Consider the following 72,089-nt stretch of genomic DNA (forward strand, 5'->3'; position numbering starts at 1 on the left):
AAATGATACTGAATCTCACATACAAAGGTTTTCTTTCTTCTGAGGCCTAAAATAGGCCTAAAACTAAAATAACAGTAGGCTAGACATTTATTTATTTGTTTGTTTATCGTAGGTCAAAATAATAAACAGACATTGACATATATATATATACATAGAGAGAGAGAGAGAGATGTATTATTAATATTATTGATGTTGTTATTTGTTGTTTAACAGAAAATGCTCCGAATGCACTAGTAGCCTAACCTATTTATTTATGTAGGCTATTTATTTATTTATTGCAAAGGAAAAATGGGGGTGAATCTGATATACAAAGGTTTTAAAGGCCTTGAAAATAAGAGTTGGTGGTTATTTATTTGTTTGCTTATAGCAGGTCAATAGAGGATAAATTGATGTAAATCAGCACACACACATATTATATATGTGTGTGTGTGTGTGTGTGTGTGTGTGTGTGTGTGTGTGTGTGTGTGTGTGTGTGTGTGTGTGTGTGTGTGTGTGTGTGTGTGTGTGTGTGTGTGTGTGTGTGTAGCCATTGCATTGTTTTTTGTTAACAGTCAGTTGAAGTGGAATAGTAGATGGTGACCCGCGCGCGCGCACCTGCGCAGCTCCCACGTGGAGCTTGAGTTTATCTTCCAGCGCGCGACACAATCACAACTGTCTGGCAACACAACTACAGTAGCACTTTCTGATGGACAACAATTTTGGGACGAAACGGTCATACTCTTCATGCTTCTAAAATACGTTTGCGCGTAAATCTGAGCACTACAAGCAGACGCGAGAAACTTGTACGTGATTTGTAAGCGCGCAGTGTGTCAGTCTATCCCACAAATCTATAGATCGTTTTAAAATGGTGCCTGCGAGATTATAATTACATTTGCAACCTACAGCCTCCGCCTCTCTCTCATTCACTCACTCACGACTGCACAATAAATGGATCTTTGAGAAGAGAGAGAGGGAGAGAGACGTGTGAGGAAAGAGGGAGGAGGAGAAGATAGAAAGGGCAGAAGGGAGGGGGGTATCGGCGTATGCTTGTATACAACTACCCCCGATTTCCATTTTTTTCCCTAACTCGTAATGTATTTAATTCAAGTGAAACGTAATCATGACGTGTGTTGTCATTAATCTCCTCGCCGCCTCTCCCGTAAGTACATTCAGCCTTACTTTCATCACAATATATCTGATTCATTTCAAATAATTGACCTAATCTGCTCTTTTTGAACGGTTTTACTGATACACATTGGTCGCGGGTATGAATGTGTTTGTTTGTATACAGTTTTAGACGTAGAGAGAGCGAATGTTGTCGCCTTCACAAACAACAAATATCCGACGACGACTTTTTTTGGGGGGCTGATCCGGGTAATGAAAATCCATTGATACGGAATAGTCGTCGCGTTTACATCTCGGGTTTCTTCCACATATACAGCAGCACATAATTGATTGGCGTCTCGTGTGCCTCTGTTAGGACACATGTGTTCTCGCACATACACACTTCCTCACTTTTGTCTCGTGCCGTGTATGTTACCGGTGTGTGTGTGTATGTGAGCGCGCGCGCGCGCGCGTGCGTGTCCTGAAAGAGATGCGAGACCCGGGCATGAAAATACAACTTTCGTTTTAAGGCCCTTGAATATTTTCAAAGCCTTTCTCAAGTGAGGGAAAAGTGCCCTAAACTAAGATGTAGGCTATATGTTTAACTTTTCTCATTGGGAAAAGCAGCTCTCCGCTACTGCAAAATGTAGCAACTCCTTAAGTTTTGTAGGCTACTTTATGAGAAGCTTTAGTTAGTTCCTTCTGCTCCAGTTTCCACGTAAAAAAGTCGCGTAGGATTCATGACTCGATCCATATCGGCCGGACGCTCTGAGGGAGAAACTGTTTTTGTAGCCTACATATAGCAATAGTTAGTGCTTTCTAACTTTGAGACCTTTTACGTGCATGTTAATACAATAACTCGTTGGAGAATTGCACGCTCTGCATGTCCTAACGTTACCTCACAGATGCGCGCTCGTAATCGCTATTTAAACTGTAGCGCAAAACCTGCAGCTGCAGCCAAAGGTGCTAGTTTTACTAACGGCCCTAAAAACGTAAAGTTTCACATGTCCCTCGATCGTGTTTTGTCACGATAGCGGCGAGATTGTCAGCGGATTTCAAGATGAAACCCCATGATGGCACTTTTCAGCTGCACCCTGATCGCTTGTCCTTTCCCCTCCCTTTATCTTTTGTTGAAAGAAAATCAGGAAGAAAATGGAGTGCACAACATCACGTCCTAAAAAGCTACATTTCTGCCTCAGTTTGGGAAAACGATGCTGTTGCTTCTGTAAATCGCGATTTTACGCTCAGGATTAATCATGCGCGAATGTCAGTGTTCGCGAGAGGACGTGTCGTGTGCGCATTTGTTTGTGAGCATTTATTTATTTCATTAATGTGGCTTTTTAATTGAGATGGCCGCGAGAGAGGAGGAAGGCGACTGAAAATGGATGCGCGTTACTGACGCACATCACGCAAGTACATTCCTCTCCACGGACGGGTCATCTGATGTCCTGCAAATACATCCCGCAAAGAAACTTTAAATAGCTTAATGAAAAGATGAACATTTCAAAGGCACCATTCTTTTACATTATTTCATTCTGTCACAGATGTGGGGCACTGGCATAAAGGCTATTAAAATCTCTGCCCCTGTACGTGCTCGCATGAGGGGTGACGGAATGAGACCAGCCCCCCTGAACTGACGTGACAGTTTGACGGATAAGAGGGTAGAGCAGCACTGCAATGTGGCTGAACTGGGGCTGGTGGAAGAGAAGGGCCCTGTAAACAACTTTTACAACCAGATCTGCTCCAGCTCATCTTGATGACCTGCACAAACAGCAGACCTGGACGAGCTGTTGCAGTAACTTTGATAATTGATAATTAATCAACAGATTTTTTGGCTTGGCAAATGGCATCTCAATGCGCAAACTTGATATAATTGGTGATAACATCCATACTTTGAACTTGGAACATGGATTTATGGATTTACTAAAGCTGTCATTTTAAAGAAAAAAAACATCCAGTTCTAAAGAGCTAATATTACCTGATTTGTCCATTTAAAAAGTGCTTTCACTTAACAAAACGTAATTAGGTTGATTTAGTCATATTACAATGTCAGAAAAAAAAAAGCAAAATCGTACCTTTAGAGGTAGACCTACATCAGCTTGTCACGGGGCCAGTAAGGACTACTTAGTACCTTATCAACCGCTAAAAGGTGCATTTTATATATAGTAATATACTACAAATTCAGAAGGGCTCATTCCGTCAAATAGACCAGCGTTGTCTGCCCTATTTGAGTTCCTCTCTGTGCTCAAATGCCTGAAGGTAGACTTTATACCTCAGCACACTGCCTTTTTGCACTTGTTGCACACAGCGGACACCTTACAGCTCATTTCATTGGTGGAGGTAAGAGGTTGGCTGTTCATTCTAAAACAAAAGCAAGCTGTTTACTGATTGAGAATTATTCATTCTTTAGATCACCCAAGGGATGATTACACCTGAATCAAAGCTTATTCTGCTGATGTGTGTACTGACCGATTTGCACCTGTTATTATCATCCGTCTCAGGTGATCCGATAGATTGCCATTGATTACGTGACATCACATATTAATACATCAGGCTCTTATTTATTGTATACAAAATACAATTTTTTAAAAAAGAAGTTGGCACACTGTTTCTCCCAAAAATAGGCTACATTTTAGATGTAATCCAAAAAAAAGAAAAAAAAAAGAATGTGGCAATATATTGTAGATTCATTTAGCAGATGCATTTCTCTAAACTGTGTTCTTGCCTGTGCTGATGGCAGACATGTTCTTGTCATTCTGGGAATCTATTACAAATAGTTTGGGGTTTTCTAATGTTTTAATCACTGCTGTGCAGGTGCATTAGTGTTTACACTTCAAATGTATTGTCGTCACATATATTTTTAACTAGTTCATTAACAACCCAGCAAGCAATAGCCGTCATTTTACTGTCTAGGTTAACTATAGACCCAATGTAGTCCGGCTATGAGTAACCCACTTCTAGCCAAAATAACCTTGAATTTGGTTACATGTCATTTTCGCCAAAATAATTTGCGAGATGTATGATGTGCCATTATGTAAGCAAAGTAAACCGTAATTACAAGGTGTTTGGTTTAATTTCTTCACTCATTTAATTTATTTGTTATCTAATTGATGACTAGTCTATTCTTGGGCTATGGTTTAGACGTCAATTAAATTTTCACTAAACTTGAGCTTGAAATTGAACTTGACCAGATGAACTGTAGAGTTTGGTGTAGCCTTCAGATTTTACAGTAGGGAAGAATTAACTGATGATTTGTTTTCTGAAGCACCTCACTGTAAACTAATTTCAAGGCTGATATCCATGTCTCGTGCTCAGCGAAGGGTATAATGGTCAAAATTGTGATGTTTTTAACTTACTTATCCTCTCTTCAGCATCTTTGAACAGAACCTTCAAGCTCTCTGCAAGGCTTTTAAAGAGAAACAAAATATAATGAAACAAGGAGAACAGGTGAAGGTTGTGGATGACTTAGTGGAATGTTGGAAGTTGAAGGGAAAGAGAATTTTGCATATGCTGAAGTCACTTAAAGAAAATCGCTGTGCGGAGTGGCCGCAGTGAGAGAGATAAAGTTCAGCCCAAGGTTAGAAACAGGAAATTCATTTTGTCTGTAGGGATTTGTTGTATGACTGCAATAACCCAAAACCCTATACACACTGACCTTAGAAATCCCACTCAGAGATACAAGAAAAGTAAAATGCAGTTCATGCCTCAAAGTTTGCACACACACACACACACACACACACACACACACGTTCATCACATACCGAGCAATCAGTTCTCACTCTTAGTCTCTCACAATTTCTCTCTCTCTTTCTCTCTCTCTGGTCACATATCAAATAACAGGCTGCGATAAAGCCATTCATATTATATTTTCAAGGCCACAAGTCTAAAGTCTTTCAGAAGTATGAATGATCTCTTCTTAGCCTTTAGATGCATTACATGGCTACACTGTTGGAGGCCCAGTGTGTCCTCACACCAAAGGCAGGAGACGTTATTCCAGGTGCTCAAGGCTACGGAATACGAACCACAGCGAGACAAATAGGTTTTATCAAAGTGCCTCAAGTGCTTGTTCAGGCATTCTAAAAGGTTTTTCAGAGTGTGTTATGTAAACGTGTTATCATTCTTGGAAATGCGACCATATTGTATTGGTACTTATACATTTGTATTGGTACTTATGTAGCAAACGTTCAGTAAACCAATTAGCGATGCTGGAAGAATCAGTTGACCTCAATCAAATCTTACAGATACATTTTTTTTGAATTTGTTTTTTTGAATTGAATTAGATTGAATTTTTTCGACATCAGTCATTTTTTAACAGAATACATTTGCTACTTCCAGTGCTAACTTTCAACATTTCTAATTAACAAAAGTCTAATAAAAAAACATGCATTAAAACTATTTTAATTGCAGCTACATTACATGCAGTTATTTCACATGACTATGGTCTATTTCTCTTCTAATTTTTGTTTATAAGATATTGATTCCATTACATACAAAGCAAGTAGTTATATAGCCTATATTTAACTACATGTGCCCCAGGAAGGAACAAAATGTGTGTGCATTTGTGTGTGCTTGTATAGGGAGTGTAGCATGTGGCCATTCAGACAAAGGTGTTTAGCATGCATGAATCATCTAGTGACTAGGTGCCATATTGAGTGTGTGTATGTGTGTGTGTGTGTGCATGCATTATTTGCACATGCTGCTTTATCGCTCTCCTGCCTTCTCTCCCCTCCCCCCTCTGTCTAGCACCTTATCACTCTCTCCATCTATCCAAATTTAGAGAAGCTTTATTGGCGTGGCAGGGTTGGTCAGACACGAACGTGTCTGTCAAGGCGGAACAGTGAATTGCCATGACGATATTCATATGATAATAATGCCAGCAGACCAAACAGACCGCAAGATCCTCCATTGCAGAGCAGAACACTCTGTCCCCTTTCTCGGCAGATTTACTCATCAAATATGCTCATTCAGAACGTATTTGTGTTCTTCATTTATGTTTTTTCTTCTCTAACACCCACCCCCCATTCTTCTCTTTCTTTCCTGTCTGTCTCTCTCCTCTCTTTTCTCTTCGCCATGTTGGCAGGCCCCAATCTACCAGCTGATATCAGCATTCCCTGGCACAGCGCCAACTGGCACCGCTGCAGAGAGACAGAGAGACAGAGAGAGAATGAGAGAATGATAGAAAGAAAATCAGTGAAGAATAGAGGGAGGAGGGAATGAGGGTGAAGAGAGAAAAAAAGTGCAAGGGGTGGAATCAAAATCTATGGAAGTGAAAAGATAGAAGAAAGGAAAAAGAAGCACAATAATGGTGAAAGAAAGAAAGAAAGAAAGAAAGAAAGGTTTGATATAGTGTGATATCCTTGTGAGTCACGGCTGAGCTAAAATGTCAACTGGTTCTGTAAGCCGCAGTTTCGTCCAAGTCTTGTGTCACAGATACACACGTTTTCACACTCACACACAGACACACATTAATACACAAACAAACACTTGATTGTGTACATAAATCCAAACTCAGACTGAGACATACAATTCAGTCTGTTCACAGAGGTAAATACTGAAAAAAACACACCCACACGAATGCAAGCATAGTGATACATATCCAGGCATACAGACACCCTCACAGATGTTTAGCAGATTGTCATGCTGTAATCATCAATGAAATTCATTTTCTCTAATTTATGAAAGAAGCAGATGTTTTTTTATTGTGTCTGGGCCTGTCCACTCCAGACTTTTGCAATGTGTGTGTGTGTGTGTGTGTGTGTGTGTGTGTGTGTGTGTGTGTGTGTGTGTGTGTGTGTGTGTGTGTGTGTGTGTGTGTGTGTGTGTGTGTGTGTGTATATGAGTAGCATAGGGACTGTATTTTAAGGTGTGTGTATGTATTTTTTGTTTTGATTTAAGCAGCTACTACAAGTGTATGTGCAGGAAGGGTGTGTGGGGAAGTCCAAACATCTCGCGCCCATCCTGTTTGGGACAGTCCATGTCCCGCTCTGCCCTTAGACCCGTACACAGGAACAAATGTGTATAAACTCATTTTTTATTCTGTGTTGAACTTGACAGGGGACTGTTGGAGGTGGTCAGGCAAATTGCCCCCATCGGAAAACGCCCTCTTTAATTCAAGGAAGTGAAGCATGGCATAGACACATTTACGGTAAGTCATCTATCTATCTATCTACCTGTCTGTCTGTCTGTCTGTCTGTCTATCTGTCTGTCTGTCTCTGTCTGTCTAATCGCTATTGTCCATCCTTTCTCACTCAGAGTATGGATTCCCCACCAGAGTGTATGCTGGCACTTTCCTGTGAGGCCCCACTGTCTCCACCCTCCATGCCATCCCTGGATCACAGTCCCCAATTCCTATCCCAGAGTCCTCTATCTACACCTTCTAGCCCTCAAACTGAACTCTATGTCCCAGTCTCACCCTGTCCCCTTCCTGAAGCCTGCTTCCAAGATGAGGAGGAGGATGAGGAGTTATCAACCCCATCACCCACCCCAGCTGTGGCACTATTTCCTGGTGAATTGGAACTCGACAGTCCCTCATTAGAGAGCAGTCCACCAGCCACACCATTAGCACCTTTCCCTGGTTTTGGAGCTCTGGAGCAGGCAATCTCCTCTGGTCAAAGTACCACCTACAATGATGAGTTGGATCTTCAGCTTTTCAACAATGAGGGCATGGCTGTTCCTGGAGGGACCAGCTCTGGGCCTGGCCTAAGGTTCCCCTGCCATGTGTGTGGAAAGAGGTTCCGCTTCCAGAGTATTTTGTCTCTGCACGCTCGAGCACACAGTTTGGACAGGGAGCGTCGGGCTTCAGCTCCCTACCAAAACACACATGTCAAACTGCTGCAGAATCACGTGAGCGACAGTGCAATCCAGAATTCATTATCTGGGTCATCACAAAAAAGTATGAATGAAGACATGGTTCCAGAGGAACCTCTTCAAACTGCTAACAGCCCTCAGTTCCTTTTTGAAGGAACCACAGCCCTGACTCCACCTTTAACAGAGGAAGCACCCATCTCAACCTCCTTCTCTCCACTTGGCCAGGCCCACTTGGAAGACAATGCCCCCTCCACAGCTGCTCCTGCCTTCCGGTGTCATGCTTGTAAGGGTAAGTTCCGAACAGCTTCAGAGCTGGCACGTCATGTGCGGATCCTCCACAACCCCTACAAATGTACAATGTGTCCCTTCTCAGCCAGCCAGGAGGAAAGACTGGCTGCCCATCTGCAGGAGACCCACCCACCTGAAGATCCTCCCACTGAAATGGTTTTCCCTTCTCACCCTATAACTGCACCAATAGAAACTCCACCCCCACAAATGTCTGTTGTTCCAGCTTTCCGATGTGAGACATGCGGACAGCGTTTTACACAGTCCTGGTTTTTGAAGGGGCACATGCGGAAGCACAAGGACTCATTGGATCATAAGTGCCAGGTCTGCGGCCGTGGCTTCAAGGAACCCTGGTTTCTCAAGAACCATATGAAGGTGCATCTTAACAAGCTAGGCCTCAAGGCTGGATTGAGCAATCTGGGTCCAGCTGGAACTGATCAATCCAAAGGTCCTGCAAGCACACAAGTGCTGGGGGCTCTGTATTCTAACTTGCTCCTTGCTCGAAGTATGGCCAGTGGTGGTGCTTCAGGAAATCGCACAGAGAGGTCAGATGCCAGTGCAGGCTCAAGCAAATCCTCTATATTGGGCTATCTGGGATTACCCAAAGACAACAGCAATGGAAGTTGCATGGAGCGCCTTCAGGCAGTGGCACAGGTTGCAGAAATGGGTAACGGAGGAGGAGGGCGGGGAAGTGAGTCAGCAGACGGAACAGACCAGGCAGCCATGTGGCAGCTGGTTGCTCGCAGTCTGGTGGCAGCACAGCACAACCAACAGCAGCAGAGATCCCATTCACACCATCAGTTTCCTTCCTCACGAGGCACAGTCGCCGGGGAAGCCAAGCAGATGAGGGCCTACCTGGGTGGGTTGGATTCTAGAGAGGAACTGGAGGGATCTAGTTCACCGTGGGAGTGTCCAGATTGCGGCAAGATGTTCAGAAGCCTTCAGCAGGTGGTTGCTCACGCCCGTGTCCATGTCCAGAAACCACAGAAAGGCCAAAGTGCCAGAGGGGGCATGTCCAGGGAAGAGGACATTATAAACAGAGTCAGTGGAGCTCAAGCAACAGGCGGAGTAGAAGGAGGGCAAAGAGCAAGTGACAATGAAGTTAGGCAGGAGAGAAAGCAACTCCCATCAGGAGTCGTGTCAGCTGGGAGCTTCCATTCTGTCATATCACATCTCTCTGGTAAGGATCAGCCAGCATAATCAAAAACAGCTGACTTTATCATGACAATATTTCTTATCGGTTACAATCCTTCATAGGCTATGATTTAACTTTAATTAATAAAAAAATACTTCACTGCTATTAGTTTTTTTTTTATTTCCTGCGTGTGTTTTAGGCAGGATCATTTTCAGAAACAGTTTAGACTCAGATTATATTTCGAAACAGTTTGATTTATTCATTATACATGATCTTATCTCAAGGTCAGAATGGTGTGAGGGGATCTTCCTCTTCCACTTCATCTCCAAGGGAGCGTGTTCGGGGAACAGGGATGAAGGATTGTCCCTACTGTGGTAAAGCCTTCCGGTCTTCCCATCACCTTAAAGTGCACCTTCGTGTACACACAGGTAAGGCCATCATGTTTACTAGATCTGTGACTCCCAGGGGAATACCCCAGGGGGTTACTTAAGCGTGTTCCAGGGGGCTTTGACTTATATTTGGTTAAACCTATAAAACAAAAGTGATGACATAAAATATTAGATTAACTATGAATCTACAGTAATATTATTTATATAGTGATCCATCTATATAACAATGATAATCAAAAGCTACATAATCACAATTAATCTTGGTTTTTAGATTGGTATATTGTAAGGATGACACTTGGAGCTTGTAACACTTGACATTTGTAACTTTCCTGATTTAGTTTGATTGAAACCATTTGCTGTCTATCGGGTTCTTCACAAAATGTAATCTGCCAAAAAAAAAAAAATGAAAGAAAGAAAAAAAGAAATTTTAAAAAGAAGAAAAATGCAGTGTTCACATGGTTGATGAGAGATGAAATGTCCTAATTTAACTAATGCACTGGGGAATTCACCTGATGTTACATATGGTGATAAGCACTGCCATCTATCTGTCACTGTGTGTAACTGAATATAGTTGTTTCACACTGGCAATTTATTACCTAACTGCTATGGCCTCCCTAATCAAGCATTGTTATTCTTATCCAAATTTCTTTTCTTAAAACAACATTTTAGTTTTCAGTCTACTTAACGAGTAATTTACTCCTTGTTTTAGGTGAGAGACCATACAAATGCCCCCATTGTGATTATGCTGGCACCCAGTCTGGCTCTCTCAAATACCACCTTCAACGTCATCATCGTGAGCAAAGGAACGCTATGGCAACCTCCCCAAACTCCCCATCACCTAGCCTTCCCTCTCTGACTGGATCTCCTCGTGAAGGGGCAAAAAAGCGCAGACTCCCCTCCACATCCCAGTCTTCTTTTGGGAGGGAGCCTTCATTAAGGCACAGTCAGTCATGGGGTGAAGGCCCATCAGAGCAGAAGGAGGGCTCTTCTGCATCCATTCATCAAAGAGAGGGAGACCTGGAGAGTCACTATCGCAGTCTGTCAGGGATGATGGGTACACTCTTCCCCGGTGGTCTAGAAACAAATTGGATTGGGGAGGTACCACCTCTGAAAATGCCCAAAGTGTCTCGACGGAAACCCCTTACTACAAGCCGCATGATGTCAATAAATGGATATCAGGGCAGCACAACATCCCAGGAAGGAGGCTTCGAACCACTGGACCTCTCCCGTCGCCCTTTACAAGATGAAGGGGGAGTGAGTAGTGCTGGAGGTGAACCATCAGGTGGCTCTAAAGGAGGGAATGATATCCTTAATCAATGTGTGTTCTGTCCCTTCCGAACCTCTTCTGTTGAGCTGATGGCCATGCACCTTCAGGTTAATCACACCAGCAAGTCTCGTCGCAAGAGAGGCGTCCCTTTTAGTTCCACCAATCATTCTACAAGACTAACTTTGGCCAGGCCAGACCGTGATCCCCTGGCTCTGTGGAAGTTCCTTGGTGTAGAGGATGGAGTAGCATCTCCTGAGGACTGGGTCTCATCCAAGTCAAGAGCTGAGAATGGAGTCAGCCCAGACAACAAGGAAAAAGAGGACAGCTTTGACCTTGCCCCTGGACCTGCGGGAAGATTTGGTGCCACAGAGAAGAAACGTAAAATGAGAGAGGACCTGGATGAGGCAGACGAGGAGGTTGATGAGGAGGAGAATGAGCTGGAAGCAAATGGCAGCTTTGTAAATGTACCCGAGAATCAGAGCAGAAGGGCTCAGTCTGTTTCATCAGACCTCACAGCTGAGTATCTGCCCAAGGAGGAGGAAAGTGTCTTGGGGAAATAACATCTAAAGAGAGCCCTGGAGAAAAGATAGGGGCAGGGGAGAAATATTGGGGAAATAGTTGTCTAGGGTCCCTCGCATCCTTCAAACCAAGGGCAGACCAGTCACTATGCTAACATTCTAGACATTATGTAATCTGTTAACAGATAACCCGCAAAAGTATTTTAATCAAGCATTCCCCTTATTATACCCTCTTAGCCTCCCTTGGTTAGTGATCAATTACCTCTACACACACAAAGACTCTCAATCACACAGAGATATCCAGTATTGTATGCTAGTCTAAGCCTGCCTGACTCGGGGCCTTCTTGAACACTGTTCTCTTGTTCCTGTCTTCTTGTCAGTGAACGCAATTGCCAAGTTGCATTTCATTTACAATTTCCTTGCTCCTGTGAATCTTGCTCTCATCTCAACAAGGACTTGGAATGTCAATCTGTGGAGCTGAAAAAGCAAAAAAAAAAAAAAAGAAACACTTCTTAATCACTCAATATACACAGTATTAATGCTGAGAGAGATGCTAACCGAATACTGAACGGACATGCTACTTCCACATGAACTTAATCTGACAGCATGTCTTCAGTAAACCAAAGGAGTGAGCACACTTCTTACCATGCACCTGCCAGACTCTGAACAGAATGCTGTGATAACTGAATGGTACTTGTGAATCACCTCTAACAGAACAGGACAGAGTAAAGATTATATTACCAGATATTCACACTGCCAGTCTGCTCTGACAGGTCTTCTTCAGATATTATATGAAACAGAGATTCTGCCTCTTCTATATGCTATTTCTCTCAGTGCCTGTTCATGTAAAAGGTTTTTAGCAGATTCAGCAACACAGGAATATAGTTACATTGAATATATACAGTATATATGCGTAGTTGTGCTAGAGCATAGAGTTCTGTGACAATATGGTGGCAGTTTGTGTGACTATGTCTGCTGTGAATGAAACTATGAAAGAACCCAGAGCACCCCATGTGGGAACAGCTGGCCGTTTGACAAGGGCCCTATGGAAGTGTTTACATTACAGATACCACCAGGATTTCTGGGTGAAATCCAGTCCACCGTTACTATGGAAATTTTAAATTTCAGGGTTTGAAATGGAAATCAATCTAGTAAATGGAGACTCAGCAATATATCCTTCATATTCCTGTAATGTCTCTGATTCAAACCATCCAGCAAAGGGTGGAAAGTGGGTCTCTACTAAAACATTCAGTATGCCATTTTTTTTTTTTTTTTTACTGTGAGTAGACTTTTTTTTTTTATTCAAAAATGAAAAGAAAGAGAAAAAAAAAAACACTAACAAATTCAGACATCCCAGTAGAACATATGTAGCTTTTGTAAAGATAAAGAGATCAAAAAGAGGAAAAAAATTATGTTGTTTTCTTTTTAAGAAGTGTTAATGGAAACGGATATGGAGAATAGTAATAAGTATTATAATAATTATGAAAGACTGCTTCAGAATGTCTTTAGAGCACTGTGCAAAGTTTTTTTTCCCCAAACTCGCTTTAGTTTTGCCTTTAAATGCAGATCAAACTTTTGTTCTTTTTTCATAATGCTGCAGATTCAATTCATATTCCCTTAAACAATGCGTTTATATATTCACCAATCAACAAATCAATCATTCGAAAACACAATCATTGTAAAAGCTTGCCTGATGATCTTGAAACTTCAGCAATTGAAAATATATTTATAAGTTGATGGTGAGATAATGTCCAAGACATGTCCCAGTATCAGCATTGTCAGTCTGACTGATCTGCTTGCCAAATTTGATTTAATGTAATTGTGTTGCATTTTTGATGTGGAATTAGCACATCATACAAACGATGCTCTACTTTCCTCATCCAACTCTGTGAAATCAGGTCATCTCTCATTGTTATCATTAGACACTAAGTAGGAGGTACCTTTGTCCAGTGATTGACAGAGGCTGGCCTTAAAACGTCATTATCGTGTCCTTGTTTTGTGTGTAGAGTATCTTATGCGTTCGGTAGCCCCTGATGTGGTTTTCCTTTGAGATAACAGTCAAGCCACTGTGCCTTCTGTCCTGAGCACTTCCTCAAGTATTTTGTAAGCTCACCAAAAGCACTTAGCCCCTACTGTTTCACTTTGTATTCTTTGGTAAACTGTGTTCTGTACTTCTACATATCTGATCCTCTGTTTTGTTGAGATGTCAGATGTGGGGGTCATTTCCATTTCAATGAGTGTCATTCTGTCATTCATGCGTGCTGTTGCATCTCCTGCTTTCCTCCTTTCCCATTAACGTATGCACCACTGAAAGCTTATGTACTATCTAGCTCCGAGGCCTTTCAAGAAGTTACATTTTAGTTTCTATGGTGTTACTTTGATGCCGATGAGAAGAAATCAAGCTCTTCATAATTATTATTATTATCATTGTTCTTTTGTTTTATGGAAGAAAAAACTAAGGAAACAAACAAAAAACATGAACAAAATGTGTCTCTTGAATGTTGTACAGATAAAAATAGAGATGTTGTGTTTCTAACAAGAGATCAAACCGTCAAACCTGCTCTCCATCGCTCCCTACGCAGCCAGCGATGATGTGGCTCTTTTAGGATGGCCTAACTGTGTATAGGGATCAGGGCAATAGTTTTGTTTTGTGTGTTTATGTGTGTGTGACCATGTGCATTAATGTCTTAAAAAATAATATTTTGTGAGATATACTGACACTGTGAAATAAGCATAAAAGTATTCCCAAACAGTGATGTGCTGCTCAAAAATTCACTAAATTCAACATGCACTTTTGTTTGTTGTTCCACCAGAAGTGTGTGAATTCATAAATATCATCCAGTGAAATAGGAGAAGTGGAGAGAAGGTCTGGGTTTGATCCTTTTTTTAGTAGCCGACTGCTGTTGGTGGCAGAGGAAGCTGATCTAACATAGTAGTGACTAATATGAAATTGTGGATTGAGAAAAAAAAAACAGTAGAGAAGAATCAATAAAATACAAAAAAAAAAAAAAAGTTTTCCTTGCCATATTATGTGTTTCCCATTACAATTCCTGCTTTTTTTAATAATTTTGGTGCATTTTAATAAAGCATGTACTTGGGGATAAATGGTCACCACATTGATATAAAAATAAAATTAAACCCTCATACCTTAAAGGGGTGGTTCAGGATTTTCGACATCAGACCTCATTTTCAAGTGAGCCTGGTTGTTATTCATCAGTGGAGACAGTTTTCAAAAAAATTCATCCAGTCCTTACTTTTGGATAGTTCGCCAGTGCTAGGCTAGCGCGAGTCAACGGTGCACGTTAGCCTGCCATTAAAAACAGTTTTACCCACTCCACAGTACACCAAAAGCAAATAAATTATAACGCCAGACTATCGATGTAAATGTCTGTTGAGAGAATAATGTTAGAAATCAAACTACCCTTTCATCACATTGCATTAGTTATAATTTGTTCCCTGTATTTATAAGCAGTCTATAGCAGCGGCAGAGTTATATTTGGTTACCTAGGAAACCGAGAGAGCCGGTCCACATAACAATCACGCAAGTGTATTTACCTGCCGATGATGATGAGACTTTTGCCTGAGATGCAAGAGTACTTTGATTTCTAACATTATTCTCTCAACAGACATTTGCATCGATAGTCTGGCGTTATCATTTATTTGCTTTTGGTGTACTGTGGAGTGGGTAAAACTGTTTTTAATGGCAGGCTAATGGCACCGTTGACTCGCGCTAGCCTAGCACCGGCGAACTATTCAAAAGTAAGGACTGGATGAATTTTTTTGAAAACTGTCTCCACTGATGAATAACAACCAGGCTCACTTGAAAATGAGGTCCGATGTCGAAAATCCTGAACCACCCCTTTAACTTTACATGCAGAGTCACATTAAGGTTGACTTTGTGAGTAGCATTACTTACCGCACAAATTGCACCCTTCACCACTGACTTTGTTTAAAATCATTTAGGTACTTGGGTAGAAATAATACTGTACTGAACAGTGAACTGAATTAAATTCTCATTGACTGTATACATTACCTAAATTAAATCCAAAGTAAGTGGAAGAATGCAATCTGATTTTTTACTTTTTAAGTCCTGTAATGATTGAGAGGACCAAAAAAGGGTGGGGAGAGGGGTGAATCGTCTGGCCAAGGAGGGCACCTCAGCTGATGAGGGCAGTGGCTCTAGGCAGCGGGCCACCCCCTGTACACATCCCTCATCATTGGCATCAGAGCCAGAACAAATACATATTGCTCTTCCAATGTTTTTATCATTAAGATGGCATACGCACAACTGCCAAAGATAGTCACAGTGCTTACCAGTCTGACAAGGTTTTTATGGTTTAACAAGATCTTCTGCATAATTAATTCGCTAACAGAAGTGTTACTCCCATAATGTACTCTACACAAACACAGATTCCATCCTCGCAGCTCGGACTACCTTGGATAAAGTACCTTAAATTATAAAAAAATGTCTCCACTCTCTCCTCTAAGGACCTGCAGAAATGATGGAAATACTGATAGAAATCCTCTTTAGTAAGTTTACCAAACTCTTGAGGTGTATGTCATTCAGAGACTTGTGACTTGACAACAAGTACTAAATGCAGTACTGCTATACAGTACTAGCCGTTCAAGTACAAAATAACCGCTGTTGTCATCTCAAACACATTAATTGTCCAAGAAAATAAAATTACATTGACAATTTTGCATTTGGAACTGTTTCTCTTTTAGGGTCAATCTTTGCCTTCCTTTTTGGCATGGGATCAAGATGTTCTTTCAGGCTATTGTCTACTGTTCTACTGGCTGAAGCAATAGGACAGAATGTATTATCTGCACTGGTCTCTTTTGAGCTGCTACACACAGCAGGTTTTAGTATTAACAGTAGCTGTTGGAATGAAGTTGGAGACTGATTGACTTCCTGGATTTCTGGTAATGATCTTTAACACTGAGACCTGCTCAGCCTCTCACCATTATAGGAGCAGTAAACCTGAGCAAGGAGTTTTTCACTTTACGAGAAAGTGAAAATGAAAGATTGAGTCTAACTTGGTGGGGTTTGGTAATCGCCATCTCATCAGAACTGAAAAAAACAAAACAGTAATGTGTCATGGTTTCACCCAGATGATTATGAAATAGTTCAAACAGGTTCAAATAAAGAAAATATTTATTAATAAAACAAACTCAAGTCATCCACAAGTAGAAAGGCTTCGTAACAGCATGTCACAAACACATTAACAATACCAGACCACAAACTAAATGAAATGAGGGACTTAAATACACAGGGTGAATGAACTCAATGACGAACAGGTGACAACTTATTAATCAAAAACCGTTGTAACGAAGAGCAGGAAACTGGAACAAAGGAAAACAGGAGCTAAACCTTGATGGTATCAAAACAAACTCAGGGTAACAGGGGCACGTTCAAGTTCAAAACGGTTTCCGGGTTGAACGTCATGTTTCCTGTAAACGGCGTGCACCGACCGGTGTGCAACGGGGTTTGAGTTTTCTCTTGTTTGGTGGGTGTGTCAGAACTGCAGTCCAATCAGCAGCAACATGTATATAAAGCACGCGGTATTAAAGTGATCTCGCACAATGGGTTCAAGCCAAGGAAAGTCATTTACAAATGTGTTCGATGCAGCTCGGTACGCAACAACTGAGGATATTAGAAGACATGTTTGTCGTAAGTTTTATTGTAAAAATATAGGATATCAACATAATGATGTAGTTATTTTTAGCTTCATTGCAAGTGTATGACATTTGGTATAGAAATAAACAATGGTAATGAAGTGCTTTTCCTAAAAATGAGAAAGAAAATACAGGGTATTAAAACAGTATGAACAGAACTACAAATAAAGTCAGTATGTGAGGCTAAATAGATGTGTTTTAGTCTGAATTAGGTAAGATGTGTGCTTCCATTTCAGTTTCCACAAATCCCTTCACTCGATGGGGGTTTCTCTTTTGTTCTGGGCGGCAAGTGCAGTAACTGTAACATCGGGCATATTTTGTAGTATTAAACACATACTATTTACCGACTTCATCAAGCTCCGAAAATTCTACACAAAGAACACAAAGAATGGCCTACTCAGCTGCCACAGTTGCAACTCTTGCGTCATCAGAACAGTGTGTTCAACGCATCACCGTTTCTGTTTAAAAAACGTTGTGCAACGTTTTGTCGGGGCTGAACGCAGCCCTGGATTAGTTTCGAGTTGACAAAACCAAACTAATCCAATCAGGCTTTGTTAGTACCATGACACTGATCATCAACTTTCTCTCAGGCTTTGATCCTGAGTTTCGGAGTTTAGGTGTGACATCAGTAGTTAACTGCCAATCATGCTGTGGAATAGTGAAACTTCAATTCACTTCTCGGAAGAGAAGCAGCACGATTCACTTCTCTCTTCTGCAGAATATTACGAGATTGAAAAATATTAAGAATTTAAACAAATTTACACAGCAAGAAGAAAAGATCTGTCTTTGAAAAAGGACAACTAATATAAAAAATCCTGCTACTGTAGACCTTATGTAGCCCCGCCCCTTTTCAGCGCTGCGCTCGTTGTCTTTTGTCTTCCGATCTGTATTTTCACAGTGATATTGCGTATTTATTAATGAACGGTTCGTTTTAAAATCTTCCCGGTCTACTGACATTTGTTAAGACATCTGTTTTAAACATTACAATCCTCATGATAACTTTCGTTAACTTTACATTAAGTAAATCCACTTCAAAAGCTAATTACTCCTGGACAGCAATGCCATAGGAATATACAGAACAACCGCAAAAACGGAAGTTCAAAGACAATATTCTAAAGATGGTTTATATCAGTGCAAGTAAAAGTTAGTTTATATAGTTGATATAGGCATAGAGAGAAATGAACATTTAAGCTCACATGCAGTAATTTTTTTTAGAACTTTATCTATTTATTCTAATGCTTATTTATTTTACCTTTATGTATGAATAGTTATTTAATCTAAGTCGCAGGTGTCAAACTCAGTTCCTGGAGGGCCACAGCCCTACAGAGTTTTGTTCCAACCCTGCTTCAACACACACACACCTGCAGTTTTCAAATAAGCCTGAAGGACTTGATTAGCTGATCAGGTGTGTTTAATTAGGGTTGAAGCTAAACTCTGCAGGGCTGTGGCCCTCCAGGAACTGAGTTTGACACTTAAAGGTATAGCGGAGGATCTTTCCGAATTTTAGAAAAGACCCGCCCTCTCCAATTTTTTTAAAAATGCACATGCGCAACACTCTATCTGCTCCCGAGAGGGAACGCCTATTAAACGTGTGCACGAGAGACATGATATGCAATGGAGAAGTAGCTTGTTGCATTTGTGTAATAAATACTATGGTGAACACATTGGAATTATCAAAAATGAACACACAAGAATTTAGAACATTTCAGCGTGATACCATTTACCATTTGGTCATAAGGCTACTTTAGACAAATTGAGATGTTTACCGTGTCTACGCGGTGCATGACTTGTGCCAGGGCTAGCATCGCTAATCATAGCTTACATTAACTTTTACTAGCAGTGATTTTAAATGGATTTCTCCAAATAGCATGCCAAACTTTACCTGTCTAGTAGAATCTTCGCGACTGCGGCATCAGTGGGAAGCCCAACCTGTGCTTTTAGCTTTTAGCGCACGCCAGCGTGTGAAATATTCACCCAAAATCACTCTGGTCTTGTTTCTATATTCTGCGGCCTTTCTCTTCTTATCATACACTTCGTATAAATTTTTTCTCTTTCGACCCTCAGCCATTTTCAAAGGAATGGCTGAAACCGTAACTCATCACACACAATACACCTGAAAGTGCGCATGCGCAGAAAGCGAAAACTACATAGGGACGAGCACGTACGACGGCCTTAAACATATCACCAGAATGATTGACACTTAGGTGGACCAAAAGTATAGGCTACCCACCCGGAAAAAGAAAATCATCCGCTATACCTTTAATAATAATTGATAAACTAAAATTGTACATGTGTAATGGATTAAGGGTAGGCTATAATAATGAAATAAATAATATCTAAATCATACAAAACTATTGTTATAAATAAGCATTGCTAAAAGCCATACGATTTTGTCTTTAAAAATAATTTGCTATGTTGTGACCTTTAATTTGTAGTAGAAACATGGGGAGGGACTTTATTGCATCAGACATTGTCACTTTGCTCACAGCTGATTGGTCCAATTTCGATTTGCAATCTCATACCTGGAACATAACCTGTCCTGGAGCAGGTTAGCCGTGGAACGTAAGCTATGGCGATTAACAGTCTGCTAAAAGCCAAACCACTTTCGTGGTGGCTAAAACCCAGAGTTGGCCCAAACTAAACTGAAACATACTAGCCACCTAAACGAGCTTCATGGTATAGGCCCCAGAGGGTTGTTCCATAAAACAAGATTAGAATACAAGCCAGGCTTATTTTGGTTAGTCAGACTTATTGTCGGTGGATTCTGTTTCATAAAGCAAACTTAAAATAGTTCAAACTCAGTTACCCTGGCAACTTGTGCTGGGAAACTAACCTGGTCCAGGGCAGGCTAACTGTCAGGCTAAGCCTCAGCTGTTACACAGATCCTCTAACACTGACCAACAGGAACACAATGATATTACCACTGACACTCTCTCATACCATTATTGGACTTTATTAACCACTATTAGTCCAAAAATAAATACACAGTATACAGAAAATCAACTTATATAAGGCTACAATGATAAATTAGACAATATAGACATATATGTGTGTATATATATATATATATATATATATATATATATATATATATATATATATATATATATATATATATATATATATATAGGTTTTCTTTTTTTACTGGCTGAATGTTTTGTGCCCAAGATTTAATTAGATTGTTTTAAAGATTTATGAATACATTTTTCTCTGGTTTTGTTTGGCAGCTGTAGTACATGTTTATGATTATTAGAAGAACATTAGAACACAATAAAAAAAAAAAAAAAAAAATCACGATGCAGAAATTAAAATCACAAAATGAAAAATAAATAATTACAAAAGCACAGTATATAAATTTGAACTGGTAAGATGAATCTGAGCTTAGTAATTGACAGTATATTAGCCTACATTTGATTTACCCCATTACAATAGTCCCTTTACAATTATTGTTATCATAAAAATACACTTGTATGTTTAAATAAGGCACATCTAATGTCCAAATAACAAATATTTTAGCATATATTTATATATTATGTACTTTATGTGTCTTTCAATTCAAACACATTTAACACAATTATACAAATGGACAGTTCCTTTAAAGACATCATATCTTCCCCCAATAAATATTCCTTATTTTTCCTTCTACTTTTTTTCTTTTGTGATAATACCCACCAACACATAGCCTAAAAAACACATAATTAGAACAATAACCAAAAAGGTACATAGTTAGACACTTTTACATATGATTTAAGGGGAAAAAGACAACAACAACAACAACAAAAAAACTATAAAAAAATAGAAATTTTACATTCACATATTTAAATCAAACTCTTATAATGACACATAATTCCTAATAGTTATTCAAGTAATATTATTTAAATATCAAATATTCAATATTAAATAAGTAAATAAATACAATAACAAATAACTAGAATTAAAAGGGAGGGAGGGTTATATAAAAATGTAGTTAATGTAGGCTAATATTCTTTGATTTTAGAGTTGCACATATCTTTTCAAAATGTATACATTTGCTCTTAATTTCATGTTATCCTCTCCATAGTGTACTTTAGAAACTAAATAAAAAAAATAAAAAAATAAAGAAACTAAATCTAACCACTCATTTAAAACTGGGGATTCTTGCTTTCTACAAAAAAAAATTATTGCATTAAAAGCTGTAATTCTCAGCATTCTAAATAAGTATACGTCATCTTTATTAAGTAGCATAGGTCCTATACCCAAAACTATATTTAGTATCTTTATATATTTAGTTTCTTAAAAAAATCTTCCCTGAATTAGGCTACTTCTGTTCAATTTTTTTATTAGAAGTATAAAATATATGAGTGTAATGAGCTAGAAGTTCACTGCAACTTATCCAACATCCTAAAGATAAATTATTATAATTAGAAGATATTTCTGGTGTTATAAAATATCGCATAATAATTTTCCAAGCAAAATGTATATTTTAGTCAGAATTATTGCGCTCCTATGGCGCGCATGCGCGCAGCAGCGCTCGTTCAATATGAAGATTAGCAGCAAAATGGAAACATTTGCACGACTTTCTAACATTTACAGATGGAGAATATAACTGTAAAATGTAAGTTTTGCACTGAGAAAAAAACTAAACAAAACATGTAACAAACGCAAAAAAACAGCACAAAGTATACGCTGTTTGATGGTGGATCGATTTGATCCACGATCGACCTCTAGGGCTGCTTCAGAAACGCGTGCACACGCAATTACTAGATAAACCTGGATCAAATTAGTAAGATTGCGTGAACTTCAATGACCTTTTATGAAACCACTTTAGCCCCAACTTATTTGTTAGGCTCATTCAAGTCGGGTTTTGGAGTTTAATCCAAAAGCGTCTTTTGTGGAACAACCCTCAGGTAACTGAGAGAAACAAACCAAAAGTCCATGAAAACGAAAACAATCCAGGCAGTCTGGTGATGGACTTAGGAAGGATTATAAAAACATATTGATTGTTTTTTTAATTTAGCTTTTTGTTATTATGTATCTTGGGTACATAATTGTACAAAATGTTGTATATCTTAGGTGTGTTTGTGCTATTGCGGCTGTATTAGCACTGATCACTTCTGCCAGATCACAATTCATGTGTTTCTTCTCACACAATAAGTCACAATATATGGCTTGAATGAAAGCTATATTGGAAGCTGTGTCTGTCTTTTGGGGCAATGCTCATATTCAGTAACCTTACTGCATTTGTGGTGATTGCGTGCGCTAGTGATAACGTTTCAATATCTGCTTTAAGGAGATGCTGTAGTTAGCAGCTGCAGTAACAGTAGTTTTCCTGCAGGGGGCAGTTGGACCAATGGCATTTATTTTACCTACTGCCTTAATTTATCATGTGGAATTTGGCAAAACACATTTAAATTTCACTTGTGTCATTACAGTATTTTCTGCTTTTGGGTCTGTGTTTTTATTGCATAATCAAACTTCTGGTCAGTAGAACTGACATTGCAGGCAACTAATGAGATAAATGTACTACTAATTATTGTATTGGAAATGCTATCCTTCACGTAGCAAGCACTCTCACTATCATATTTGGAGAGCTCATATTGGTATAGCAGTTTTATTGAGAGCACAGAACCCAGGGATAGAGGCTAAAGGAGTGCTGATATTTGTACGGATGGTACATGGAAAAACATTAAAAATCACCATGCACCTGTCATGGACTTAATTTTTTTATTATTATTTATTATTTACTTAATTGTATTATTTAACTAACTTATTAACAAAACAATATCAGAGGTTAATGTACTTCAAGTAAATATGTTAGGTCAAAGAGGTTTAGCTGTCAAAAAAGTTGGGAAATCCCTGCTTGTAAATATGAAATGAAAATAATTTTTGATAAGACACATTTCTACAGACATTTTCTCACAACATTAAACACAAAACCAAATCTTCAAACTACATTAACAAAACCACTGAGTCTTCTGGCAAAATCAAACAATCGCTTCAAAACAATTTCATCTGTTCTCAAAATCAAACAAAGCTTTCAGGTCATACACATATCAGTCATCATATAAACACTACAGAGCATTCATTAGACACTAGGCCTACATAAAAAAATAGAGAGACAGCATCCAGAGCATGAGGTTACAGAAGAAAATGTACAGTAAGCTAATTTTGCAGTAACGTAAAAAAGTAGCAATCATAGTAAGGGGCAGTTTATTGTATACTGCATGCACTGCAGGTATAGTATTGTACTGAATATTGTATAGTTTTGAATTTCTGTATTCTGTACTGCAAAAATGCAGTAGTCAAACTGCAACAGCCCAAAAGGTCCAAGAAAACTCTAAAAGAAAAGCACATACACTCAAAAAGAGTAGTGCAACTGCAAAATCAAGGTCAATGAGAGATTTATTCTGCCTCAGTCTTCATGCTGGCTCCGGCCTGAGGATTTCATCCACATCACAAGGAATGATGTCCCCTGCCAAGCAAAGGGAAAAACCCTCTGGTGTGCAGGATCCAGACAACACTCCCCACACCTTGCTCTTTCTTGTCCTCATCCTCTTCCTCCTTGTCCACCACCTCTTACACAGCACTCTGCCTCTCAGATTTTATACTTCCATTGTTCATATCAACATTCAGTGCACTAATGTGAACTGACTCATATTTTGTAAAGTTGGTTTGATCACATCAAGTGTGAACAAAAAATAGTGCAAAACTGTAAAGTGATTGAAAGACAAAAGCCTTCCAAAGTAATACGTCATTAAATGACTCACTGAGTGTTTTCAAATAATAGTTGCATTTGTCAGAAGTTGATTAGACTTGCAGTGTTGCAATGTTGAGAAAACACTTTTTAAAAGCAAAATTATTTTTGTAGATCCAGTAGGGGTGCAACAAAATATCGTGTCACAATCTATCGCAATACAAAAAGGTAACGATATGTTTCGTGAATAGTGACAATATTTATTGTGTATAGTTCACCCAAAACTATAGTTTTAGTGTCAGTACTACATTAAACTACTCTCACTCTCTCACTCTATCTCTCTCTCTCTCTCTCTCTCTCTCTCTCTCTCTCTCTCTCTCGCTCTCACACTCTCACTCTCTCTCTATATAAAATGTTAAATATAATGTATAATAATGAAATGGGGGAATATTTGTGGGTCCTGATAATGGCAAATGTATTATGTTACCAGTAAAAAGTGGCCTACGTTATTTTAAATATATCTAGTGAGTGACAGAGTGCAACCATATTCGTCTAAAATAATTCTATATTTTCAGCTTCAGAATCATGAATAATTTTATTCTGGTGTCACCATTGTCCTGTGCATTTGGTTACCAGCACCAAGTCCAAGCCTATTCTATGGAAGTAAAATAATGTCAAATGTTTTTGAAATAAAAAGCCTGTTGAATTGCACTACTTGAAAAAAATAGGCATTGCATTAACCATGCTTGCATTTTAATGCATTGTATTTTTAGGGCTTGCATTTTTATGGGCTGAAATTCAACATGGTTGAATATTTAAGCTGTGAATATTTCAATCAAAAACATTTCAAACACCTTTTCATTATTAAAAATTCAATAATCCATGTTCACCTTTCATATTTCACTTCCAAAATATTCAAACTGTTTAAAAATACAACCAATAATATTCAACAGGCAATTTTCGGTCCATTTTATTTCGCTTAGCAAATTCGCTTCCACAAATTCAGTGGTTCAAATTCGACAGTAAATTCAACATTGACGTCCAGGAACTGCAGGAAAAGCAGTAGATTGCCGAGCATACTCTCCATCTGCTGTTAGTCGACCTCACCAGCAGGTGGTGCAAAAGCGCCTGTTGTTGATGAAGACATTCATTCATAAAATGAAAATGATTATCTGTGTCAGTATATGCGGAAAAGATGATAAACACACAAAAGCTGTGTTTATGTTTCATTCAATAACTTCATTGTTACTTTCCCTGTAGCCTACATGTCATCAGCTTTCTCTACCATGAACAGGATTATAATCGGTTTCCCTCAATACCTCATACTCAAGGATTCCCCTTCCGTTGGGACAAAACGCTAGCTTAATGGACTAATACAGTGATATGAAAGACCAATCTTGCACCTTATTGGGGAAGTAGGCTGTAGGCTACTATGTAGGCTACAGGCAAGAAGATGGACTCAGAATATGAACTTAACGCGCAAAGTTTCATGCTGAGCGTTTCGTGATATACTGGCATAAAACACTTGATCAATTAATACTAACACTTTCTCTTCTATTCTATTCTATTTTCTCTCTCTCTCTCTCTCTCTCTCTCTCTATATATATATATATATATATATATATATGTGTATAGTATGCCTACGTGTATTGCATTAGCTTAAACTGTCATAGCACTTGCATATTGTTGTCCTATTGTTAGTTTAACTGTATATCGCTTTGGATAAAAGCGTCTGCTAAATGACTAAATGTAAAATTGGCTTGACATTGGACATTCGCACATTTAGGGACCGTCTCTAAAGTTGCATTCAACATTGGCATACGCGTTTCTAACTTCACTAAATATCAAAAATCCAAAGGCTGCGCAGTATGCCTGACACTACATGAACACTTTACAGTTGGTTTTATGACTGTAAGTCGTTCTATTCAAATGCTATCGGAGTTAGAAACATGTATGCCAAAGTCGTATACACTTTAGAGACGGTCCCTAAATGTGGGAATGTCCAACATCAAGCCATCTTTATGCCAGTCTATCACTGGGAAACGCTTTGCGCGTTATTCTGAGTCCTATGCTTGCCTGCGAGTTTGGTCTTTTACATCACTGTAGTCCATTAAGCTACGTTAAGCGTTATATATGTCCAGCAGGGGAATCCTGAAGTATTGAGGGAAACCCTAATAGCCTCCATGCAGCACATCGCCACAATATAAAGTTAAGGCAACTAAACAACCAAGAGAAATAGGCTATATGTCAACCTCAAAAATTTAACATTGGATCTGTACATCCATATCGGGGAATAACATTAATCTCATTCACGGTAGAGTAAGGGTGTACTCACACTAGGCACGGTTGCCATGAACCGGGCCCGAGTACGATTGTCCCCCCTCCCCCCTCCCCCTCTGGCCTGCACTCACATAGGGTTTCAGCATTCGTGCCGGAGCACGCTTACTTCATTATGGTGCGACGGTTTCGGGATAAACAGGAAGAGCGGCGCTCTCACTGAACACAATGGAGTCCAGCACGGTTAGCGCTCACACTGCATGCGAACCGCGCCCGAGTCCAACTAAACCGTGCTCTGGCCCACCTCTTCCAAGCGGGCCAGGGCCGGCTAATCGAGCCGCGCCCGGGCACGGTTCGGAGCACTCACACTAGTCAAACGAACCGCGCTTTGGTGGTCAAACGCACTCGGGCACGGTTCAAACTGGCTAGTGTGAGTACACCCAAAGATGCATGTAGGCTACACAGGAAAAGTAACCGTGAAAGGCACTGAATTTAACATAAAACAGCCGTCATAATAATCACAAATACATTATTGGTTGTATTTTTAAACAGTTTGAATATTTTGGAAGTGAAATATGAAAGGTGAATATGGATTATTACATTTTTAATAATGAAAAGGTGTTTGAAATATTTTTAATTGAAATATTCACAGCTTAAATATTCAACCATGTTGAATTTCAGCCCATAAAAATGCAAGCCCTAAAAATACAATGCATTAAAATGCAAGCATGGTTAATGCAATGCCTATTTTTTTCCAAGTAGTGCAATTCAACAGGCTTTTTATTTCAAAAACATTTGACATTATTTTACTTCCATACTATTCATTTACACCCACAATGTAATAGAAAATTTTGCATTTTAATCAACAGTCAATTTTTTGTTAATCTTTTAGCATATGTCTTGGAGTATCACAATAATATCGTATTGTGAGTTTAGTATTGCGATATGTATCGAATCGTGACATGAGGGTATCGCCTACACCCCTAAAATCCAGTGATCAAATGCTGTGTGGGTCTCCGTTTTCAGTGATAGGCACATGACTAATGGCTGGTCTGTGCAATTCCACAAACCTGGTAGTAGGATTTTTTCTTAGAAAGGAACGTTTTAAAGAAAAAAGAAGTATGCCTAGTTAGGAGAATCAATGATTTATGAATAATTAATCCATAAACCAAGGGTGGCACCACATCTTCAAAAGTGGTGGGGCAAAATTGTATGATTTTGGGATGTATAGAGGGGATTTATATTGTGTGATTCTGTCACGTTAACTAAAGAAAACTAAGGGAGGACTCAAATGCAAAGGAAAAATGATATTTATTACAAAAGAAACACTGAACACAAAACAAAACCCACGAGGGGGAAAACATAACTCAATACAAAACAACAACAACTTCAAAAACGAACATACCAAAAAGGGTCACGGGAGAACAGGAGACGTGTACAAGACAACGATCCGACACAGACTGCAAACACAAAGGAACTTATAAAAGGGACAAATCAGGCAGGTGATGAGGGAACAACAGGTGGGGCAAATGAAACCAATAATGAGATAACAAGGAGGGTAGGGTCAAAACAGAGACAGGAACACAAACACCACATGTGCTACACGAGACAGGACAGGCATGTGACATTACCCCCTCCTTAAGGAGCGGCTACCAGACGCTCCACTAGGGACGGGAGGGACAGACCAGGGAGGGACGGGAGGGACAGACCAGGGAGGGACGGGAGGGACAGACCAGGGAGGGACGGGAGGGACAGACCAGGGAGGGACGGGAGGGACAGACCAGGGAGGGACGGGAGGGACAGACCAGGGAGGGACGGGAGGGACAGACCAGGGAGGGACGGGAGGGACAGACCAGGGAGGGACGGGAGGGACAGACCAGGGTGAAACAGGGGGAACAGGAAGGACAGACCAGGGTGGGGCAGGGAAAATGGACAGTTCGGGAGGCCAGGGCGGACCACAGAGTTCGGGAGGCCAGGACGGAAATGTCAGTCCATCTGGCGGCCAGGGCGGAGACTTTCCCTCGGGCGGCCAGGGCGGAGACTTTCCCTCGGGCGGCCAGGGCACAGGAACAGACACCACCGCCTCAGGTTCAGGAACAGACACAGGCACCGGCTCAGGAACAGACACAGGCACCGGCTCAGGAACAGACACAGGCACCGGCTCAGGAACAGACACAGGCACCGGCTCAGGAACAGACACAGGCACCGGCTCAGGAACAGACACAGGCACCGGCTCAGGAACAGACACAGGCACCGGCTCAGGAACAGACACAGGCACCGGCTCAGGAACAGACACAGGCACCGGCTCAGGAACAGACACAGGCACCGGCTCAGGAACAGACACAGGCACCGGCTCAGGAACAGACACAGGCTCGGCGGCGGCCATCTTGTCCAAAGACACAGGCTCGGCAGACGCGACGTGAACAGTCTCTGTGGCGGCCATCTTGTCCGAAGACACAGGCTCGGCAGACGCGACGTGAACAGGCTCGGCCATCTTATCCAAAGACACAGGCTCGGCAGACGCGACGTGAACAGTCTCTGTGGCGGCCATCTTGTCCGAAGACACAGGCCGGGCAGACGTGACGTGAACAGTCTCTGGCTGGGCAGACATGACGTGAACAGTCTCTTTCTGGGCAGACGTGACGTGAACAGTCTCTGGCTGGGCAGACGTGACGTGAACAGTCTCTGGCTGGGCAGACGTGACGTGAACAGTCTCTGGCTGGGCAGACGTGACGTGAACAGTCTCTGGCTGGGCAGACGTGACGGATCGCTGGGGTGGTGCAGGCCGTGCGAGCAGCTCGGGCGGGGCCAGTAGAGCATGACGCCTGGGCGGCGCGGGCAGAGCAAGACGCCTGGGAGGCGCGGGCAGAGCAAGACGCCTGGGCGGCGCGGGCAGAGCAAGACGCCTGGGCGGCGCGGGCAGAGCAAGACGCCTGGGCGGCGCGGGCAGAGCAAGACGCCTGGGCGGCGCGGGCAGAGCAAGACGCCTGGGCGGCGCGGGCAGAGCAAGACGCCTGGGCGGCGCGTCAGGGACGGTAGTCACCTCCGGAATGGTCTCCGTGTTAGGAGCCACCGGACTCGGGACCACCGGACTCGGGACCACCGGAACTGGGTCCACCGGAACTGGGACCCTCTTCCTGGCCTCTCGCTCCTGCAAGCGAGCGAGACCCTCCACCATTTCCTCAAAGGTACTCCTTTCATACGCCCTCCTGAGTAACCAGTCCATGGGCTCGTCGAGAGCATAAAAGAAAAGGTCCTTAAGAGGCCCTTCATTAAGTAGTAATCCCTCCGCCGCTCTAAGGAATTCGGCCGCGAACTTCCTCAAATCAGTCCCTTGTTGGCGGAGGGAACTTAGTGCCTGAAAACGGATAATACGTTCGTATTGGGGGCACAAAACAGAGGGGGCGGGTGGATGACGTGAAATCCTTTGCGGAGTCCTTGACATGGTTGGATCGTTCTGTCACGTTAACTAAAGAAAACTAAGGGAGGACTCAAATGCAAAGGAAAAATTATATTTATTACAAAAGAAACACTGAACACAAAACAAAACCCACGAGGGGGAAAACATAACTCACAACAACAACAACAACAACAACAACAACAACAACAACAACAACAACAACAACAACAACAACAACTTCAAAAACGAACATACCAAAAAGGGTCACAGGAGAACAGGAGACGTGTACAAGACAACGATCCGGCACAGACTGCAAACACAAAGGAACTTATAAAAGGGACAAATCAGGCAGGTGATGAGGGAACAACAGGTGGGGCAAATGAAACCAATAATGAGATAACAAGGAGGGTGGGGTCAAAACAGAGACAGGAACACAAACACCACATGTGCTACACGAGACAGGACAGGCATGTGACAGATTCCTAACGCTTTACAACAAGGTTGGGCGTGTTACCATTTGCTCATGTAACCCATATTACATTTTAAATTAGGTATCATGAATTAATGATATTTTAAAGCATTAATTGTTGTTTTTTATATTGATATACTATACATCATTAGAAATGTTCATTTTGACCTCTATTTTAACTAGGCATTCACCGATAAGTCTTTTTCCAGAAGTAGGCCAATACTGCTACTTTTAAATTTTTGGTATAATTGCGTGTGTAGAAGTGTACACGCCGATCTACTGCGAATGTGGAACTGTACACGCCGATCTACTGCGCATGCGTGGAACACGTCCGCTGAGCGGACCCCAGCATACACTTTCAGTAGTATAAATACAAGTAGTCCGTGTCCGTGCTGTCCACAGCTGTGTACGCCTCTGAACTGGAGTAAATGCTGCGAACTGCCTGGCTGCAAGGGCAACATGCAGGAAGTGTAACATTTTTGTATATTATGCTAAACTGTGTCGATCAGTGCAATTAAATACGTGCGAGGTCCGTGAAATTGAATTACTATACTGTACTAGTTATGGGAAGTTCGTATCATTTTACAGACAGGTCTTTGAATCTCGTGAATCAAAATGAACAAATCTTTTTTCAAGTCATTTTGTTCATTTCAGCAGAATATAATAAAAAAATTTACATGTAGCCAAATTCCCCAACACATCTGCTTACACAACGTTAATCACATTTCGAATAAGAAAACTCTATAATGCAGCCAAGGCAAAATTATGACAAACAGAAATTATTAATATATTGCTTAGCTGGATCTTCAGGCTTACTGTATGCAGTTGGTTTATTCACCTCACCTCCCGATCCGAGTCATTCGTTCTTTTGTCTTCAGCTATGCAGTCTGTACAGGAAACAGAAATGATTAGTTCACCTATCGAGTCTTCAGGTCTGAGTCGTTCGTTCATCCCGTGACAACCCCATTGGCTAAAGAGCAGTCTTTACAGGAAACAGAAATTGTTTGTTCACTTCCCGAGTCTTCGAGTCTAAGTCATCCCAAGTCGTACCGGCTCAGTATCTTACAACAAATACAACATTACTTTATTATTATTGACTGTATGTTGTAATATATTTAGGTATCTTTTCTTTATCAAAGTGATTTTCCCCATCATATGGATAAAGTTCTTCTCTTTATTAAATCTCTTTATTACCACATTCAATGTTATGGAACAATTTGTTTGCAAGGAAGGTTGGGTATTATTGCATCCAATATGGCGTATATCCAATATCACGTAACAAATTAACAAACGACTTAGACCCGAAGACTAGACCCTGAAATATTATAAGGAAACATGGAATTAGTTTCCATTGTTATGCTGATGACACTCAAATATATATTTCATCACGGCCGGATGAAAACGCTAAATTTTCCAAATTGACAGAGTGTGTTAAAGATATAAAAGATTGGATGATGCGTAATTTTCTTTTATTAAAGGGCACCTATTATGCAAAATTCACTTTTACATGGTGTTTGAACATAAATGTGTGTTGGCAGTGTGTGAGCAAAACCACCCTAGAATGATAAAAATCCACCCAGTAGTTTTTTTACTATCTCAATAAATCACAAGCACTGTCTCAGAACGCCCTGTTCTAGATTTCCCTCACTGTGACGTAGAAATGCGCTAAGCCCCACCGACGCGGTTTGATTGACAGTCTGGTTTTGGCATAGACCCCGCCCTCGGTGATCTGCATCCTCCATTGTTTCAACGACAGCCGGTGTGCATGTCTCATAAGAAGTGTAACTTAGGTGTTCTGTTGTGGAATTTAAGAATGGACATAGTAGTCTTCACTGACATCAGAGCCACTGAAAACGCAGCGAATGGATTTTATTTATGAAGAAACGGCGCCACTTAAACTTCCTTCATTTTCTGACTGACTGTTTAGTGAACGAGGGTCAAAGTTAAAGTGTGGATCATTGCCTACAGTTCGCGATTCAACATCACCTCCAGAAGTAAGTGTATTTTATGATTTTTGAGCAAATAGTCATTTCAATCGATGTCAGCCAGTTCAACAACAAATGCGTCTAAAGCTATTTATTGTCGTCGTCATAGATGTCTCAACAAACAACGTCAGACAGTTTTATGTCACGTAGGCTATCATTTTTGCAGCAATTACAAATGTAAATAAATTAAGGTCTGCTCTATCTCTATAGACAGTATATAAACGTCTATCTCCCTCCCCTTAAGAAAAAAAATTATAAATCGTTTGTACAACGTTATCACAGTATTTGTGTGTGTGTGTGTGTGTGTGTGTGTGTGTGTGTGTGTGTGTGTGTGTGTGTGTGTGTGTGTGTAGTTTCAAAAAATTGCGCGAACGTTATCACAGTTCGTGTGTGTGTGTGTGTGTGTGTTGCACATCCATAATTGCAAAGGGGACGCGATTAAAACTTTGTAAGTACATAAATGTATCAAATAACCATTCCGAGACGTTTAGTCCATTCTCATTCGTGTCTCTTCATCATCTGGGTCCAGCAGCAGGGCGGGGATATGCAGCTCATTAACATTTAAGGTGGTACACTCCAAAACAGCTCTTTTTAAAACAGGCCCCAAAAATGACATTTTCAAATGGTTATAATAAATTAACTGTGGGGTATTTTGTGCTGAAACTTCACAAATGCATTCTGGGGACACCCAAGACCAATATTACATCTTGTAAAAAGGGGCATAATAGGTGCCCTTTAAATCCAGACAAGACAGAGGTAATACTTATCGGTGCAAAAAAACGCCCACAAAACCTTGCACAATACAACTTTAACATCATAGGATGTCCTGTTACTTTATCCTCTACAGTAAAAGACCTGGGTGTTATACTCGATTGCAACCTGTCTTTTGAAAATCATATTTCATATGTTACAAAAACAGCCTTTTTCCACCTTAGAAACATTGCTAAGCTACGTAATATGCTATCAGTTTCTGATGCAGAAAAGTTAGTTCATGCATTCATGACCTCGAGACTAGATTACAGTAATGCTTTATTAGCTGGTTGTCCTGCATCCTCAATAAACAAGCTACAGTTAAGGCCAATTTATACTTCTGCGTGTAGAAGGTACGGCGTAGCATACGCATTGACGTGTACCATACGTCGTACCCTTCGCCGTACCCTGACGCGCACCTCCTCAAAAATGTAACTACGCGTCGCGGCGACGCGGACCGCAAGATCTGTGATTGGTCGGCTGGATAGCATCGCGTTTCCACCTACGCATTTCCGGAATGATCTTCTGCACTCTGCACCGCCCGCCCGCCATTTTTAAATTCCGAAGATCAGTGAAGAGCCATGGAAATAGACCAAGTGACCGAGAGATTGCTTGAAGAAGTGCGGAAATACAGCCATCTGTATGACTCCTTCAGTCGCCATTGCTCGTAGAAACCTAAACTCAAAACAGCCGCGAGGAATGTAAACACAGTGGTACATTAAAACCCACCCGCGCCAACTAGCGTTTCGGGCGGTGTAACTGCAGAGCAACACAGACATTCGCAGAAGTATAAATGCTCACGACGGCGTCGCCTACGTGCGTAGCCTACGACGTACACTACGGCGTACACTCGACGCAGAAGTATAAATTGGCCTTTAGTCCAAAATGCCGCCGCTAGAGTTCTTACTAGATCGAGAAAATATGATCATATAACACAGATTTTATCATCACTGCATTGGTTACCTATAAAGTTCCGTATTAACTACAAGGTATTGCTACTGACTGGGGATATTTTGGGGATATTCAATTTAATTTTATCAATCAATAAATTCCTCTTGAAACAAACTTTGTTGTATTATTTAAATTTAATACTGTGAAGCTGCTTTGATACAATCTGTATTGTGAAAAGCGCTATACAAATAAACTTGACTTGACTTGACTTGACTTATAAAGCCCTAAACGGCTTAGCTCCAGTCTATTTAACGGATCTTCTATCGCCCTATAATCCATCGCGCTCTTTAAGATCACTAAATTCAAGGCTTTTGGTCATACCTAGGATATCCAGAACCACCAAAGGAAGGAGAGCATTTTCACATTTGGCTCCAAAACTCTGGAATAGTCTTCCTGATACTGTTCGTTGCTCAGACTCGCTCTCCCAGTTTAAAACTAGATTAAAGTCACATCTCTTCAGCCAGGCATTCATTTAATATTTTTAATCTTACAGTTCAAACTACAATCCGGCCTCTAGCTCATAAATGCCAGAGGAGAACTGGCCCCCGACTGAGCCTGGGTTCTCCCAAGGTTTTTTTTCTCCATTAGGCCACCTGATGGAGTTTTAGGACACCATTAGGTCACTTGATGGAGTTTTTCGGTTCCTTGCCACTGTTGCCTTTGGCTTGCTCAGTTGGGGATATTTTGGGGATATTTAATTTGATTTTATCAATCAATAAATTCCACTAGAAACAAACCTTGTTGTATTATTTTAATTTAATACTGTGAAGCTGCTTTGATACAATCTGTATTGTGAAAAGCGCTATACAAATATACTTGACTTGACTTGAACCAATAATTTCTGTTTCCGGTACCGACTGCATAGCTTTAGCGTATGGGGCTGACACGGAATTAACGGACGACTCGGACCCGAAGAGTTGGGAGGTGAACTAATCATTTTTGACTCGGTACCAACTGCATAGCCTTAGCGTATGGGGCTGTCACGGGATGAATGAACAACCCGGACCCAAAGACTCGGGAGGTGAACTAATCATTTCTGTTTCCTGTCAACACAAAATAAACAAATCACTCTCTGAGACAACTTGTTGTTCTCAGGTCATATTAAAGATTCTTTCAAAATAAACGATCTATCCATCATTACACTGTTAATGGAATATTCAGCTGTACTCCCATCACACTTACAAGCACAGTGACTGTATCTACTTCTGACTCACAGGCTTGTGTGGTGTATTTGGTGGTTGACACTGAGTCGTCCATATAATCCTGCCCTACAGCACTTATGCATGCCATTTCAATAATGTTATGCTGTCGCAACACACAGCCAGGAAGGTGTCCTATTCAAAAGCCTTAATTCTGTTGGTTGGGTGTTTATCAACAAACATTTCCCTATATTACCATTCTGCTGTGTTCTTCATCGTGGACAAAGGGACACCACCACCCATGAGGAGGGACCTAATGTCTGCAGTGCATGTGAGGATTGAAAACAATCAAGTCCTGCCTCCTAATGCCCTTCCTGTGCCTGCTTCTCCTGTGCCAGTCTTTCAGTGCACTGTTGCTGAGTCAACTGAGCTTGGATGTGCTAAAAACTTTATACATTGCATAAAGCTGGATTGAAAGGGCACGCCTGTGAGCCAAAAACTTTGCCGTCTGCCACTCTCTGTTCGTAGTGCTGTGTTAGAGGAATTAAATCGCTTGCAAGCAGATGGGGTGATCAAACACATTGATGCCTCTGCATGGGTTTCACCATTTGTTGTTACGCAGGACAAGTAAGGTAATATTAGGATGTGGGTTGACCTCAGAAAGCCAATTAAAGCAGTGATCGTGAACATCTGATGGATCTACTTTGCGCTCCTTACTTGGAGTTATGTCGTGGTACAATACGTTTATTCCTGGTTTTGCCACTGTTGTAGCTCCAGTGTGTGAATGCCTACAAGATCCAAATGGATTCAGCTGGTTAAAAGAGGCTGAACAAAGTTTGACCGAAGTTAAACGACTGCTAGTAAACAACCCTGCTTTGGCATTATTTGACCCCACACTACACACGATTGTCTCCACAGATGCTTTTGACTATGGTCTGGGAGCCATACTTTCTCAGGTCTGCCTGGATGGCACTCTACATACAGATTATCAGACACTGAGAACCCTGCTTACCACTAATGGCGCTTTTCCACTGCATGGTATGGTACGGCTCGGTTCGGTTCAGCTCACTTTGTGGCGCTTTTCCACTGCATGGTACGGCTCGCTTTAAATGGTACCACCTCTGTTGAGGTTCCAAGCATAACTTACCGATACTAAAATGTGACATGAAAACACTACGGATCACTGATTGGTCAGAGAGAATCGTCAGCGTCATTGGATTTGCAACACGAGACACCAAACCTGCTAGATTTAAATAGTCAGCAACAGCCACTGCAGTATTATTTGTTCACACAATTTTTATTAAACGACTTGCTTGAATTTTTTTTTTTTTTTTTGAAAAAATACATTTTGGTCTGAAGACTGGCCAACTCCTAATAAAGACTGGTCAGTAGATGAGGTACAGACGTTCCTCTCGTTGGTAGCCGAGGAGCGGATCCAGCGAGAGCTGGATATTGCGACCAGGAATGAAAAAGTTTTTCAGCAACTTTAACGATCAGTCTATAATCCCACCCACTTTGAACGGGTAACTAAACTGCAGTGGAAAAGCAAACTGAGCCGAGCCGCACAGAGCCGAGCCGCTCCGTACCATGCAGTGGAAAAGCGCCATAAGGGTGTCGGCCGTGCTGGACTTCATGTAGCAAGGTGGTCTACAAGGTGGTCTACAACCAGACACAGGAAAAGTTTCTTTCCCCAGGCCATCTACCTCATGAACACTTAAATGTTCCCCTACTGTGGAACAAACATGTGCAATACTTCCCTCAGACATTTAATTATAGCACCTTATAACTTTATATATATTTATAATTTATAATCTTTTATTTTTATTTTATTTTTATTTTTTCTATTTTTTTATTTATACCTATGTTACTTGTCACTTGTCTTGTCACTTTATATTGTATGTGTACTGGAAGCTACTGTCACCAAGACAAATTCCTCGTATGCGCAAGCATACTTGGCAATAAAGCTCTTTCTGATTCTGATTCTGATTCTGATACATGTCTCATGTCATTCAATTATGATGTGATATACCACCCAGGTTCTCAAAATGCCCCTGCTGATTATCATTATTATTGATAATGCTGTTGATCCAGTTCCTGTTGACGATGTTGATGAGGAGTTTGTTGCTTTTCTATCTGCTGCCTGTAATTCTCTGCCTGCTGCTGATGTTGCATGTGCTTCTTGCCCTGCACTAACCGAACTTATACACCGATTTCTAAAGGTTGACCTCTTTCACCCAAGGGACTGTAATTTGAGTTGTTGCCGTATACTGCGAAAGGAAATGTCTGTTAAGGACAACTTCGTCTTCCGGGGCTCACGGCTGATCTTCAGTATGTGCTGGTCTCCATAGCACACAAAGGACATCAAGTTGAGGTGAGAACCAAATAATGTCTTCGTGATCTCTGTTGGTTGCCAGGGATGGATGCTCAGGTTCATGATGCTGTCTGTTCCTGCCACGTGTGTCAGTTCAATGACAAAACTGTCAAATCACATCCTGCTTTTCTTCAGCCGGTGCCGCTGCCGGATGGACCATGGCAGAAAGTGGCTGTGGATATTGTCGGGCCATTTGACACTGCTGCATCCGACTGCTGGTTTTCTATAACATTAACTGATTATTACAGTAAATGGCCTGAGGTCTCCTTTTCTCAAACTGTCATTACGGATTGTTTCGTTTCTGTTATCAGTCTTCAGCCACCATGGAAATCCATTGAGTATTGTTACTGATAACGGTGTTCAGTTTACAGTATGTGTGCTGCTTTTGCTGCTTTTCTGGAAGGAAGGGATATTAATCATCATCATTCCTCTCTCTATCACCTGGCAGCTAATGGGGCCATTGAGAGGTTCAAACGTGTTCTCAAACACACTGTACAAATGGCCATCCAGAAATATTAGCCATGGAAACCTGTGGTAAATGACTTCTTGCAGGTGTACCGTGCCACTACACATGCTGCAACTGGTACTTCACCCATTCAGCTCCTCTATTACCCCTTTTCCACCAACAAGAACCGGGTGCTGGTTCAGAGCTAGAGCTATTGCCAGTTCGGAGTTGGTTCGACTGACGAACCGGTTTGCGTTTCCACCGGCCAGAGAGCCACAACAGAGCTATATCTTACGTCACTGCATACGTATCATGTTGCCCAGCAACGCTAGTGCGGCAGCGCCAAACACAAACACACCAGACTTGTTTGAGATGCATCGGCTTCTCGCAGAACGATCAGCACATGAAATCAAAGCACTGCGAAAGCGATCAAAAAGCACAAGGAGTCGTATGATCTCCAAACACTCCCGCAGCTCTGATTGGTCCACGCTGCTCCGATGCATCTCGAACAAGGCATCAACAATAATAGACGTTGCGTTACTATGGATGCTCATGGGTTTGCGAAAATAAATCGGCATCCAAACACGGCGAATCCAACGCGTTCGTGCAGCTCGCCGTAACTTACATAGACGGATATTATAATCGAGCTGCTATTAGCTCGACTAGCTGCTATTTAAAAATGGCGGTCACAAGTTTCTCTTCAGTCTTGTTGGCCACGGTAACCCCGCCCCCAGCCTCTGACGCAAGCGGTTCTTTCTTGGCTCCGTTCTAGACCCTGCAATGATTTGGTGCTACTTAAGAACCAGTTTTACTGGTTCGGAGCTGGTGCTTTGGCGGTGGAAAAACAAAGAACCGATTTGAAACTAGGCTCTGGCTCCGAACCATCACCAGCTCTGCCTTGGTGGAAAAGGGGTATATGGCAGGGAAATGCACCCAAGGCTGTCTATTTTGCCATCTGCTCCGGTGCACCCACCAAATGACATGAACAAACACTAAATGAAAAAGTACACTGATGCTAAGCGAGGTAATCGTACTCTTTGGATTGTGTTATGGACTACTAATTTGAAAAGGAAACTAAACTGTTGTGTAAGACGTAATGTCTGGAGAACGTAAGTAAAAGAGTAAACAAGATTTATTCCATCCATTTACTACTCCTGTCCCATGTGCTTCATCACTTAATAACTCTTGACAGATACCACACACTTTTCAGCTTTTTAAAATACATTTCTTTCTTTTTTTTCTTTTTTTTGTTGTTGTAATTTTTGTGTTTGAATATGTTTGATTTAATCTGTAATAATCAATTACTTTACTGTCTCATTTGCTGTAAATTATGGTTTCCCACATTTGTACATTAGCTTACTCTTCATTCTTTATTTTGGGAGGTCTTTTGACTAGTCACACATTTTTTGAGACTTCATCTAGATAAATCTGTGGAGACTTAGAGATGTGTCTGACTGACCACATTTCCTGGTTCAACAAGATTATCTACATACTCCATACACTCAAAGGACAAGATGGTATCCTTCATTCCAATGCAGTGTAAATAAAAAATGACTGTTAGTGCTGCATGAAGCATTTACAGTTGCTTCATATAGGCCTTCTCAATTAAAGCTGTCATACATAGAGAGATCAGACAGGGGCGCTATAAACCCATGTTACTTCATAAGCGAATCTTGGATGTCACAGTGGCAGCTGAAAACCAGTAGGATAGTTTAAGATGCAAATAAGTAATAATAATAATAAAAAAGAGTAAAATGATATTTGGGATAATTTTGTATGAATCCTAATTAAAAACACGTTAAATCCAATTTCTTAATATGAAGAGCTAGAAGAATGACTATGACTATGAAAACTATGACCTAATAGTCTATATAAAATATAAGAATATTCACCAGCATTTAATGTTGTTTATGTAGTGTGGAGAAGTAGGCCTATGTCTCCCACCATTTAGGTATCTAATCAGTTTTGTAAAGATGATGACATATGATTACTTGGACTGTAATGGATTTCCTGCAGTCTATTAAAAGTTGAAAGTTGATAATTGATTTTCAACCCTACACCTTTTCTTTGATTAATAACAATAATAATAATAATAATAAGATTATAGCCTAAATACAATAAAATAAAACTATTTAAAGACGCACTTTTAAATGTAGGCTACTTGACATGAGCTGAGTTGATGCATTCGCTCCAAAACGCTTTTTGGACTAAGTGTTTCGTTGAATAGGTCTATACACCACACAATGTCCTCGCAGTTCAGTGCGTTTGAGTGGGCGAGTGGGGAAGCGCGAGAGGAGGGGTGAGGAAAGGAGGGGGTCTAGTCTACACGCACACGCGCACACACACACGCGCGTACAACCGCACTGCTCTTCCCTGCTCGCGCCGCGTCGCTGGGAGCCCGCTGGATTTCTTTCCACACATCACTCCGTCTCGCATATCGCCGTGTTTCATAATCGCACCCAAGAACAAGAGAAGAAGAGCGGGAAAAGGTGACTGTGGACCTCCAAAGACTAACAGAAAGAAAAGGAAACTCAACATCAGCTTTTCAAGATGAGCGAGGTGAGTGAATGAATCACGGGGGTTTGTCATTGCAGTAAATGCATCAGTGACTGCAGGTAAGTCTCCTGTAGAGCTCTTTATCGCCTGTCTCGTTTAGGTGTTATGCATTCGGGGGAAATAGCTAGTTCGTCAAGTACTTGCGACGAAATGCACAATTTTAACTAAAATCAAGTAGGCTATCCTATGTTTTATTTGTAAAGTCGTCTTTAACACATATCATAGCAGTGCTTTTTTTTTTTTTTTTTTTTTTACTTTCCATCCGTTCGAGCCTCCCACCCCCATCCACCGCATCTCTGAAGCTGCACTAAACGCATCTGATCCTAGCCGCCAAAATCACCTCAGTGGAAAATGTGCTTTTCTTCCGCTTTTGGCCGCTCTTGTCCGCTCTTGTCCCAGAATAAATAAAAAGGATGCTGTCATGAATCAGTGCCATAATGGTTTTGCTAACTTTTTTTTTTTTTTTTTTTTTTTTTTTGCGATAAGTTATTTTTTTGGTTTAAGATAGGCCTAGGCTACTCTAACATATCTAGAAAATGTCTTAAGCCAGATGTTATCTTACGCACTATTCAGGAAAAAGTTGGTAGAAATTCAAAACAAATATGTGGATACATTTTATACATGAAATTTCATTTTATGACATCACAGAGTGTTAAGATTATTTGGAATATTAAATTGTTTCCCCTTAGCAACAGGCGAACTATATCAGAATATGGCGCGCATTTCCCGCTAGTTTATCAGTTGAAGGATTGTGGTGGTAGGCTATGTCCACATTAATCAAAAACAACTCTCAGATTTACGAAATATTCAAGGATCCTTAAAAGGTTAAATTTAATCAGTCCACAGTAGACTTCTGGTAGAAACATTGAAAAACTGTCACTTAGTCGTAGGCCTATTCATTTTTTTGTTTTTAAGGTGTCCTGTTTTTTTTCCTTCCCAAATATCTGATAAACCATAATTTCAGTATATTTAACTTTTTTTTTAACACATCTTCTTTACTTTTTACAGTTGATCTAAACTGAGATCTAGTGTCTCAAGCTCTCATGACTAAAACAAAACTTTATTATAGGATTATTATAAGATTATTTGAACTCTATTCTTCTAGCAATACTAAACTTTTAAGTACAATAGTATTGTAATACAATGAAATATTTTATAAAGCTAGTAGAATGTGATTTATAGACTGTTCATGTGAGCATTTCTCATGATGAAGAGATGGAGAATATTGTAGCGATTACTCTTTCCTTCTCATACTCCAGATTTGTGTTGTAGGAGCTGGTCATATCTAATGACATTCTAACACCAGCTCAGAGCTATTTATGATGGTCAGGTCAGGTGACATTGCTTAGTTGTATATGACCCAAAATGCTTTTGTCATCACATGAACAGATTCTCATGTGTGATAGATGTTGTAAGACAATCCATGTTTTGTAAAATGAGCAGAGTGGAAAAGTTGAAGAGAATAACTTATATGACAGCTGGAACAAATCACTCCCACTGGGCAGATTTGTGGATCTACAGTTCATATATATACACACACACAAATCTGAATTGCGCTTTCTAGTTAACCGTTGAGATGGGTTGCATCTTATGTTACACTGTGAAATGGTATACTAATATATATATTTTTTTTATTAAAAAAATCGGATTATTTATAAAGTCTGGCTAAAACAGCTTCGTTTTTTGAAACACTTGAAAACTAAACTCAAACCTCAAGTCAAGTCAAATTTATTTGACTTGCATTTTACAAATTAAGTGCACATAGTTTCAAAGCAGCTTTACAGAAAATCATGATGTTAATGTTTATAATATCTTATAGTCTTATTTAGCAGAGAGCCAATCTATAATAGTTTACATTTTGCTATGATACAAGCAATCAAGCAGTTAAGAATCGCTATAGTACTGTATATATCGCCCTACAAAAGGACACTGTATGTATGCGAATAAAGTTGGGCATACTTATAAATCCCATTTTATATGAAGCTCTGTGATAATATTATGTTATGTGACAAAATAAAAAATGTTGAGATGTATTGATATAGATATAGAAATAGAGTTATGAGAAGATAACAATCTACTTCACTTCTGTACATACAGTATACTCACATAAAGCAATATATTTGTGTGTGTGTGCAAAATAAATTTTTACTGAATATAAATGTTTAGCTGTGTGATAATACAGTTTACATGTTGCGACACTAAAAGCAATCACACATTCGAGATTTGCTATATATATTGCTTTATGTGAGTATACTGTACTGTATGTACAGAAGTGAAGTATATTGTTATATCAAACTTTGAATATATCACTAGCCGATAATATAGTTTAAATTTTGTATGATATAACAGTCAACATGTTTAGATTTGCTATATAAAACTCTAAACATAATTAGACTTGTTAAATCATTCAAAACCGCTGTAATGTATATACAATGATATACCTGTTACTGAATTTTACATTGATGTGATTGTGTTTGTTGGTGAACCAAACTCTCTTTTGCACTGCAAGGAAGTTCTATGACTTTTTTTGCGGCATGTCCTGCTCACATACCTCTCATATGCAAATAGCGCAAAGCCCACCACCATGAACAGCAACCTCTTAAAAATAAAGGTTCTTGATTGACATCTATGGTTCCATGAAGAACTTTTAACACTCATAGAATATTTCTATTCCACAAAAGGTTCTTTATAGTGATTTTTTCCCCCTTTAGATTGTTAAAATGTCCTCACATTGAGAATTTTTATTTTATTTTAAGAACTGTTCTATGGAGCCCCTTAAGGGACCTTGGCAAAAATAAAAATATACAGACTTTCACGTGCTCACGAGAAACTTATCTTGTGCTCACGATAGTTTTGCGATAGTTTATCATGCGCACTCGACAGTTTCTCTTGAGCACGAGATACATTTCTCGTGAGCATGTGAAAGTCAACATTTTTTATTTTTGCAAAGGTCCCTTTAGGGGCTCCGTACTGTTCACTGAAGAGTTTTTTATGTAACCAAAAATGGTTCTTCTATGGCATAGCTGCAATAACACCACTTTTGAAACCTTTATTTTTAAGGGTGTACAGCACAAACTCTACTGGTTACACGGTATAAACGGCCCACCACACTACCCAACCCTAATAGCGACAATCAGAGAGAGAGTGAGCGAATGCGACATGCGGTGCTGAAATGTAAAGGGCATGGAGAAACAGCCACACACATAGCCGCTGCTGGAAACACTCGAGCTGAATTTGCATCAATGGCAACTTCAACTTCTGCAGGCTTTCCTGATCTCTCTCTCTCTCTCTCTCTCTCTCTCTCTCTCTCTCTCTCTCTCTCTCTCTCTCTTCCTCCCCACTCAACCTACAGCAGCTCCCTGGGGCGGCACTTAAATGCTGCAATCTGTCTCTGTCTCACAGCCGTCTCTCTCTCTCTCTCTCTCTCTCTCTCTCTCTCTCTCTCTCTCTCTTGCAGGCACACTTTCTCTCCCATTCCCACCCTCCCTCCATCATTTCACCTGCTCTCCAACTGCAGTTCTTACAGAATGAAACAAGACAGATCTTTATTGCCGAATCAGCCGAGAGATGCAGAAAGAGAACGAAGGGTATAATGTGAAGAGAATGCCGGTGAATGGACGCGAGGCAGGGAGCGAAGGTGTTAATTGCGTGGGCTGCTTTTCCGTTTCTGTCTTTCTTTCACGCTGTCTGTGACCTTGCTTTTCCCTCCTCCATCCCCTGAGCTTTCTCCCTCCCTCTTCATTTAATTCATCTCGTCTTTCAGCCACATTTCACCCCAAACACAGATGTCTGTTTCCTCTCTTCCTGCCTTGTGCAGTGCAGCCGCTCCATAGACGTCTCTTCCGCTGTCTTGCTTTTAAATGGGAAGGAAAAAGTGCAGAATAAACTCCCGTCGCTCCGGGCCGAGGAATGGGAGAAGATAGTGGAGGTGAATAAAAACAAACGCATTAGAGGGGGTTTACTGCTCCACTGCAAATCTCCATCCTATGGTGAATGGCTGCAGCCACATGATGTTACAGAAACGTTATGGCAATGTTGTTGAGACGTTGATTATGATTGGCAACTGCAACACTGACTCACTCTCATTTCTTTTTTTAGCCTTGTTGATATTCACACATATAACATACATCTCAATGTTTCTTTTTTTAAATCAGAGAAATCTACCCAGACAGCAACATAGAGATCCGGCCCACATCTGGCATGGGTGGAATCCACATGTACTGTACCAGGTGTGGCCCAGATCTGGGCCGACACTATGTTGCTGTCTGGGTAGGTAAAAGTTTTAAGTACTTGGAGTTACCACAGTTATAGTTGACAGGATTGCTTCGTGTAAACAATTTATTAATGACTATACCATCATTTATCATTCTTATATTCATTGTTCATCATTTTCATTTAAGTGAAAGTAAAGTAAGTACATATCAAATTATCTGTAACAAAGCAATAGTGACACATGGCAAAAACATAGTTACTCACACTCTTGTGATGTGTCATTACTGTCAGATCTAATATAGTCGGCCCTGTATCATTTGTTTTCAGTTTTTCTGAAAATCCTACGTCAAACTGTGTCTTGTTTAAAAACTAATCTGCAGTAAAAAGAAGCAAACAAATAAACAGTGTATCACTGCACTGCCGCGCGCGGTAAATGACTTCCGCGAGAGGATAACAGACCTACGCGCTTGATCTTCTCTCGCCTGCTCCGCTCTTGCTCGCGAAGATCATGCGCAAGAGCGTGGGGAATGAGCATGCGCACGTACGAGGGCTTATATTGCGTGCAGAGAAGATGTCATGCGCGCACGCAGAGTTTGAATGAGCTCGGACCCGGGGGGGTCCGAAAGCCAGTCAGTATCTGGTGTGACCGCCATTTTCCTTACACAGTGCAACACATCTCCTTCGCATAGAGTTGACCAGGTTGTTGATTGTGGCCTGTGGAATGTTGGTCCACTCCTCTTCAATGGCTGTGCGAAGTTGCTGGATATTGGACCTGGAACATGCTGTCGTATACGCCAATCCAGAGCATCTCAAACATGCTCAATGGGTGACATGTCCGGTAAGTATGCTGGCCATGCAAGAACTGGGATGATTTCAGCTTCCAGGAATTGTGTACAGATCCTTGCAACATGGGGCCGTGCATTATCATGCTGCAACATGAGGTGATGGTCGTGGATGAATGGCACAACAATGGGCCTCAGGATCTCGTTACAAGTATCTCTGTGCATTCAAAATGCCATCAATAAACTGCACCTGTGTTCGTTTTCCATAACATACGCCTGCCCATACCATAACCCCACCACCACCATGGGAAACTCGATCCACACCGTTGACATCAGCAAACCGCACACCCACACGACGCCATACACGCTGTCTGCAATCTGCCCTGTACAGTGAAAACCGGGATTCATCCGTGAAGAGAACACCTCTCCAAAGTGCCAGACGCCATCGAATGTGAGAATTTGCCCACTCAAGTCGGTTATGACGACGAACTGCAGTCAGGTCGAGACCCCGATGAGGACGACGAGCATGCAGATGAGCTTCCCTGAGACAGTTTCTGACAGTTTGTGCAGAAATTCTTTGGTTATGCAAACCGATTGTTACAGCAGCTGTCCGGGTGGCTGGTCTCAGACGATCTTGGAGGTGAAGATGCTGGATGTGGAGGTCCTGGGCTGGTGTGGTTATACGTGGTCTTCGGTTGTGAGGCCGGTTGGATGTACTGCAAAATTCTCTGAAACGCCTTTGGAGACTGCTTATGGTAGAGAAATGAACATTCAATTCACGGGCAACAGCTCTGGTGGACATTCCTGCAGTCAACATGCCAATTGCTTCCTCAAAACTCGCGACATCTGTGGCATTGTGCTGTGTGATAAAACTGCACATTTTAAAGTGGCCTTTTATTGTGGCCAGCCTGAAGCCCCCTTTTCCACTGTACACGACATTCGCATACAATTGTTGCATTTCGCCCTCTAGTGTCAGTTGCTCGGAACTTTGAAATTGGTCGTACCGTTACCCTCAGCAATTCGCAATGGTAAAATGAATGATTTTAATGAATGTAATGCATGCATGAATATATCCACACAAAACAAATGACCCTCAATACATCTAAAATAAAAACATAGTAGATTTTATAGAGCTAATCAATATAAATATTGATTTAATAATTATAAAATATATTTTTTCTGCCATAATTATTAATAACTGCCATTTTGCAGAAATAGCGTTTACAGAATGACGTTAAAATATTGGTAATTCTAGCTTCGTGCTCATAGTTTTGATTAGAATACATTACATCCGGTCGACCGGTAGCATACAGTCTAACCGCAGAAGTTCAGATATTTCAACGCATCCGAAGCTCAAATTGGATCCGAAATTTCCGCATACGCATATTAACTCGGAACTCCACGCAGCTCCCGTATTACTATCCGTTGCAAATGAAGGATTTCCGGTCCAACGGCTGTCGTTTGTCATGTGCAGTGAAAAGGCGGCTTAAGGCACAGCACACCTGTGCAATAATCATGCTGTCTAATCAGCATCTTGATATGCATACCTGTGAGGTGGATAGATTATCTTGGCAAAGGAGAAGTGCTCACTAACACATATTTCAGATATTTGAGAGAAATAGGCCTTTTGTGTACATAGAAAAGTCTTAGATCTTTGAGTTCAGCTCATGAAAAATGGGGGCAAAAACAAAAGTGTTGCGTTTATAGTTTTGTTCAGTGTAGTTCAATGACCTCTTATATGTCAAAAGATCAGGGAATTCTGTCAGGTGCTTTATACATAAAAACTTTTAGAGATTACCTTCATGGGATCATTTGATGGATTTAATTTTAATGAATTAATTTAGTTTTAAGTCATTTTTAATTTGACATTTTATTAATTAACGTAAATATATTTTAGCACTAGAAAAAAATTAAATAACCCATTAAACATGAAAGTGTAACAACCATTTAAGACATTCCTCCTTATATAGAACCTTTTTGGCAAAAAGAGTTCTCTAAAATTGAGTCAAGAACCCAGGTGTCATAATGGGTTGCAGCAAATAAAGTTTCATTAAACAAAGTTGTGAGGAGTGAGGAGTCGGGGTGGTGGAGGTGGTGAGTCGACTGACTGATATATATATATATATATATATATATATATATATATATTCAGTCAGTCGACTCACCACCTCCACCACCCCGACTCCTCACTCTTGGCTTGTTCCTTCCACAGCATGGAATACGGGGGGAGTATTCTGGGTTCGGGCCGAATACCAAGCCCGGAGCCCTCTCCTCGGACAGCACACCAAATATGCATACCATTTATTCTATCCGACTTATTTGCAAGTGTGAACTCGTGAAACAGACGATGAAGAGTAAGATCAGGTTAAAAGACTTAAATAACACACCCAGAGAATACAGACAACCGAAGCATTAACACGAACGGACAAATGAACTCTAAAAAGACTGCAACTTAAATACAAAGCAAATGAGGGAAATAATGACTAACACCTGTGATGATTAATGAATCTCCATAGTAACTAATAAGTGGTGGGAAACGAAACAAAGGACAGCAGGAACCATGAAAGCAAACTAAGAGTCCATGAAAATGTAACTTTGGTGCTTTCACACCTGAGCGTTTGTTTCGGAACCGGGTGCGTTTTGTCACTTGGTTCGGTTCGTTTAGGCATATGTGAACACGGCAATCACACGGAGCCACACTGAAACAATCGCTCCGAGATCGCCTGAACAAGGTGGTCTCGGCCCGATTACAAACGGACTCTGGGGCGGTTCGCTTGAGGTTTGAAAGCAATCCGACCCAACGGACCAACAAACCAAATTGTATTATATTTCATATCTGGAAACGTGCCATATAAATAGCAGTAGTGTCTGATTGAGCACATTACTTATCACGGTTGAAAACCAAAAGAGCACCTCTTCATCTTAAAATTAATGTTGTGTTATTGCGCTTCTCCATGCAAGAATGCTGTCCAGATGAAGCCTTCATTCCTGCTCTAGCTGTGTTATAACATTCGTACAGTGTTTGCATGCATCTTGACACTGATAACCTCTAGACAGCACTGGGAGATCCAGAGAGAGCGTGTTTGAATTTACTGTAGTATTAATACGAATGTAGAATATAATTTAACAGCGGGAATTTAATATACTGTACAATTCAACTGATGTGCATTCACAGGTTTCTTGTATATTGCCTCATGCAATCAGATTTATAATGCATTTCTTTTCTGTTTTTAATTCAAGTGTTTCAGAATGTAAAGCTGTTTTTGGACTGTCAAGCTTGTTATTCATATGTTGTGATAATTTATATTTTGACATGCAGTTCAAAATAATAAAATAAATTGGATGGAGCACCTGTTATTTGTAAACAAGCTATTTCATTTACTGGACTATACACAAATGGGCATTACTCCATGGAACACATACTATGAATCATGTAATTATGACAAATAGAGACTGAAATGTAGGTGACACTGATACGACTGATATTAATTCAGATTATAAAACTAGGTCACGTTGTATATCTTTATGTGTGTGTTTCTGTATGGATATATGCCATATAGTTTAGCATTGAAGCTTTGAAGTAATTGTACTAAATGATCTTGATTTCTTAAGACACAAGATCCAAACACACATTCACTACCACAATACAAATACATATGATGAGAGTTAAGCCCTCTTTAGACATCAGTATTCTTTAATAATATATTATAATAAGATATAATGCTATTCTTTATCAAAAGTAGGGTAGGGACACAAGTAGGGACACAATCTCTTGATTAAATTTGAGTTCTCGATTAAAAAAAAATCCTCTATTGCAATTTACTTGTGTCAATTAACCGGCAAGATACCGGAAGAGGCGCATTCCACAGACGAGAATCCATGAACCGCATTATTAGCATGTTTTTTAAGGCTGCACAATATATTTAAACCATTTAAAATGAACATATACTGCTATTGTGAAATCTCGAAGGCTGTGATTAAATAAAATAAATATATGTGCTGCGGGTTTCAGAGTGAAGCGCAATGCTTTGAATATTTACATGCGTGCACTGTTTCTTTCAGCATCTCAGAGCGGCTCTGTTCGCAGTAAACGCTGCTCCACACAAACTCAGTCTCTGCATGTGCTGGTTTTTGGGTTTTCAATAATGTACATTTGAGAATGCATACGTTCACACATAAATGAGACGTTAAACCGAGGTCCTGACTCTCTGTGGTCACAAAAAATCCCAAATTTGTCCAGTGGCCTCTGTCCATCATGGCCTCCTAATCATCCCCATATATATATATATACTATTTGGCTTCATCACTCAGTCTCCTCTCCACCAATAAGCTGGTGTGTGGTGGGCGTTCTGGTGCAATATGGCTGCTGTCGCATCATCCAGGTGGATGCTACACATTGGTGGTGGTTGAGGAGATTCCCCCTTCTATGTAAAGCGCTTTGATTGCAGAGAAAAGCGCTATATAAATGTAATGAATTAGTATTATACATGTAAATAATTAATTTGATCATTCATTTACTTGTTTATTTACTCATTTATTAAATAATTTACTTAATTTATTACAGGAAATGACGCGCACAAAACATGAATTATTGTCCAACATTTTCTGAGTAATTGGTGATAAAGAAAAATCACAAGGCGAGCCAGTGGATATCACAAAATCAATGTGCAAACTTTGTATGAGAGTTATGCCAGTGATGAAGTCTCAAACACCAGTAAATTCACTACAGAAAGCAAATTTGCAAATTAGCCCCACCTCCACTCAATCACAACATCTCAGAATACCTGATCCACTTGGTCAACTTTACTGTAGTAAATGCTGCACAATGGCAATTAGAAATACTGGTTTACGTCACCAATATATGTTTGAACTAGGGCTGCTCGATTATGGAAAAAATCATAATCACGATTATTTTGGTCAGTATTGAAATCACGATTATGTAACGCGATTATTTCACATGACTTTGGGAACGTGTTGCATTTATTAAAAAGACACGGTAACACTTTACAATAATGTTAATTCGTTAACATTAGTTAATGTATTAACTAACATGAACTAACAATGAGAAATACATTTGTTACAGTATTTATTCATCTTTTTTAATGTTAGTTAATAAAAATACAGCTGTTCATTGTTTGTTTATGTTAAGTTTACAGTGCATTAACTAATGTTAACAAATACAACCTTTCATTTTAATAACGTATTAGTAAGTGGTGAAATTAATATTAACTAAGATTAGTAAATGCTGTAGAAGTATTGTTCATTATTGTTAACTAATGCTAATTAATGAACCTTATTGTAAAGTGTTACCAAAGACACCTTTCAACAATTCTTAAAAAATCGAAATTTGAACATTGATTGTACTTTTTGAACTATTAAAATAAATAATATAGTATTTTAATATATTCCCGCAGGTCTACCACTTATAGCCTAATGCGGGAAATTCCCCCGCAAACAGTGATTCACTTTAGCATGTAGATTGTATGAGTAGCCTAAATGAATCCACACAGATTATAAAATCAAATCAATAATTTTAAAACTTTCTCCAAGACGCAATTTCACAAACCGCGTGAGTGTTCAGCGGTGATGCGTCTTCTCTCTCTCTGTCTCTCAAAATGCGCTGGACAAGGCAAGCGTCGAAACTACACATTCGCGTTCAGGAGTCGGGACATGATGGAATTGTCACTTGTACAATCGGGCCAGCATTGCATCGTAACTAAAGTTGATCATTTTTACTTCGTTTTAAGTTTGATCAGTTTAAACATTCAAGCTGAGAGAGTTTATAGCATCGGGAGGGGCGGATGTGCGCGTGCGCGCGTCATTCAGAACACAAGACAAAATAAGAGCGTTCTTTCAAAACAGAACATGGCAAAATAATCGTTTTTTACTCGATTATACTATTTTGGTGATCGTTGGGAGCAAAAATCGAAATCGAAATCGAAATTCAATTAATTGCACAGCCCTAGTTTGAACAAGAAACCGATTCAGAAGGCTTGTCTACAAGTCGATGTATCAGAATGGTAATGTGTTTTATGTATCGTTCTCTATAACGTTGGACACATAACTATAATTAATATGTATGATATGATAAAAACATATTTGGGACTGTTGGAAAGTTTTTTCTTTCTTCAAAGCAGACCAGGAGACGTTGGGATCACGTTCAAACAGAAGAGTTTCTTTATTGAGAACTCCGCTGTACGTGGCTGGAGGAATCCAACAAAATCTAACTAAGGGAACTTTACATGGTATCTTATAGGCATTTTAGGAGGAGGGACTTTTGAAGGTGGAGACAAATTCAAACAAAGCATGTAACAGGTTTAGGTAACACTCTAGACTGAGGGTCTGGCCAATCCTAATTCAATCAGCATAAGGCTCCAAGAGCCATTTGGGTCCGAAAGCCATTTGCAGAACAAAAGGTGAGATTCTCAGTGAATCATTCGTGTGCTAATTCCATCAGTCTGAGTGAAACTGGGGCTTCAAGAGCCATTTAAGAGTACAGGAATTGCAACTTTGCTGAGATCTTAACATTAAAAGCTAAAATCAGTATTCTTCACCGTGATGTTATGTAAGGAAGCATATCTGAAATAGATTCTTAAATTTGTAACCCTTCAGGACGTAGAGAACAACTGCGATTTCAAACCGCGTCTTTTTTTTCACTGCAGTTTCACTGCAGGAGAAAATACTCAGCAATGGTATTGACTTATGAATTTGCACTAATGGTTTGTCTTAAAGCATATTAAAAAAACACCACATAGACATATAAACAACATTAAAAACCTGATTTTCACCACAGGGTGGTTGTTTTTGAAAGTCAGTGTTTGAAGTAGGCCCAAAGTTGCTCTTCATTTTCATTGATGACTGATTCTTTCAGTGTTTGGGAATAATATAGACTGTTAATCATTTTAATTATAATTCATTGTATAATAGACCAAAATGTTTTTAAAACACTTTCTATCATTTGTAAGCTAATCTATCTAGTATTTCATTATCCTCAAAGCACATCAGTCATGCGGTGATGCGCTATGAAATTATTGTGAGGCATATTAATTGTTATATTAATTTAATAATAAAAGTAGCCTAATAATAATAATTTAATATATTAATCCTCTTGATATTGCCGATAGATTATGCTTTTGACGATTTCTCTGGCCATTGTTGATAACAATATCATTGTCTATCGCCGCTATGCAGCACGGGGGGTTATCGTGGGCCGCGCCTATTAGGCCTACTCATATGCTGATTGGGTAGATTATCTGAATGTGTTCCTCCCTAACTTTTTTAATGAAGCATCATAAAGTTGTGTTTCATAGCAAATTGTTGAACTGTAATCATTTACATGGATGGAGCAGCTCGGTTAACAAACTCCATCTCTGCATATGCTACGAGTTTGGATTGACATTATGATCGAGTCATGGCATTGGCTGGATGCACTGCACATTTTATGTATATACTTCTTCAAGAGTTGGCAAACAACTCCAACACAATCTGATGTATCTGAAAAAACAGCATTTTACTGTCAAGACATTAAAAGTTGAAAAACAAACCAGTAAGAAATGTACACCTCAACATTTTCGAGTCACATGCATTTGATTTGTTGAATAGAAACACTGCATAGCTGCAATTTTAACTTTACAACTGCAGTTATATGAATATGCAATATGAAAAGTAGCAGTTATCATGCCATTAACTGTAGCACATATTTTGCAGTAGAGCTGTTATACAAAGCTGTTATACTACTGCAGTTCAGTTCTGTAATTGATACTTGTATTACACAAAAATTTGGTTGTAAATAATGCCCTATATACTACACTAAACTATAGTTGCACTGTAGTCAACTGCATATCCTGGGGAAGGCAACTGGCTGTACTGCATTTACACTACAGCAGACACAATTTTTAAATCCATGTACGCACTGCAGTACAGTTTGTGATTGTGCAGTAAAGCATCATTGTGCGACACAAAACTACACTTTTTACTGCATAAATTGCAATAATACTGCAATCATACTGATTGTACTTATAATCAACTTATAAGTACAAGCTTCTTTATCAGCATAACACTGCCAGTGAAGCACAACTTTGTGGGACTGTATGCGCACACATCCACTGAATCATTAATGGTGTTTTTTGTCTTTTTAAAAGTTTGACATCCTCTGGTCTCTGCATGTTACAGTATATGAAAAAGAGCAGCTTCAGTCACATGGGTTTAAAATTACATAACGGTGAATAAATGATGGCAGAGTTTTCAATTTAGGGTGAACATCCTCCACGGATGGTTTGCAATCAAATTATTGATTGTATGTAAAAATATTTTGCAGGACTTACGTCATTATTGAGCAAAGGGCAACACTTACGAGTGTTCGCTGTTGTGATCTCAATGAACCGTGTGTAGCCCAAAGCAGACAGTATATCGCCGGCGTGTGTCTGACCTTCTCTCTCTCTCTCTTTTCCCTCCAGCGTGGACACACAGGGGAGGCCAACAGCAGCCAAACATCCTCCACAGACAACAAAGGTCTGTCTGCTGCTCCACGCATCTCTTCATACAACCTCTCTCACAATGAAACACTGGGACAGTGTATCTCACATAATCTCATTGTGCATTCCAACTGTAATTTATTGACTTTGCAACTATCAAGCGATGCATTATTTGTGGGGTTCAGAAAGCAAGCCACTTAGCATCCATCCACAAACACCCCAGCATTACAGCAGAAAGTTTTGCGTGGGCACATTAGAAAATGTACAAATCTAGTGTCATTCGTGTCCTTTTTGAAAAGTGCACTTAATTGTATTGAATGTGCACTTGTAGTGTAAAAATTATATAAAAAAACACATTTACACTTTCATGACTTTCTTAACACACTTAAGTACACTTAAAAAGTACATTTTGTAATTAGAAATTAAAAGTTTTACTTAAAAGTACATTTTAAATATTGTTTTAATGTAGTTTTTTGTCATACTTTAACGAAGTACACTTATTTTGACGTGTTGGCTATCATATTAAAATATGTCAAGTACTTTTATTTTAATTTTAACTGTAGTATGTTGTTCGATATTAATACATTTTAAATGTACCTAAATTGTAACTTCATCATTACAAATGTGTGATTACAAATAACAATTTGAATACATGATATACAAGCTTCAATGTAAATATTTAAATTATTAGAATATTTAATTTACCACAAATCGTTATAGTGCATTCGGCAGTATGCTTATTTCAAAAGACAATAGAGGTCATTTTGAAATTGCATATAAAGATGCACTTAAGTCCTACTTAAGTGAGTCAAAATGCACCCTAAAATTCAGCTAATTACATTTAATATGAATTTAAACTTGCATTTAAAATACATTTCCATTTTACTGCAGTTAACATGGAATTAAATGCCTTAAAATATTACATTCAGTTTGTACTTAAAGGGATAGTTCACCCAAAAATGAAAATTATATCATTACTCACCCTCAAGTCGTTCCAAACCCGTAAGACTTTCGTTCATCTTCGGAACACAAATTAAGATATTTTTTAAGAAATCTGAGAGCTTTCTGTACTCTACCTTTCTGTACAACTACTTTGATGCCTTAAAAAGTTCATGAGAGATTGTAAAACTAATCAAAATGAATTGGGTTTAGTACACATTTTCTGAAGATTGCTTTATATGATGAACAGATTTAATTTAGGCTTTTATTCACATATAAACATTCATCAACTCACACATCAGTTATGGCAAACGGTAGGGGTGCAAATTGGACAGTTCATCACAATATGGTACGATATCGATTCTCTCAGCCAGCGATACGATATTTGCCAATACCTCAAAACATTTTACGATTCAATTCGATTCAGGGCTCTATCGATTAATTTATCGATATTTAGATATTATGTGCCAAGTTTACACAGCCAGTTATGTTTATTAACTCACAAATGAAACCAAAATATATAACATGAAAATTTTATTAAACTCTTTGAAAATTGCACACCCTCTCCCAATTGGGACATTTACAACAGAAGAGTTAATTTGCAAAAACAGATAACTCCGTTCTTGTTCATTTTCATAAATCATGTTTTTTTATTTTATTGTGCATTCCAAGTAATATCAATCAAACTGCAGCTGGGTTGTTTTGATTAAGTAATAATAACTCTAAAAAATACAGGTTACTTACAAAATTAAAGTTAATTCAAAGTATGTTTTTTATATATTAAAAGTTAGTTTTTTTAGCAAAAGCAGATAACTCCAACAATCGTGTTTTTTTTTGTGTGTTTTTTTTGCAAAAGCAGATTACTCCACATTTCATGTTTCAGAGTTTAAAAAAACCAAGTAATTGCTGTGAATTGCTAAATAATAAAACACTCAGTTAATCTTTGTAACGTTAATATCCTCAACTGACATAGACGCCTGACAAACTTTGTTGTTGTGATTAGACGCAATACAGGGAGCTTTTCCCTTTTCCTGTGCTGCTTTAACAAGTTTCCGTGAAAAAGTTTCAGCTTTTATTTTCCTTTTTGAAGATATCACAGGTTCATCAAGTTCGTTGAAATTATCCATCCTCGATTACTTTTAGGCCCCGATCACACCTGACGCGTTTTTTTTGCAGTGAGAGGCGCCTTTTTAAAATTGGTTTCCTATGGCAGTGAGCATTCTGCGCACTGTTTATGCGCCTGCTGCGCCTCGTGTTTTTGCAGTTGAAAAAAAAGCAACTCTGAGCGGAAAAAGTGCCTGACGTCATCGCGTTTTTTTCCACTGTCCAATCAAATGAATGGAGAGGCGGGCCTTCCGTTGTAGTGATGAAAGCTAAGCCCCTTTCACACAGCGCTTTGAACCCGGGAAATTGCCGGCAAATTGCCAGAGCGCCTTCTGTGTGAACGCAAACTCGACCCGGGATTTATGCCGGGATCGATGCCGGGTCGGGACCTAGTAACATTGCCGTGTTCAGTCCCGGAACGCGCGCTGTGTGAACAAAAGCCGCAATAATGCCATGTCGTATGTGATGACGCTGAAGCGCGGGATCGTTCGCCAGCTGTGAAACGGTACGTAAAGCGCAATTTTATGATCGAATCAGAGAAAAAAAATGCACAAGCGTGGTTTCTCGAGAGAGAGATCGCAGCTCATAAGCAAACTGAGATTACAAGTCACATCGATGTCACGTGTCTTTACGGGATTTTTACGGGTTGTGTGTGAACACACTCTCAGATTCCGGAAAATCACTGGCAGTGTGAATGAACCAAAATCAAACGAACCCGGGTCAAATCCCGGGTCACTTTATCCGTGTATTTTCCGGAATCTCTGTGTGAAAGGGGCTCTACAGTTGCTTGAACATTGCTGGTTCTGTGTGATGGGGCAGTGCTGTGTGCCTCGCGTTTTCGAACCTGAAAAACGCGTTAGGTGTGATCGGGGCCTAAAACTGAGTTTTCGGGTTGTGTTCACAAATAACAAGGGTGCTGGCTGCTTGTCGGTTACTGCTGTAAAACACGAACTCGCGATGCCTTTACAGTGGACAATACCGGCTTTTGTTACAAAACGTGTTTAGGGTTCAGTCAATCTTGTCAGGCGTCTAGTTCAGCTGAGAAAAGTTACGTGAGGACGTGGAGTGTCAAAATAAAGGTACCATATATCGATATTTTATGTGTGGCATCAATGCATCGATCCATATCGATGTATTGTTACACCCCTAGTCAGAGCCGTCGCATAGACTGTGCGAACTGTGCAACCGCACAGGGCCTCGCGCCAATAGGGGGCCTCGCAATCCTGCGTTTTTTTTTTTTTTTTTTACACTTTTTAAAACATCTCGCGGCACGAATGTAACAATTCTACAAATAAATAAAACATATCCAGTTAACCAGCAGAGCATTCATTTCGTTCGTTTTTTTAAATAAGAGAAGATCTAGCGCTGAAATGTGTTTTTTAAATCAAGTGATCAAAGTGCTCGTTGCAGCTGCGATCAGTGGCGCGGAGTGTTTTCTCGTGTTGCTCGCGCACACACCGCACTTCATTTGGACGCGCGCTTCAATCCGTTGTGGATACTCTAACAAAATGCACACAAATGTGTCCCTGCTTGATATACAACCACTGATTAACATAATCAGTTTTGATGAGAAGAAAAAAAACTAACGTTATACGAGAAAAATAAAACCATACGCGAGCGGATTCGAACCCAGGACCTCTGTCACCCTTGGCGAAAGTTCTACCACTGGACCATTAAGATACACGTTAATAAAATAGGCGGATTCTCGATGAAAATTCTCGAGCTGACTTGATGTAAAACCACTCGTGCTTGCACAGTTGATTTTTTTCCCCTCTGAAATAAATAGCAAAAAGTCATAGCTGAGACTATGTGCATGATTATGCTGTATTATTCTACTTGATAAAAACGTATTGCAGCAAGATTATGCGTGCAAAAGAATTAGAACAGCTACGTCCGTGTGACTGTAATTCATACGCAATTGAGCATACACATCAAAGAGCAGGGCCTCGCATTTCAAGTTCGCACAGGGCCTCGCACCCCACCTGCGACGGCACTGCCCCTAGTAAACGGTAGCATCCAGCAGGTTCGTTTGAGCTTCTGTTTTATGTTTGGTGATCAATGTTTAAATGTGAATAAAAGCCCATAATCTGTTCACCATAAAAATCGATCAAATCTCTTTAGAAAAATTTGACTAAAATGCTCAATTCATATGGATTAGTTTTACGATCTCTTTATGAACTTTTTTTAAGCATGGTAGTTGTGTAGCTTTATTACAGAAAACTCTCAGATTTCATCAAAACAATCTTCATTTGTGTTCCGAAGTTGAACAAAAGTCCTATAAACAAAAGTTTGAATGACATGAGGGTAATTAATTACAGCATTTTCTTTTTAAGGTGAAATATCCCTTTATTCTTTTAAAGACTATTATTTCCTTAACACTTTACAATAAAGTTCCAATTAATAGTTTAAATGAATGCATTAACCAACAATCAGTAATACTTTTGTTGCAGTATTTATTCATCTTTGTTAATGTTAATTAATAAAAGTACAACTGTTCATTGTTTGTTCATGCAGCTCAGGCCATCCTTAAAAATATTTTGGTTTGCAGTAACAGCAAAAAAAAAAAAAAAAAAAAGGTTGGTAGGTAGGTCTATTTTTATTGTATTTTTTCAAGATTCAATGTAAAAAAAAAAAAAAAAGTATCATTTTGGTCATGGTGATTACGTAGGTAGGAATTTAAACAAATTTACATATTGTGACGCCACTGACAGTTTTTCCAGAACTTCGTGCCAAGTTAAAGCGGTGTCGAGAGAAAAAAGAGAGAGATTTTAAAAAAAAAAAAAAAATTTTTATTAAATAACATTTGAAAAACCTGTAAATTGAACACCAAAGAACAATATTAACTGTTGCTGGTGATGCGTTCATGTAACATGTAAGGGTGGCGCTGCCAATAACGCACCTAAAAGCTGTTGTTTGAAGAGTAAAAAAAAAAATCGGTCGGTCTTAACGCAAGTTTACAACCGGCAAGTCGGTCAGACTAAAAGGAAAAAAATAATAATAACTGGGTCGGTCCTAAATTGACAGTGTCGGTTGGGTTACGGCAAACAATAATATTTTAAAGGATTTTAAAGATGATAAAATGCATTTTAATTATTTTTCATTGGTAACTCATGTGAACAAATGCGATTAACTAATGTTAGCAAATGGAAATTATTGTAAAGTGTTGCCATTATTTCTGTAATAAGTATTCTTTTTAAAAGCATGCTAAAGTGTGCTTTTTTTTTCACAACCGTGAACTGGTGTCCTGATGAGTTGATTCACTCTGTGGTTTGGTCATTGTGTTCTAGAGAAGGCATCTGACTCTGCAGGAAAACCTGAGCAGGAGGAAGAGGTCGATATCGACCTGGAAGCCCCGGAGACGGAGAAAGCAGCCCTCGCCATCCAGAACCAGTTCAGACGCTTTCAAAAGAAGAAGAAGTAGAGATACTTGAACAATTAGGACATCTTACACATGCTTTAGGAAGAAAATGTGAGGAGGGATAGAAAGCAAGAGAAAGAGAGAGAAGCATAACTTAATCGAGCATGAAACATATCTAGTCTCCTCTCTGCTGCTCCTAAAGCCACATATCTACCCCATGAACCCCTGCCCCAAAAATCTCCTCTTTAACGTCCCGCTTTATCTCTGTCCTATATGAGAAGCCATTCTGAGAAAAACGATCTCCTTCTTTCACACATAGAGTAAGCACAGCACATGACAGTCGCATCAGAAAAGCACATTTTAAAAGTCCACCGCACATCTTCTCTTGTCTCTTCTTTCCGTTTCTCACTGTGGTTTTGAGTGTAGCATGGGACAGAATCTCAGGTTAAGTTCCATTTCAGTCAATGGAAACCATGACTAATGGTCACCACAGTGACAACTTACAATCACTAGCATAGTTGAGTAGTCCAGACAAGCACCTAGTGCCCAGTTCTTGTCAAAAGAACCTTAACCTAAAAGGTATGCAATTTCTTTACCAACCTGAATTATTGATGCACATGCAGTCAGCACTGCGAAGCAAGAAACAACAAGAGCCAAGAGGACCTGGGAGGAAACAGGATCCACTGCTTTGAAAAGTGGATAAACGCTGCAGCCAATAGAAGAGATGTCAAAACGCAATATAGTCGTTTGACAAGAAACCTTGTGACATCTGATCAGAATAGAACATAGAGTGTGTGCTGATGGCCCCTCAAATGAAATCATTGATCAGTTTTAGCCAGTCATCAGACAGGATCAGAATACATTATAGTGTTACAACTGTGGTAACGTGAGCTGAGGCGCATACACAGTATTGACTGACTGCGCTTCCCAACACACAAACACAGATTTAAAGATGCTGGAGAGATCAGACAAGAGAAACACGTGTAAAATGTGAGGAGGAAACAAAAACGCACAAGATCGTTTTACATTAATAGAAACTCCAAATCCTCAATGCACAAATAAATCTGGGCATTCACACTTTTCCTCACATTAAATGTGGCACACTGACCTGCTCTGAAAAGCCAGGCCTCTATCTAGACTTTAGTCTCTTGTCTCAAACTAATTAATGCTCTATTAATTATTATTGGAATGTAACCTATTTTCTCTATCTAAAGGAGAAAATATCTTTGCTAAGACTCAGCTTTGTATGAAAGTTACCTTCATAACCCAGTGGGCCAATTTACATAGTGAAATTTCCAAGGCGCGGTTACAGTCAAACTGCTGCACCTTTTAAGGTAAAATGCAAAAGGGTTAAAAAACAAACAAACAATTTCAACCACATCGCCTTGGTTTTTCCTTTTGTTTCTGCCTCTCATTAACTCTTTTTACCCACAAGGCCGCTTTCATTTATCGTTCTTTATGGCCCATTTTAAGCATGGCCTCATTTTGCATCCCCTGAAGGATTTTCAATCCTCAATCTCTCTTGTGTGGTATGTCAACTACACTGGGATTTCAAAGCCTGTTTTAGAGTTTGATGGAATATATGACTGAGCAGCTGTGGTCCGTACTGATGTCATAGATACTGTATAACAACTAGAACATAATATTATTCAGCATAGAAAATGAGTACGGTACTGTATATTGAAAGCATGCAGCTGAATATCTTAAATGCCCTGCTTTCCATTCAATTCAACTGCCTTGATTCTATCCCGCACTCAAGTGATTGACATCGGTCTTGTTCCAATTCTTCAGCTGCCTGCTTTCTCCTTCCCGCCCTTCATCGCAAGCTAATCCAGTTAAGGGCTCAGAAATGAGCCGTAATAGAATTTGGCTCACAGAGAAAAGAACCTCAACATTCATTGAGTGTGTAGTACTACAGCCACATTTCGCATGTGTCTAAACCTTTCCAGCCAGCTGAGGGTTAGAGAAGGGCTTGCAGGAGAAACGTTTTCATGAAAAATGCTGTAACCTTTAGCAATAACGGTGATGCTACAAGAGACGAGAGCATTTCCAAGTGCCGGAGACACAGACAGACCTCCGCATTCACTGCAGGGAATCCAACAAAGTTAAGAATTTCCATTGAATGCATCCCTAACCCAGCCTTGCTCATCTGCTAACCTCTTTAAACAAATCAGGTTGCATCATTCTCTGTCTTTTATTGCTTGTGTTCTTTCTTACTGGGCTGATCAGATTGAACAAGATAGATGTCAGTCACGCTGTAATCTATCCTTGTTAGTCCTGTTTGAATTTGACTGAGAATCCATAATTTTGTTATTTTATCTTGGTTTACATTGAGGTGACGCAATAGTGTGGATTGGGACGCATGGGGTAGTACTGGGGTTTACAGTATGTTGCTGCTTTTTCTGTGTCCTAGAGAGAAATGTGGAAATGCTTGTGACAAATCATCTTTTTGAGGTGAAGAACCCTGTATTTTCTGTTTCCAGCCACTGTACTCTATGTGTGGAGAAGTGAGATATATGGCACTTAAACAGCCCTCTGTTCTTTTAATTCTGCACAATTAAAACTTGCTGCAACTTGCTTAAGAAAACCTCTTCCATGGTTGTTTTGTGTTCTTCTTGCAGTATTATTCGTCTGTTTTAATTCCATTTAATTGAAATGTCACATAATCAAACTACACTTTCACTGACCTGTTGACTGCATTAAAGGAATAGTTCACTTAAAAAATGGAAATTCTGTCATCGTTTACTCACCCTCAAGTTGTTTCAAATCTGTATGAATTTCTTTCTTCTGATGAACACAAAGGAAGATATTTTGAAGAATGTTGGTAACCAGACAGTTGATGTACCCCATTGACTTAATATCTTATTTTTTGTTCAACAAAAGAAATTCATACAGGTTTGAAACAACTTGAGGGTGAGTAAATGATGACAGAATTTTGATTTTTAAGTGACCTATTCCTTTAAGTCTCCCCTGTTAAATAGGGTATAGTCCAAGTTTGTGACACTTAAGTCACATCATTGGATCATGCATAGATCTGCACAGAGCAAAGACGTTAATAGTTAATAGTCTTGTTTCAGCTTCTTCATCCACTCCACACTGATTGTCCAAACTACCAGCCTAACTAATAAAAAAGCCCAAAATAAAGTAGCCAGTAATAAAATAAGAACAAATAATCAAATTATAAGCAATAACACAAATAAATACAATAGAACAACTATACAAATGAAATAAACAGTGCTTTCCAGGTTGGTTTTTCAGGAAGGTCTAAAAGTAGTTTTCAGGTACAGAAATTGAATAAAGTAGGCTAATCAAATGTAAAATAACACTGCATAGTCTTCACTATATAAATTAAACATAGATTCATCTTTAATTAAAGTCACAAAAGTTATTCAGTCAAGAGCAGTGAGTGTTTTTAAAGTCCCCATAAATTAAAATTTTTGGCTTTTAGTATGAATTTGTTAGCCTTTCTGTTATCTATAAGGTATGTAGTGTGTTCCAAAACAATGGCAAAATTCACATTTAGAATATATAACTATTCAAAACATACAGTTTTTCACTTCCGCCAATTTGGATCAATGATTTTGAGGACATGATTTTGTACTTCATCTTCTCATCAGCTCTCTAGAATCTAAAGCGTACAGCCCCCCCTACATTATAAATAGATGCTGAAGCTGCGGCTAAAATCAGTTACTTGTTCACACAATCATTTACTATTTTCTACATTGTGAATGATTCAGACAGTGTAAATACGCTTTCCAGTGGGGCGAATTAAGTCTGGTTCTCTTTCGAATGAGAACTTGGACTGCGTCCTAAGATGCTAATAGGGGAACGCCTCAGCGTGGCTGGTGTCTGAAGCGCATGTTTAATTGCGACAATTGAATTGGCGACAGCCTATGACATCACTGCTAGTGCAACTGTGAGGTATAAAAGATTAGATGAGCAGTTTAACTGCACAGATCATTTGAGCCTTCCATTCCTTCCTGATCTTTTTTCTGAGATCGAGAAGGCACAGAAGAATCCATATTAAGCCCGCATCCAAGGTCATCAGCATGTAAACTATGCAAATGTCGAGGGGATGCGTGAGCCTGTATACGTGTCATACATGTATACGTGTATACATGCCCCCTATTAAAGAGACGTTAAGGAGCTATCTCTCGCTAGGGGAAGCATCAACTCTGAAAGCTTAAGGCAACATCTCGTTTGAATGGCAGGGAAAACGTGTCAGCAGGTCAGGCTGGTGCTTCACTGCACACTATGGCCGTGCTCCAAGCTTATCAGGCCGACCTGCTGAAAGACTTGGACAGGGTCTTTCACCTGAGGTGGTCGCCGAGCTGCGCCATACCACAGACCTGTCTCTCCGGGCCACCAAACAAACCTCTTCCACAATTGGTAGATCGATGGCGGCAATGGTGGCCACAGAAAGGCACCTGTGGGTGAACCTGGTTAGCATCGGGGAGAAAGAGAAGGGCTTTCTTCTCAATGCACCGGTTTCCCCTTTCAAATTGTTCGGCACATCCATTGAGGCGGTAGTCTGCAATTTCAAGGAGGCGAAGGCGCACACGGCTGCTTTTAAAACTTTTATACCGCGCCGGTCCGAGTCTGCGCCCAGACAGTCAAGGGGTCTTGGCCCGTCTCGGTTTGAAGACCTGCTGGCAAGGCCAGAGGGCCAGCGTTGCCGCTTGGTGTGGTAGGCTCTTAGTTTACAGCCTCTGGCATTGAGTGTTGTTAGGCTTGCTTTCGCTATAAAGAGTCATTCTGTTGAGGCCTCCGCTCTCTAGAGTTTGGGACAGCAGTGTTTCAATACTCTGAAATGAGAGTCGTTACGATCTGAACTGCTGCACCCTTGTTTGACGACAGTTTTTTGAGTGACATAGGCCCTGTGAAGCCTCTTCTGCTTCTGTTGTGGACATAAACTGATAGGCCTCCTTTCGCTTAGAGAGTTGTTCTGCTGAGGCTTTGAGCAAAAAAAAAAAAAGCAAAAGAAACCATAACTCTGAGTGTTGTTAGGCTTCCTCTCATTTAGAGAGTAATCCTGCTGAGGCCTCCGCTCCCCAGAGCTCTGCACAGACAGTCTCTGTCTTTGAAGCAAAGAGTATGGTGTGAGTATGTTTTTTGTTCAGGCTCCTCACTCTTTGAGCTCAGTCTTGTGTGTAGAGTCAAGCGCAGCATACTCTCCTTGTTTTTAGGGTCATCCTAGAGAGTAATGTGGTTCTTAGAGCTCTGTGCCACAGGGTTTGTTCAATTATACTCAGGCGAGTTGAATTGTTACTCCCCTCGCTTAGAGGATCATGGTGTAGAGCCTAGAGTGTCAATTGCAAACCCTGAACACAGGCCTATGGCAATTCTCAAATAGTAGTAGGCTTTATCTATAGTTTCCTTGATTGACTGGCTACTTGAATACATAATTAAGTGCTCCCCTTGTTTAAAGGGTTGTTATGTTGAGTACTTTGATATTTGGGACTATGTACAGTTGGTAGTCAACCAGTATGCCTATTACCTCCGCGTTTGCCGCCGTGGTAAAAATAAACCAGTCACATTTCAAAGTCGTTCTCGAAATGACCGCCAGGTGGCGCAAAGGGACATTTTGCAAAACAGCAGCAATTGCCGCATTTTGAAATGAAAGTGGAGCTACTGTCGTCTGTCAATTAACAGTAAGGATGAATTTTTGCAATTTCCAAATAAGCCTACAAAAAACATGAAAAATCAAAACTAGAGCTATTGACATTTGCTGTACAATAATGAAACAAACAAAGATTTGGTGGAGTTGTAACTGCATGTCATAAAGTAATAGTTTTATTATTAAATAAAGAAAGAAAATTTGGTTAATGTTGTTTAAACAAACAATCATATACAAGTTCTACCAGAAAGAATCGGGAGGCAAAATAACGTTACAAGTATGCATTTATTAACAACCCAGCAAGCAAGTATTATGATATAAAGTTATTTGGCGTAGGTGTCTGTAGCTCGCAATCCGAGGGTACGGAATCTGCATTTCCTGCCTGAAGACGAAGGCAGGGGTGCAGCTGACCCCCAATAATAGGTGGAGGAAAAAATTCCACCAGGACGGAGCCCACCCCCAAAGAACTGTGAAGAAAAAGTATACCCACCAGTCGTGTATCCTGTGGTTCCTTAAACATAGAAAGTAAAATGAGTTAAAATAAAATGAGCATGACAAACATAGCAACGTGGAAGGCCTCATAGACCAATAGCTTAATTAGTAAAAAGGGCCACTTTCATCATTGTGAGAAACAGTGAACCTGTAAGGTTCTACATGAAGACATGTTGAAAGGAAAGCAAGGGAGCTGGGGAAGAGATGAATGTTAAACCAAGAATGAGAGGCTAACATAGCTACATAGAGACAAGGCCACTATAAACCATGAGCCATGATAGGCCACACAGAGAAAAGGCCGTGATAGAACACACAGAGCAAGGCCACGATGGGCCACACAGAGACAAGGCCGTGATAGACCACACAGAGCAAGGCCACGAGGGCCACACAGGGCCACGATGGGCCACACAGAGACAAGGCCACGATCAGCCACAAGGCCTTGATAGACCACACAGAGACAAGGCCACTAAAAGCCACACAGAGACAAGGCCGCTAGGCCACACAGAACCTATGCCCCGAAGGATGGCCCACAATAGGCACAGAGGACAAGGCAACGATATGCCACAAGGCCGTGATAGACCACACAGAACAAAGGCCATGATGGAGGCCACGAAGCCACACAGAGACAAGGCCACACAGAGACGAGGCCAATAGGCCACACAGAACCAATGCCCCAAAGGGCCACACTGCCACTATAGGCACAAAGGACAAGGCAACGATATGCCACAAGACCTAGAAGACCCACTCAGAGACAAGGCCGCTAGGCCACATGGAACCTATGCCCCGAAGGGCCACACTGCCACAATAGGTACAAAGGACAAGGCAACGATATGCCACAAGGCCATTGTAGACCACACAGAACCAAAGCCACAAGGCCATGATAGGCCACACAGGACAATACCAAAATAGGCCACACAGAGACGAGGTCACACAGAGACAACGGCCACTAGGCCACACAGAACCAATGCCGCTAAGGGCCACAAGGCCACGATGGGCCACACACAGGACCAGGCAACAATATGCCACGAGGCCTAGAAGACCCACACAGAGACAAGGCCATGATAGGCCACAAGGCTGCTATTGCCACACAGAGACAAACCACTCAGAGACCAGGCCGCAAGGCCACGCAGAACCTATGCCCCGAAGGGCCAGACTGCCACAATAGGCACAAAGGACAAGGCAACGATATGCCACGGGCAAGATCGGAGTGTTTAGATTCTAAAGTAAATTCCCCTGGATGTTTAAGCCATCAAACACTGTTAAAAACACTGTTTAAAACACGGCTACAATCTGAATATGAAAATAGGAAGAGAAGAGACCATTGCGGACGGGAGGTGATTAAAGGGATGGTTGAATGGATTTCACTTTTCTAACTTTAGTTAGTGTGTAATGTTGCTGTTTAAGCATAAACAACATCTGCAAAGTTACAACGCTCAAAGTTCAAGCAATGGGAGATTTTCATTTAAAGAAATTGCTTTTTAAGGACTACAACAAACGCTGAGAAGGGACTACGCAACATTCCTCCCGGGTTAGAGACATCACAAACCCTAAAATTTACATAAATCCTGCCCCCGGAACATGATTTATAGATTATCGAGACAGAATATGCTAATCAATGACTAGAAGAAGATAACTACACATAAGATACATAATTCATCAACTAACCATTCAGAAATGTTGTCTACATGTTGACACTTCTTGAGTCTCTCCATCTTTGTCTGACTCCGGTTTGAACATAAAAGCTTAAAAGTTTAGAAATTTGTCTGTGAGGTGTAATCGAAGCTGCAAAACGAGCTGTTGAAACTCCACCCTCTGTGCCGGGAGCAGCAGCCCATCTGCATCCAAAGGGACAGACAAAAAATGCGTTTTACTCACCTTCAAATATGACAATGTTAGCATACTATATAAAAATATCTGTGGGGTATTCTGAGCCAAACCTCGCATACATACCCCGGGGACATTGGAGACCCATTACGCATCCTGCGAAAAGGGCACAATAACACACCTTTTATCTTTGTAATATATACAATGTGATTGGCAGGCGTTTATCTGAGGTTTACTAGAGGACTTGGCTATGCCTTTGAGTAGCAAGCGAACAGAAAGTACGGTGAAAAGACTTGGATAATTAGGATTAAAATACTTGCGTAAATTTGAATGCCTGCAAGCAATCTACGAATGGAAGAAATATTTAATTACGATTTTCGTAATTGTAGACGAGGAAGGAATAACCGGTCGTGATCAGGATGGGAAATAGAGGAATCTGAAAAGAAAAGCAAAACACCTTCAGTGATGTATGGTCTAGCTGGATTGAGCAGAGCGACTAATTTAACATTATCTCTGTTAGAGGAGGCCAGGGTGATGGATCCGGGTTGTTGAAGGGCAAAGCATCTGAAAGCCTGAAAACAAAAGCGTGAAAACACGTAGCTATGGCATTGCAGTGGCCAGGAAAGAGCGCGACCTTAATTATAAAATTAAAGACGACTGATAGCCATATTAACGTCTCATGAATGGCATGATCGCCTGACAATAAGATCTGCCTTAATGATGGCAACCATGCTTCGTTAGTACAAAAAATATAATATGTATAATAAGTATCTGGCCTTTGCCATTCCAAGTATCCAAAATCTGAGATTGGACATGCACCCTTCGTTTAGCTGGATCAGGTCGCTTAAATTAGACACGGAGTGGGCCATTGTTAACAGATGAGAGATAAATGCCCTGCCTTGAGGAATAATACTCATGGCAAAATGTAGGTGTCCGAGCAGAGAAGCATATACATATACTTAGATACAACCTTTATTTATGTATATATATTTTTTTGTCATTTTAATTGTTTTTAAATTGTTTCAAATTTTAATATTTCAGAATATTACTGTTTACTGTGTTTGATAAAAAAATTCAGGTGAGCATAAAACTGATAAAATCATTTCACATTATCTTGCAGACCCCAATTTATGAACGGTAGTGAATCAACCAGGCCAGTTTTAAAGTTCTAAAACATATCAGGGATTAAGTATAGGCCATCAGGAAAGGTTGTGTGTTACAGTGATTGTACTACGTTTCCTATTATTGTAGATCTTAATTTTAAGTATCAAAAAGATCTTAATCATACAAATTTTAAGTAAATGTGTAAAATAGTTGTTTATGTAATTTCAGCACTTTTGTAAATGAGTCATTTACTGCCATTATATTATACATCTACTACAGCATATGCATAGCAGCCTCTTTTGCTCTCTTTTGGCTCAGCTTCTTTCCTTTTTCAGATATGATCCATATATTCACATGTAAAATTTACAAACTGTTTTTGTCGATCGTTTGTATTTTTCATTAATTTAGTTTATTTTGTAAACTTTTATATATTTAACGGTATTTATTAACATCTCTGTAAATGCCGAAGCAATGACGATTTCAGAGAAGGGCATGTAACAAGTTGAATTAGGTACTGCTCCTTTAAGTGGAATGCCCTCTCTGGTGAGTGGGCAGACGGTATGAGGAGCGCGAGCTGTGAATATAGCATATATATGTAAAGCCAGTTTAATATTTCTGTTGCTCTTATTCTTGTTTTATTTCTATACAGTAACGCAGTTGTTAGTAAAGTATTTGCAAACTGCCCATGTATGCGTGAGATCGACGACGCTGAAAATAAATTACCACTGCACTGTGGAATATCAGTTACGTGAATCTTTGCTTACACTTTGCTACAACCATTCAGGCAAGCTATCCGGTCCTACTGTTTAAAGTGTTACAGTATGTTACGTTGGAGTCTGTATCAGCAGTTTTTAAGAAAACATCAACGTCACCACAGTCACCAATTTGAACTCTACCAGTGGTGAAGGTAGCAGCAGAGTAGCCACGTTAATATACTTACCTGAATGAAGTTTGATCATAGTAGAGGGGACATGTTATGCTGGGTACCGGTACACACCAAAATATTTTTTACATCTTATAAGATTTTCAAAATGTGATAGACCACAAACATGAGGACCAAAAATCCTAGATTTAACCGTTTCTCCTATAGTGTGTGAACAGATTTTCAACCAGAGTCTCGACTGTGAACACAGGAAATCTCACAAAATCTCGCGAGACCTCAGAATAAGCATTGCGGATGATATGCAGGAAGAAATTGCGATGATAGTGTTTGGAAAGGTTTTACACAACACGTTGTATAAACATTTGTGCTGTTGCCACAAATCAACAAGCTGATCCTCCATCTCTGCTGTCCACATCAATTTCACTTTGTGCTGCGCCATGACTGCGTTTGTTATGCTTCCGTCTTCCATCATCTCGCTTTCTGATTGGATATTGTTTCGTTTCACGTGATAATCTCCAGAGCGTGCGCACGTTTGTCCTCGGGGTTCCCCCCACACATCAGGATTTCTGATCGTAAATATTAAACATGTTGAATATTTACGATTCGCGATCAGGGCGGCTCCGACGTTCTTCCGATCAGGTTTGGACACTCTTAACACACCTCACACCAAGGGAAAATCTGATAAGATTATCTGTAGAACCATCAAGATAATCGGGACATAGCTAGGATTGTCGGAAGGGGGGAAATTGGTCCAAAATCAGCCCGATAATCTTTTGGTGTGTAGCCTACCCAGCATTAACAGTGGCTGCTGGAAGCACCTACCTTGAAAGCCTTAGTGGAACTTGAACTTAAATTTGAAAACCGTGTGAGGAGATCGTTTTTTAAAGCCCCCACGCACTGGTTTCCTACACAGGGTCTCGCTCTTGCGCGCTGCCAGAGTTGGTGAGATCAAAATCCACTATATGATTTTGTGTTGTTATGATTGCAATCGAGACTTGGGTGAGTGAACGCCGGCGTCGGTTTCTTCGAACTGAATGTAGGTGTCAGCATCTGCGAACTCAGACATGTTAGAACACGATTGGATAGATGAGAAGGTAATAAGTGACGTAACAATTGAGTCTTCCCGGCAGAACTTACGTTAAAGCTTTCATTTATAGTCTACATCCGGGCTATTCAATTGGCGGCCCGCCAATCATCTCCATCCGGCCCAAGGGCACCCCAACCTCCCTCCTCCTCTTTTCCTGGCGATGCGGCTAAATTTGTTTAGATGCGTGGCGCCGGCAGCTGTACTGCTATAGCCTAGGCCTACGCACTGTGCCATGAGCGCTCTGCCTCCGACTGAACTGAGAAACGTTTTCCGTGCGAATATTTCAGCAGTTATTATGTGTGTCTGTCCCGTATTTCTGCGATACCAATCATTCGTGAATTAATCATTCTTTTGGTTCGATTCTTTCCTTTCCATGAATTGGCCAAACACGCTTGCATAACGGTCTGAAACAATTCGGATTCGTTCGGACCGCTCTGTCAATGAATCACCTGAAGCGGTTTCTTGGTCAGTAACAATACATAGAGAACAAATTGCGCTGTTTTCAGTTGTTTCACGAGTTTACTTTGAAATACCGGGCCCAGTGGATAACGGAACGCAAGCTTAAAGGAGCTGCGTTTACTCCCGGTCGCAGACACCATTATTAAACAGCGCTGCGACATCCAGAGAAGCGTTTCAATCCGACACACCTCTCTGTTACAAACCACAAATCACTTGATGATTAAACTAGTTTTAAATCGGATGAAACAGACTCAAAATTCCCAACACAACTGATGAGGAAAACAGCAGGAACATTGTGCCATGAACGAAGTTAGAAGACTTTAAATCCCCTAATCACCACCCTTAAAAACATTTACGATTATAGTCATTTATACTGCATTAGATTTATTAGGTGGGTAGAGGAATATATAATTCATTTTTGTTATGAAATGATGGCAGTTTCTTTGTGAAGGTGTGTATAGTTTTTACCTGTGTTTAGGCATTTTTATACAATGGGTAATGAGTAAGTAGCCATGCATGGTTTTACCTGTGGTTACCAAGTCTCACTGTCAGAATAATTTCACTTAAGCCTATAATAATTATAAATAAAATAATTCTTACCAATAGCTAGCTGTGTACAAAAAAATTATAATTTTTATTTTATTGATTATGGTCTTATAAATCTGCGTACTGTTGGGTACCATATTTCCAAGTAAATATTATTTACTTTAATAAATATTTATTTCAATAAATAAGCTAAACGCACTCCTCAACTTTTGGAATAAATAATCCGGCCCTCGAATGAAGCTAATTGAATAGCTTCAATTATATATACATAGTATACATATAGTATACATTTAGACTATCATTTGTACGAACAGTGAACTATTATATCTCTGTTTGTAGACTATCTGTTTTTTATTTTTAAAAACACACAGCACAAGGTCTTGTAAAAACTTGTTTTCATTATTTCAACAAGAATGCGACTGATTGAATATGTAAAAAAATAAACAAAACAGAATATATCAAACTTTTAGAACAAAAAAAAAAAACTACTTTTTTTTAAATAGGCCTATTAGGCTACAACATAATTGGTTAAATTTAAAGAAAGCAGAAATAAAATATGTAAAAGTAAGTTTTAAACAGAACAGAACAAACTTTTAGAACAGACAAATAGAATCAAAAATTAAAAATGTCATATTGTAGACATCGCCTATTCCTCGAGAGAGCAGCGCGATAAACAAAAAAATAAAAAATACACTAAAAGACATATCTCGCAGTCAGTGAAAATAAATGAGGTGCAATGACGCTGATTATTTTTACTGTTCTATTGAGGAATGAGACGAATGAAGAGCGCCTCTCTCTCGTGTGCGCGGACACACTGACTGCTGGACAACCGAACTTCTGGGCATTTCTCAGAGAGTAAATTCGTGGTTGAGTGGTAGAACTTAGATTTCAATCATTTAGATCAAACATTAATCAAACATGAGCTACTGTAATTTTTTTTATTATTAATGCAGAAAAATTTGTTTCTAAAACTTTGTTACACCATATTGGGGTTTTTTTTGTGCTTATATTTATAAAATAAAATGACCATGC

General features: G+C 40.0%; 1 protein-coding gene across 1 annotated transcript; it reads left to right on the forward strand.

Moving 5' to 3' along the window:
- The first annotated feature begins 707 nt into the window (after positions 1–707).
- Positions 708–11,529, forward strand: znf219 (zinc finger protein 219). The gene is made up of 5 exons (XM_082158692.1): positions 708–1,138; positions 7,138–7,228; positions 7,336–9,355; positions 9,595–9,738; positions 10,409–11,529. Exons 3-5 carry the CDS (start codon positions 7,339–7,341, stop codon positions 11,524–11,526), a joined length of 3,279 nt encoding a protein of 1,092 aa, XP_082014818.1. The 5' UTR covers positions 708–1,138; positions 7,138–7,228; positions 7,336–7,338; the 3' UTR covers positions 11,527–11,529.
- The last annotated feature ends 60,560 nt before the right edge of the window (positions 11,530–72,089 follow it).

The sequence above is a fragment of the Leuciscus leuciscus genome (assembly GCF_965113295.1).
Source record: "Leuciscus leuciscus genome assembly, chromosome: 2".
Lineage (NCBI taxonomy): Eukaryota > Metazoa > Chordata > Actinopteri > Cypriniformes > Leuciscidae > Leuciscus > Leuciscus leuciscus.

What these genes read in the sequence shown, in the direction of transcription:
- znf219 (XM_082158692.1), top strand. Translation starts at nt 7,339, where the DNA reads ATGGATTCCCCACCAGAGTGTATGCTGGCACTTTCCTGTGAGGCCCCA. An exon ending in TGTCATATCACATCTCTCTG is followed by an intron (nt 9,356 to 9,594) that starts GTAAGGATCAGC and finishes TCTTATCTCAAG; the next exon opens with GTCAGAATGGTGTGAGGGGA. An exon ending in GCACCTTCGTGTACACACAG is followed by an intron (nt 9,739 to 10,408) that starts GTAAGGCCATCA and finishes TCCTTGTTTTAG; the next exon opens with GTGAGAGACCATACAAATGC.